This window comes from Adiantum capillus-veneris, chromosome 18 (assembly GCF_014529385.1).
Source record: "Adiantum capillus-veneris isolate H3 chromosome 18, ASM1452938v2, whole genome shotgun sequence".
NCBI classification, from domain to species: Eukaryota; Viridiplantae; Streptophyta; class Polypodiopsida; order Polypodiales; family Pteridaceae; genus Adiantum; species Adiantum capillus-veneris.
The window spans coordinates 26,172,355-26,244,443 of record NC_140948.1 but is presented as its reverse complement, the minus strand read 5'-3'; the positions used below and the strand labels follow the sequence as shown (position 1 = coordinate 26,244,443).

Genomic DNA, 72,089 nt, shown 5'->3' with positions numbered 1-72,089 from the left:
GGTGGAGCAACTCACCACAATGTGTGTGAGAGAGCCCCTTCTTCTTCTATCTAGAAAAGAATAAGGCGTGTAAAAGTGATGAGCGATCGGATGCCTCTAGCATGTCCAATCGGGGTAAGAGGCAGACCACGTTTACCCTAACAATCTCCCGCTTAAAGACGAATGTGCCAATAAGTGGTACTACTATAGGACCTAGCAGTATGTACATGAGGTATAGGGAGGAATCTAATCTCAACCTATGCCCATTGGCTCTCTCAAAGTCGATGCATGCCGCCATATATGCTCTAGCGATGTGTGAAAGCATATATCCCTGCAAGAAGAAGCATGTATACCCCACAAGTATCCTATAATGACTTACACTTCTCCATGATGCATCATGCTAGTGTTAGTCATTTTCGGATTGGCAATGCCAACTGCAAATGCTCCCACTACAACTGCTATATCAAGACTCAACACTACGAGGTTGTACATGAGAGTCCCAAAGGCTGATGACAAACGTGTAATCTCTGCCAACACATTTATTCCAATTGCATCAATGCCATGTGTAGTGACCTATGTCAATCTATCCATTGTACGTATCTCAATTCTCACTACATCACCACCAAACTATTCACATATGGACGTGTCAATCCTGACTCAAAGGTAGTCATCACTCCCTCATCGTCAATAGGGATTGTATCCACATGTCCTGGCATCACTATATCAGCATCTAGCATGAGCATGTCAAAGAACTTCATATCGCTCATCTCCGTGGTAGAAGGCATCTCTGTCCTAAGAGGATCAATCTGCTATGTCTCGCTAGAGCATGGCCACTCTAACTCTACATCTACAGACATGTCGTGCACAACACTCTAAAGCTCATTTATGAAAGATATATGTCTAGTCTCTCACTGACATGACTATAATTTAATCAAGACTATGCAGTCTTGCATCTCAGATACATGCATAGGGTAGACCAATCCACTCCAGGCTCCTCTCACAATGACTAGTGAACCACAATGCATCTGGAAGTAGTATTGACAAGCATACAAATCCAGGACCATAAATGTCATATGTTGATCGGTTAGCTAGATGCACATGAACAAGGCTCCCACTAACAAAAGTGTTGAACCACTCATGACATGATGTGACATGGAATGCTGCATACCCATCTAGTAGCCATCAAGAGAAAGTGGCATCTCTATTAGACATAAAAACAAGAGGAACACTAGAGGTAAATGTGACATCAGCATCAACAGCATACAAATCCACCTCTCTAGTTTGTTTTGTCAAAACCATCTCTACATCACACATCTAAAACAATGATGTCTAATGTACCCTATGTGACTGCAATGCTAACATCTTAAGTGACGACATGAACAAGACCGCTGTCTCACATGAGTCATCATCGTGGGCTTAGAGCTATCACACATATCATCTACCATAAGTGAAGCTATGGCTCTACACCATGTACAAGGGCAATGTGCATAAACCAATGCCGAAGAGAAGTGCGACATACCTAGAATGAAAGGAACTCCTTGCATGGAGAAAAATTTCTTAAAAGAGATCACCAACACTCGTAGTGTTCAAAACCATCAACGCATAAAATCTTCCCTAGTAGTGTAACCACATTGTGCTCTGAAATTGGCACATTGATGAAAGTCTCAATTTCCAAAAGTACATGAACACTATAATCAGTGACAACTTGTAAATTGTATGCAATAGACTCACAACGATCAAAATATTTGTTGATCGGAAACAATGTATACCATATGTCTACTTGTAGCCACTACGAGCATACACAAATCTCACTCTTGCAAGAGTGGATACAAGAACACCAATCTGTGTCCAAAAACAATCATACGCACGTAAATGTGGATACAAGAACACCAATTTGTGTCCAAAAACAACCATATGCCCATCAATGTGCCAACGCCAACAACTTCACCTCGACCAAAAATGGGTATCTACGTCATCATCCAAATCTACTTGCTTACCAAAAAACCTCAAATCTTAGGCTCAGACAAGCTAAAATTGCATCTTCAACTCAAAATTTATACACCCATCTTTGAGCACCTATCATGCTTTCAAAAGTGCATCATAGTCGCAAACGACATGAAACAAATGCATACAGTCAGCTTGAGTTGAATATCAGCAAATTGGTGAAAATTTTTCAAAAAGTTTCTTCTACAAAGTTGTAGACCATGTCAACTGGAGGGGTCAACTGGGCAAAATGTTCAGATTTACAATCCACAAGGAGAAAAACAAACTTGAAAATAGTGTTGTTGCACACACTGTTTTTAGGGAAGCACCTTTACCTACACACTATCTTCCACATTGGCTCTAAGCTTCCACAAGAGAATACATCACTCTTAGCTAAGGTCACAAGCTCCCATTGCATTCTTGCAAAGCTTCCGAGCTTTCTTGATCTCTCGACTGCCAAGAGCGAGCAATATGTTTCCTCGAAGCTCTCAACACCGTGCTCCCTGCAATTGCCATGCACTCTGATACCCATTGTGAGTGTGCAAATGTAGTGCATGTATGGAGAGAGAGAGAGAGAGAGAGAGAGAGAGAGAGAGAGAGAGTGATAATAGGATGCAGGTGGAGAAACTCACCACAATGTGTGAGAGAGAGCTCCTTATTCCTTTATCTAGTAATTCATATGGTGTGTACAAGTGATGAGCGGTCGAACGCCTCTGGCACGTCCGACTGGGGTAAGAGGCACATTGTCTTTACCCCAACAAAAAAGGATGGAATGACATGGTATGATGAGTATGAGTCTTTGTTGAAATCATCCTAGCCGGTCAAGAAGGATTTCCTTGAGATGTTGAAGAATGTAGAGGACCAAATGGATGTATGGAACTCCATTGAAGGACTTTTACAGAGGGTGTTAATCATAGGGTAGATGCCTTTGTGAAGTAATTTAATAATTTGTGGAATAGGTGGTGTGCTGCTTTGGGCAGTTATGTTCCTCCACTTATACTTATTAAGAAGTATATTTTTATGCAAATCTTAAGGGCTGATTTGAGATTGAACATTGAGCTTGAAAAGGCCAACAATGTTTGATGATGGAGTAAAGATTGCAAAGCATAAGGAATGGAAGCTAGAGAGAATGAGAGAGCTTGGACTATAGAGTGATGTGAAGCCAAAGGTTCCTCTACAATGTGATGTGGATTTCAAGAATACCCACAATGGAAAATTTTGTGATGTTTTTCTTTTTAAAGAGGTACAAAAGGCATGCACTATGGATAAACAAATGAAGGTGAGTTCTTGTATCATGCCATCCTTGTTGTTTTATCAATTTAATGGTGCTTCACATGCCAAAGATGATGTTTCTACCAATGTGAAAGTGAATGAGAAGGATGAGGATGCAACTAGTGTAGCCTTATAGAATGACCATAATGAGAATCAGAATGTAGAAGTCATTGTTGATGTGTCCAATGTATACACAATGAAAGATGAGCATATGTGTGATGCTAAAGTCAGTATCCCTCTCCTTTATGTGAGGTAGTTTGAGAGTGAGTTGCAAGTCATGAGGATACTTATATGGAAGTGAATGACGTTGATGAAGACATGATGATGCTATTGAGCATGTTGTGGACCTTGCTAATGAGGAGACTATGCATGAAGACTCTCATGATTACATTTTCTATGATGTATGTGGCCATGCCTTTTGTCAATAAGGAGAATTTGGAGGTATTTGAGGATGTGAAAATCCAAAAGAATGTAATTTTGATGCCTAATTTTGAGGTGGTTGATGCTTTCTTGCTTGATCCTTGTGTCAAGAAAATGATACGATGTGTAGAAGATGTCTTACCTTTCAAGGAGAGCATGTTTGAAAGGGATGGATGCTTTATAGAAGGAAAAGGAAATGATTTGGTTATGCATGAGGATATTATGGTTTTCTCCTAAGTTTGATGGCATGTTAGAGAAGCTATTTCCAGATTATTTTCATCCTAGGTGACAAATGAGGGTCCATATGTGGCATTTGTGTATAACAAATTATGCATGAAAAAGGGGTGGATGATACCTATGGTTCATGCTTTGATATTGAGAGCCTTACTATATGACTGAGTTCTCCTCTTGAAGTAGGATTTTTTGTTCTTTTGCCTTTTGATCCAAGTGGACAATATGTTTATGATACTATTACACATGAATCCTCTAGTAGGCCTAGGGGTTGGCAAACTATGTTACGTGCATTTTGATAATCCCATTTTTTGTACATAATGTACCAATGGTGATGCCATGGAGTGATGTGAGAGTTTTTATAGGTTTATTTTGTATCCTTTTTATCTTGGTATCTCAGGTACATGTACATACAAGGCAAGCCACCTATGTAGTGTCCAGCTGATGGGTCACCGTATGTGCTCGTACAAGTATTGTTTGAACTTGTATATAAGTGATATCTAATTCGTAAGTAGCTAGCTTACTATCAAAATTTTGCAAGTTTTTGGTCGTTGTGCCTCCTGTATGCTTTTGGATGCATGTTTTTGCCCTTGACTAGCCTTGCTATGTGTAGTTGTGCCATGGCAGCCTACTGATCGTGCCAATTTTGCACATAATGGTGCATAGATTCAAAATTTGGCATCTTCAAAAAAAACAAAAAACAAAAAAGTTATAAATTTTTTGAGGCTTGAAAGCACATTTTTTTAGAAAATACATTTTGTTTCCCACAGGGTACAAGATATGGCTTGTGAAGGCTTACATGTTTTGTGGCATATGTACACTTTGAAATGGTGGTTTTAAAGAGGATATTGGTGAAGGGAAAATATCTTTTCCATAAGTGCATTGGTTGGCATGTGTTGTGTTTCCATGTCAGGTTAGGTGTTTCCTAGCTTTCATGTTGATCTTTTGGGTGGGCGTGTGCTTGTAAATTCCCAAGGTATCCCTTACGTTTGAGTTGTAGTTTTGTGAGAGTTCTTTTAGAATGGTTTGTGGTTCTAAATTTGTATGTTGAGAACTATTGGGATACATTGCTTTAGAGGTGTACGTTGCTCTTATTTTCCCTACAATGCAAAGCATATTAGTTAGTGGTTTGTTTCATTTACTAGTACACATTGCTATATGTTTTGAAATCAATTTGTGAGAGAATGAGAAGAGCACATTGTGATTTTATTCTTTAACAAAAGAGAAAAGATTAGAATGTGTACAAATCAATATCTAGAGAGAATGCATTGAGTACAATATGCTTTAATTCTTTTGAAAAAGAAAAGATTGAGGAGATCAAGTAGTCATACAAAAATTGACGTACATTTGTATAATTATTTATGTGAGTTAGTAGAAGACAAATTCAAGGAGGAGCTAAACTAATTATCTAAATATATTGCTAGAATTTTTATAAATGACCTACCACGAATGATAGGTACATTTACTCAAGTGTTAGACACTCCTTGGATAATTTCTAGTAAAATAGGCTAAAAACTCTCAGGGATTGGAATCACAAGAATTTTTAGGTTGCAACGGTCTATGGTTTGTGATAGCATGACATAAGCAAGACCTGGTACAAAAGCATCTTTGAAGATTAGCAACACTCTGTTGGGTATTGTCACACTATGTACCTTGTGTTTAATAAAGGAACCAATGCTAAGGGGAATGTGCATTTATGGTATCATTTTCCATTGATTGAAGTCCTTTCATGCTTGGTTCAACAAAGTGTGATTGATTTTCTAGTGCAACAATGAATGAGAACATTGATACTATTAGCTTGTCCTTTGGATTTCTTTGCTATTTGGTTAATCATGCATGTTGCACTGTTTGCTGCACCAATTGTTAGGTCAATGTTTTTTGTGATTGGGCGCCTATGGAATAGAGTAAATCTCATTGAAATTAAGTTCATGGATCCATTGTTGGATCATGTTGATGTCTATTACATTTGTCTTCATCTAATTTCATTTGCAGTGTACAACTTATTTAAGGTGAGAGTGTTGTATTTGTGGATGTTTTCTCTATGAGTGCAAATCACTGTAGTGGAATTGTTGATGTTTTCATGAAAATCCTTCTCATGTACAATGAATGCATCCAAATTGGTCTCAATTTCATGAAATGTGGGTTTTTTTTTTTGCAAATAATGGTCACGAAGTTAAGTAGCACGGGGTTGATGGCATGCCTTATAGAGCATGATACACTTTAAAAAGTGGCATGCAGCCAGTGGAAAGAGCTTGTGATATAGCATGCATAACAAAGCTCCTTCACATGGTTACATACTAGGGGGAGCTGGGAAACATCTTCAAGCAAGATCACAATTTTCATCAAAAGGATTTACCAACCTGTCACATATTACATTGGCAATCTATCTGATAACAAGATCAAAGTCAATTTTGTGATTATGAACATCTCATCAATGATTATCTCATCTCTCTCTTTCATATCGTTATATCTATCATCAGTCTCGTAAATGGATAGTGGATATAGTTGATTATCTCATCTCTCTCTTTTGTATCGCTATATCTATCATCAATCTCGTAAATGGATAGTGGATATAGTTGATTTTTGACTAGTATTTTGAATTGGTAATGAACTATGGATGATATGCTGCTGAGTCTTGTTACTACCACTCCATTTGATGCAACAAGCTTTCTTGTTTAATATATGCATATATCAAACATCTAATCAAATGTTTTATTCCACTGCATGGTGTTCATGTGACAATGTGCAAACCATTCTCTTTATGTATATTTGTTGTTGAGTTGTGAGTTGTGAGCAAGCAAAACCTATGGACTATGTTAGTATAGACAGTGGCTTCATCCAATGATGTTCTACCATTGATTCATTGTCTTTCAAATTTGTTATTGATTCATTTTCTCTTCATAATGTAGTCTTTTGGTTGATCATTTGAACAAGTTGGTTGATATGGTCAAAGACTAGCATATTCTATTGTGTGTATTCTATAATGTAGATCTCTAGGTCCTCATTGCTTTGAATTAGATTCCTTATCTTTTGGATAGTATGATTCTTGTGGTATTCAAAGAATGTTTAATGTATGAGTGTGCTTGGTCTACTAGCAGTAGACAAGTCAATAGGCTGCATCACAACATTGTGCGATTTGGACAAGATATGTTGTTTGAGCTCAGGAGGCAAGGAATCTATGTAGTGAACAACCTTGCTTGTTGTTATAGTGGAAATTTGCAAGCAGATCAATGCAGCCTCTATTGTTGAAATTGGCTTAGTTATAAATGGTGCAGCTATTATTTGCAGTTTAATCTTGTCGAGTCCTTCTAAGCCTAATTTGATGGCCACTTCTGTAGATATGTTCAATGTGCCAATTTTTTCATCCTTCATTGTGTATTTGAGAAAATAATATGAGTTTGTGGTGCATTGGATATTCATACGATATCCTAAAAGAAGAAGAATGGTTGGGTGGTATGGCACAACATTTTGATGCTCATAACTTGGTCGATAGTACCTCCACTTCAAGCACGATCAAGAATTGAGAGAGGGTCTAGTTGAGTATCATATGGAAATCCATACTTCCACTTACCATTGTTGTTGTATGTGCAACATGCATCACAAAAGACATGCATTTTCTTCTTGAGGACAAGTTCGTGAAGTGTCTCTGAATGTATATCATTGGCAATTTCTATGAGGATATGAGCAGTAATCTTTGATGCAATTTTCTTAATGTTGTCTTCAGCGACCCACAAGATAACATGGACATGGACAAATCCTCTATTTTGAATCTCATATTGTATAAGAATGCATCCAAGAATTTGGCTTCCACAAAAGATGTAGCGTTGCATGAAGCGTCTCCATCGATTTTGGTGGAGTAGCATGCATTCCACTATGGAATCTTTCCAAGATTGCATTCAACTATGCAATCTTTCCAAGAAAAGTGTGAGTTCATAGCTTGGTCTATATCCTTGATTGTGTAGACCTCTATCCACTTGGTGGAGACCGTATTGTCTATTGTGAATGTAATGAATGTGTTTGGTAAACCCCATGCATCAACCGTGCTAATCATAACCTTCACACATTTTCTATGACACGATTGAATGCTAGCAATTCTTGCAGGAAGAGCAAAGCAAAGTATGTTTTGGATGGCCTCCTCATCATTTGCATTGTTTTGTGTCCATTTATACTTGTCAACATCTTGTTGTAGAATGGTTGTTGTTGTACTATTTGCAATTAATAGTGTGTGCTAATTGAACATTAGAAGAAGATTTGGCTTGTGTAATTTATACAAAGAAAATAACGTATGGATTCTCATTCTGATATAGTCGCTAAATCAAATATTTTCATTGTGCTACTATTTCCAAAGGGAAAACTATCAATTCTATTGTGATATCTTTGTAGGCCAAGTTGCAATTAGGCAAACCATTGTACATGAATGAAGCCACATGATCAAAAATAAATTTATCATTGCAAAAATGTATGGAGCTGAATTTTGATATATCAGATGTACTATATGCACGATGCTATGATGGTTCAATCATCATCTACCTAATTGAGAAGCTGTTCTCATTCTCTACTTGAGCCATGAGATAAAAGGGCCATAGTTCAACATGAAGTCGGATCATTTCTCGTAAAACATCTTCAGACAATATGCATGTATAATACTAGTCTTTTGTTCTTTCTTTTGACCATGCGCTTGTACCTCTACAGTATAGGGTTGTTAAGGATATTAAAAGCAAGCACATATGAGATGCTTGAAGTAGAAATTTCATGGGTTGTTGAGTGCAGGGCATTAATAAATCTCAAGGATAGCAATGGATTATATAATAGTGATCTCTTCGCTAGTAATCCAAATGATAAAGCATGTGTAGTTTTCATCGCACTGATGAAAATGTTGAAACGCTATGTAGTAGTACATGTCGTTGTGGTGCACATAGAAGCTGTTTTATGTAGTCAGGGGTGTAGACTGCAACATAGCTCACATGGGAGTTATCTTTCTTCCAAGAAAATCAACAAACCCATGTATATTTCACTTGTGTGTGGTCCAAGGCATCAAGAAATAATATTGAAGTCACCCTGGTGGAAGTATGTAGTGTAGTTGTTGGGTATTGTCATTGGATGGACCTAGTTCTAAATTATGGGCAAGAATGTTACACTGTGTCGCCCAATCTCTATGCAATGTAGTTACTTCAAACCATGACCTAGCATATGGGCGTTAAGCTAGCTTGATTCTAGTTGTAACTCAATGCCTAGCCTTTTGATGCTTAGATTGAAGTCTTGTATGACGTGAGATACTCATTTTGAGACTAACACAAGACATTACAATGTTTATTGAAAGTATTTATGTATCAAATGGACACGGGATCTTGACATCAACAATCAAGTATTCAAGATAGCATGTATTATTTAACACGTATGAATATTGTTGTCAAGTATCTAGTTATTAATGAGAATATGGAGTGGATAAAGCAGTTTCTTGGAAATGATATCAAAATGCAAAATTTAAGTGGAATGCCAATTTGATATCTAAGTAGGAGTGTCATGGAGTGTGCCATGTTAAGCAATTGTTTTCTAAAGCTACCAAAAGACCATATGATCAACTAAAATTTTCATCATGCAATCAGAAAATGACACAAAATCTAGTGCGCATCATACAAAGGTGCCATACAAAAGTATGGTGGAGAGTTGGCACTGTGTCTCACCAAAAGTAAGAAGAAACAGAAGTCGTGCCCTACCCCATATATTAGTTGTTCCATCCAAGCAAGCAAATAGACATGGAAATTTGGATGCAAATGACAAAAAAATCAGAATCATTATGTAAGGTGGTCAATGATGTTATGTGATGAGTGTCGCCTAAAGCTACAGAGCTTGTTGTGAAGGTAGACAAAGTATGCATGCTATCGCATAAAATTCAAGGGGTGAAAGTTAGTAATGGTTGTTCCACAATTAGCATAATGTTGAACTAAGTTCTCTAGGGAAAATAATCTAGATTATAGATATCAATACTAACATATACTTGTAAATATTCAATTTGATATCATGGAAACTTACATATCATAGGAAACTTTACTAAAAAAGCTTTGAATTTAGATAGCTTAAGAAGGAACGACTTAAATCTGATTTGACAAGTTTAGCAACTTGATGAAGAGGACATCTATTTTAGCAAAACTCTTTCCACTCTATTATCAAGATTGAGCTTCAAAATTTGGTAGAGAGATGGAAAATAGAGAATAAGATAAGAGTAAATTTTGACATAAATCTTGTTTGGTTGTATACTTTTCCCTTTAAAAACATAGATTTTAGTTGCATACTTGATTCATCCAAAATCAAAAGAGAAGCAGCTTGTCGTGTGTGATAAAGAGTGTTCAAAGGAAGTATCAGTGCTTACATATCTCGATTTGGTGTGTAAATTTCATTGTAAATCCATTGAATCTTGAAGTTTCAAGGTTTTAAAAAATGGCCATTACCATTATAAATCCCTGCAAGTACCCTTAATTTTAACTTTTATCCCAAATGTTTGCATATCATGTCCTATAAAATCAGGGCCAAGAAAATAGTGACTCCTACACGTATCACAAATTTGGACAGAAATCTTGTTTCTTTGCATAGTAACCCCTTAAAAGATGGCCAAGTTGTCTTGTAAAAGCATGGCCAAGAAATTAGCGACTCATGCAAGTATCCAAATTTGGACAAAAATCCCTTTCTTTGCATACTAACCCTTGAAAGATGGTAGCGATTTGCAATTGAATACCCTAAATTTTGACATAACGACAGGTTGTCTACATAATATGAACTTTAAAAAGTTCAAGAAAAGGAAGTAGTGATTCATGAGCAAATATGCTAAATTTTGACATAAACTAAGTAGAAGTCTTAAGCATAATTGTCGTGTATTTTGGTATTGTGTGTTATATCTGGCAATGTGTGATCATATGAAATGAACAGCTTTTGTTGAGCATTAAGTCCATTGCTTTTGAATGAATGCTTCGACATTTTGCTCAGCATTGAGTATTAGACTTTGCAGATAATGGGCAAAACAGAGCTTATAACGGGCCAAACTAGCGTTGAAAATCATAGCTAGGGGGAGGTAGTCACCTAATGATGTGCTTTAGGTGCGTCATAAAGAGAAAGAACAAGCTTTTAGAAGCATCGGACTCTAGCCCCGGCCATTGATTGTGATGATGATGAAGCAATGCAAGCCATACTTGCAATTGTTGAGCCAGCACAACATTGCACTCACAATGAATCATCATCACAATAATGCTATGAATTTGTTGGCTTGGGATTAAAAGCAATTTTTTGAAAGAACATTTTTGTGTGATTTTTCTACTCCGTTATACTTTTCAATCGACATACTCCCATGTACAATGTGGAAAAAGGAATTGCCCTTGAGAGAATTTTTTTGAGAAAAACTAAGCTTAGTGTAAACCCACCTAAAATTTTTGAAACAAATCGAGGACACCAGAGCTGTGGTCAAGACAGAATTGGGGTTTAGTGAATTTCTAATTGGTTAAAGTTGCAGCATCCTATCTAGATTCAAAGCTATTACTGAATAAGAACTGATAAATTTCTACAAGCTCTACTAAAAAATGCTTCAAATTGGGGTAGGGATTTGACAGGTCAATGTTTGCAAACAAACCTAGTTTTATTGTATTGTTTAGACGGCTAAAATTGCAAAATATTAGCTAGATTCCAAGCTTGCCTTGGAGGAAACCACCAAAAGTTGATAGGTTTAATTGTAAATACCAAGAAATGCTATAAATTTTAACCCTAAAAAAACCTTGGAAAGCTTTAAGTGTGCCCTAGCATTTGTTTTCTATTGTATAATTTTCTTGTTGACATCTTTGATGAAGGTTGACGCTCTGAAGGAATCCTCTTTTGTAGGGTGCGACCTTTTGACACAATGCTATAGGTTTTCTTTGAGGTTTAAACACAAGAAGCATCCATGAAACTTAAAAGTTTTCCAAATTGACGTTTCTTACTTGCTGAAAATCACTACAAGAGAATTTTCTACCTTCAAACAGTGCAAGCAATGTGCATCTTTGACCACTATTTTACGTTCCTCTATTTTCGCCATCTATGAGGTAGCACTATGGCCCGCATGTTTTTTGGCAATGAGTATATATATCCCTGATGGTGTATTGATGATTTTGCAAGCAATGGCCAATTTCTCGAGATGCTGACATCGCTAAGCCTTTTTTGAATGAAGGGGTGAGATGGATCTAATCTTTAGTAGAGGTTTAAACAGAGGCCTTGTTCAAAGACATTGAAGGTTTAGTTTTTCTGGCTCAACAATGGAGCATGTTATTCATGAATTTCATTTGGATTAGACATCTTATTTTCATTATCATACCATTTCGAATTGGGAGGAACTGGCAAACAGGAACCTACTAATGTGAGAATTGTTGTCTTTTAGGATTTTGAGTCGTTAGGTTTTGGCAAGAAAACTTGTGCTTTTACATTTGGAACTTGCAAAAAGCTAATGGCTATGGTTGAATTGTGTGACAATTATTTTTACTCTTAAGAGTTTCTCTCACATTAGCTTTTGTAAAGAGCCCTCTAATGCTAGAGTTGACCAATTGCCAAGAGTAACATCTCCAAAGCCATTACAGGGGTCAATAATGGAAGGCTTGGCATCACATATTAAGCCTGCAACTAGTGCCTAAATAGCTGTAGCCCACCATTACATTTTTCGTGCTACCGTTAAAAATGGAAGATGTTCTATCGACAATGTCACTGCAATTGAGTGAGCTACATACCTAAATCGTTGAATCAATGTATCAGACCAACAAATATTAAGTCCTATGGTAACATTTTGTAGCATACTCAAAGTGAATTCCTTTTGCTTCATCATAAATAGACCGCTACTTGAAATGACAAGTTTGATATGCATTGTGTGTGAGCCAGCGCAAATAAATAAAAGCAGCAACTCGCAATGAAATTTGAAAGCAGTTGACCATTGGCATGTGTGTATGCTCAGACTTCATGTAGATCATGTCAAAAAGAGCATGAGAGACTGGCAGCTGCCACTAAGAAGCGGTTGCCCCGTTTGACAAGGGATAAATTGTGTAGCGAGAGGGAACACACAGATCGCAGCAGTGGTAAGGATGATGATGGGAATTGGCAGAGCTGTGCCAGCCGGAGCACGTAGATGAAGGGCAGCAATGGTAGGAAACCCGAGACAGCATCATACGAGCAATTAATACCCTTACAAAGAACCAGTTTATATATGAAGGAATTTCTAATATCGATAAATTAATTTCATGTGCTGAATAATTCATCGGCACTGAGAATATGCCAGATGTATTCATGTAATATATAGTCCCAACTCTCTGCTACCATTGTACCTAGAAATACATGTTGCTCCACTTACAATGCCATATTTGTACGAGTAAAACTTGGGATCCTTTTCTTCCTTGTACTTTTTGCTACAAAAAATAATTTTCTTCTCAGACATGAGCTACTTACTCCCATGGAACTATGTACGATCAATTATCTTTCTTGTCTTCCGAAGTACCATCCTTTGATGATTCCGTCCTTTGTCCAAAGATCCCAGGGACATAACCAAGAGACATGACCCTGCAAACCAAATACAACACACCATCAACAAAATCCAAACACATGCTTCAGCTTTTTGGAGGATTCAGATCAACAAAACCACCTTCAAAACAATCTACACTTGAAACAGTCACATAAAAGCAAGAAACAGTGCTACGTGGTGACAATCACACTAAAACCCTGCTTAGAAATGATGCAACAGTCCCAAAGTCTGCACATACATGAATGCTCACGGTGAAATGATGTCAACATATGGTCGCAAAATGTAATCACCTTAGTTATCATTTCCACACAGTAGTATAAACACGTTCTTGGAAATCTGGAATGTTGTGGGCTAAGATCTTTGTGAGGATTGAAGGTGGTCCTTGTCAGAGTGTGCAGCGGTAGAAGAACACGAACACAGGAACATGAGAATGAATGAGAGAGAGAGAAAGAGAGAGAGAGAGAGAGAGAGAGAGAGAGAGAGAGAGAGAGAAATGAAATAATATGTTATATTAACGTCTTCAAAAGGCCAAAATGACCTATGAGACCAAACAGTTACAATTGGTGAATCTGATACCATGTTTGAGTACGGAAATTACAAAGTTACAAAGTTGCCAAGTTAACAAAGAACTAACACTAAAACACTAAGGAGAAAGGAAATAAGGGGGAGAAGGGGGGATTGGGGGGGGGCGCTCGTGGGTTCAGATAAAATCTCTCATCGGTCGCTGTCGGATCTCATCAACCTCCTCCATGGTCAGAACTCTGGTTGGGCGTCTTGCATGTCGAGCTAGGGTGATCTGTATCTTCTGTTGCAACCTTCGTCGGTAATGGGAGACCCCACGAGGTCGTGGACGTCTGGATCTGCCAAGTTCAATGGCTCTGTCAAGCAGTGTACCTCTAGTATGAGTAGGCTTTGAGATCTGCTGTAATGACTGCTCCGTTGGCCCTCCTCCGTCTGGTGTAAAGAACTCTGTGATTCGTCTCTGAGACTGTCTTTCCCCTGATGTCCTCAGCAAGCTCTCCCTAAGTCTGCGCAGCTCTAGCAAGAACAATCCGAGACACTTCTGATCCTTGTATCTCATGACTCTAGAAAAAGGTTCGAACCCTACTCTGAACAGGCAGTGGAAGCGGCCGCATATCTCATAGTATGCCGGGCAGTGACATGTGTAGTGCAGCTCTGTCTCTGGCTCAAAGTTACGTAAGTGACATATCCTGGCTATTGCCGGCACCCCTCGAAATCGGCCAGTCTTGATCTGGAGCTGATGTGAGGATGTGCGTATCTATCCAATAGTGCATCTTATCCCATGAGATAAGTGTGTATCCATGTATGCTGGCCTAGTCACAAAGCCGTCCTCCGTGAGTTGGAGAAGATGCTCTCTGTAGAAGGCCATCTTCGTGCCCAACTCCTGTGTCAGCTGTATCCATCTGCTCCTGGTATTTAGCTGAATCAAATCCTGACGTATGAGCCTGGTGATCTCTGTCCGTGTGAGAGACAAGGAGGGTGCATCCAAGGAGTATTGAAGCGGAGGTAATCTATCCATTTTGAGACCATACGACTGAAACCATGATGTCATCTGTCCATACCAACATGCCGTATCGCCTTGTAGAGCTAGTTGTCAAGATGACTCCAGGGCAAGCCTAGCGTATCTGTGTTTGGGGAGATCCCATAGACCGTGCATAAAGGAAACTAAACTCATCAGTGCCTCTACCACGAGGGGGGGGACGGCTAGCTCGGCTGGAATAATCTCATGTGGTACTGAGGCCTTAGCCCGAATTATCCGAGCGATCATAGAGACCAGAGGCCTCTCCATACATCTCCATCCATCTATTTTGCCAGATCTCCCATGGTGGTCTACTGAGGGTCCCCATACCTGAACTCCAAACAGCATAGCTGGAGTTACTAGCGTGTCAAAAAGCCAAAGCTTTGTTCGCGGTTTCCTGAAACTGAACCTGCGAACACATCCTCTCCAGTCCTCCCAAAGCTGCATATGCTCTCGTCAGTCTAGTCTTCGATGCTCTTCTTAGTGAAAACACCGGTCCACTGAATACTACCCCAAGATAGGTATATGCATCTGTGTACTCCACAGTCTCCTGGCCATACATAAGTGTGGGTGCCGACCTCCTGATCCACTGCGGTGTGGTGTTGAACACCATAACCTTGGTTTTCCCTAGATTGACCGACAGTCCACTATCACGAGCAAATGTATGCAGAGCATCCAAATGACGTTGCATCCCCTCTGGGGAGTCAGTCTGAAATCAGCACAATATCATTAGCATATAGTAACAGCGGAATCCATGTCCCTGCTAGCTGAGCCAGCAAGTCAATAACTCCAAAGACAGAATGATACACAATGACCAGAGTGGACTAGGGCTGCACTAATATAGTGAGACAAACTCTGAGTCGGGCAAAATGCCCAACACAGAAAATCCACAAAACTAGGGAAAAATATAAAATGGGTAAAATGCCAGGTGCAAACCTTAAATGTGCCTAGAATTCCTACCAAGAGCGAGAAAAGTTGTAAGCAGGTAAGGTTCCGGATCACCTTTGCACCCTATATGAAGCGGTTACCCTCCGTCAAAAATACAGCTAGTCAACTAGCAAAGGTTAACAAAGCCTTTATGAGGCGGTTACTCTTGGATCCTTGCCCTTGAGAACACATTTCTCAGCTTGCAGTACTCGCAGTTCTCTTCTTTACATGCTGTTATGAGCTTTCAATTTGTGGCAAGGTGATCACTTCGGAGGACATGGCTACTTGACTTTTGGCCAAGCTTCCCTCAGAGTATGGCTCTCTTTACCAGTCCCTTGTTCCTATGCTCGTTCTACCTGCTTTGCAAAGATTTATCATGTCACGTATAGCGGAAGGGTTTAAGGATTTTTGCTCAGATCTAGTATTCTGCACAAACACAAGGTTACTTTTACTTCACTTGAAAGAACTGAACACATTGAGAGAGAGAGAGAGAGAGAGAGAGAGAGAGAGAGAGAGAGAGAGAGAGAGAGAGACCACACCGCATGTCGGGTCCCAACCGCCATCACGAGCCCCCTTGCTCTGTTGCCAAAGCAAGTACTTGCTTTAATTGCTTGCACAAATGCTGATGCAATGACTAAATGTTGAATACTGAGGGCTATCCCGATGCTGTAGGCTTGCTGAATACTGAAAGCCCTTGGCTGAATACTGAAGACTGAAAGTTCTTCACGACGAAAGCCTTCACAACCGATGGTACTAGGTTCTGGATGCTGAAAACGCTGATCTGCAGGGCTGAATACTGATACTGATGACGCTGAAAATATTGATGGATGCTGACCGAGAAAACCCAAAGCAATGGGGTGCTGGCTGAAAACATTGATCTGGATACTTGGTATTGGATAGTACTGATCTTCTGATGCTCCAAATGGGGATCAAGAGGTTGCTTGTATAGGTTTTTAAGCCATTTTCCCTACCTACTTTTTATGAATGTCATGTCAAAGTCACTTATTAATAAATGACTTGGATGCCAACTCATGCCTTGCATGCAAGTGCTACCACCCGATAGTCCTGTCATGAAAACATTGCGGTGTCGAGAAATTTGCGGTTTTGCCAGGAAAGCACCGGGCTTATGGCTGTGAGATTTTGTGAGAGAACTCAACAAAAACTATATGAAGGAGTTAAACCATAGATGCCATGAAGACTAGGGTTTGGAAAGAAGTGCAATCAAAGAGGACTCACTCTTTCTCTCTTGCATTCACACACACAAAGAAAGAACGCAAAAGAGAATGTCAAAACAATACGAAGATGAAAACATCAAGGCTATGGTCATATCGTATCATGGGTAATATGAAAGGGTTAATGGATGAGTTAATGGCATTCAATCTTGGCTGACCAAATAGGCTACGAATTGTTCTTTGGAATTGTAGTTTTGTGCTTACCATAATATATATATTTTGTCCAGTGATTGGGATTAATTGTGTGTACAAATCCTCTTGGTTCATAGCAAGATAGCTACGCTTACATCAAAAGAAAAATTATAGTCTATGAGAGGTAGTATGATGGGATCCGGTGATAGAAGTATTTCATTGAGCCTTTCAGGGCCAAAGAGAAACACTATACGTTGTTGAAAGTGTATTTTACGGCTAATCCATAAGTTAATTCTAATAGATTGTACAGAGTGAAAGCGATAGAAATGATCATCATGTGGGTTATTCATCTAGGATAGTATGTGAGAAATGTAGATATGAGAGAAGTGAAGAGATGAGAATTTTCCCTCCCAAGCCCTATTCTTGCCCGTAGACAATAAGGATACTGCGAGGAGAGATGTACCTGTAGCAAAGAGAACCTAAAATTTGTAGAGAGGATGAATTACTAAGAGTGAGAGAGATAGATTTGGTTAAGGAGATGAGATTAGATACATATATATATATATATATGTCGGATTAGAGATGAAAAAGAAAACAATAAGAAATCAAGAAAACATAAATGTAGAACACATCTTACTTGACAAACCCTTCGGCACCATTATTGATGGAGAGAGAAGAACAGGGGAGCACTCCACTTTGATTGATACGCCAAGTACAACACCTTCTTTAATTAGAGTTGATCTTCCAAGGATAGCGTACAAGAATGGCTAGTCTTCCTCTAGGAGAAAGTGTAGGCTTGGGCTTATGTTAATGGGGCTAAGTACAATTAGGCATTACTACTCACTCCCTCAAGAATTCCTCTCATCAATGGCTTGAATGCTTGAGTTCCTTCCAAGGAAGAAGAGGTCCCCTTTTATAGGTGAAGGGAACCCACAAGGGTTTACACAAGAAGAGAGGAGCCAGTGTGAACAGGAATTGGAAAAGTTGGAAATGAGCTGTCCCTGCATGATGTGGGCAGACTGGGGTCCAGTATTTTGATCATATCTCCTCAACCGTGGCTCCAAATAAAAAAGTAAAAATATGGGCAAAAACTTCAGCTCATTAGCTACGATTTTCATTTAAAAATCGTCTTCCAATTCGGATTGGAACCTTGTGTAAAAAATTCATCAAAATAGGGTCCATTTATGGCAGCAAAAGTCTTCATGTGGTCTCCTTAGCCTAGACTTTCATTTAATTCCAAAGGACACCTCATGCCATATGAAAGCATGACATTGCTCTTTGACAAAGTTTTGTAATCATGCTTGCAATAATGCATTAAAATAAGTGTATCTTTGAAATCATGCCACCTAATGTCCCACTAGGATTTGATTCTCTCCTAGTAGCTATTTAAAAAGAAATATAAGAAAAGTATAAAAAATACATAGAATATATATATATTGGAGTTTACCCTAGATATAAGATCTAGTTAGGGTGTGAGATGAAGAATCAATGCTTTTTGCCCCAAGTTAAAGAGGCGGAGCTATTGATGCTTTTCCCATAGTATTTTCTGATGGTAAAGTAAGGATATGTTACCCTTGAGAAAAATAATAGGATGAGATAGAAGGCTTATTATTATACTTAAATATGCATATGTACACTATAGGAAATATAATTATGTATCTAAAAAAATACAAGATAACTCTTGTAGCATGCGTTCCCACTGTGTACGTGTCACAGCACGACAACGGGTGAAGATGAAAGGTAAGGGTGCTTGGAGGTATTTCCAATGGTTCCATGCCGCCGGAAGTGGATGCACGCTACATGTGAATGAGAAATTAGAAGAGGGTTAGGGATCCTTTCTCCAAACTTCTGCAATATCATAGGAGGCAAGCAAAAGGTACTCAAGATCTCAATCTTCATGTATTCGATGCCGATCTTCGTTCATGATGAGGAGATTATGGCTTAAGGGTGGTATCCAAGACATAGTGATGAAGACAGAAGTGTGTCCGACGCGCGATAAACTAAGGATGGGAGTGGCTAATAAGTCCGAGCCAAGGACACACAACTTCCCCAGAGATAAACAAAACCTAAGAATGTTCTTTGGGTTCCTTGGATTCCCTCCTTGAGTTTGCGAAGCCGAAGCACATTCAAAGCTTTGATCAGAGTAACAGGGAACATGCGGAACAGGGCCCTCCCGTTCCCGGAACATGTTCCCACCCTACCCTGCCATCTGAAACGGGAACAAAAACGGAGCGGTGTTCCATTGCAAGGCATAACCGAAACGCGGGGCGGAAGGAACGGATCGGAGCGAAGCGGACTGGCAATTCAAAAAAAGTAACCATTTTCAGATTTTCAAAAATTCTTGCCGTTTGGGCCTTGGGTGCCTTGTGAAATTTGAACGTTTGGGGAGAGGGGGAGGGCCTCATGGGCAAGGTCAATCTCTGTCACCAGCGTGTGACTACTATCTATCTTTTTTGTTGATTTCTTTCTTATTATTTATTTACTTTCACTTTTTGGAAACACCCCTCGGGAAATCTAACTGCCCTGCATTGCATAGCTAGTGTGGAACTATCCAGAGGGAGTCCAGGCCTGAGGGCAAGAGAGCACTAAGGTTGGACAAGGACTATGGTTAGCCAAAGTGGGGTCATTGACTAGCCAAAGTGGAATCCTTTGCTACAAAGGCTACATTTCAGTTTTGGGTGTGGCTGCAGTGTACAAAGGGGGTCAGATGACCTAGAAAGATACAATGGCAGCATCTCCTAAAATTTAGGGAGCTGCTATTTTGGGACCTGAAAATGTGTTTGCGTCATTACCTCCGGAATGACAAGGAGAACATTTTCTTACTCTGCCGTGAAGTCAACTGGGCAACCGGTTGGGAGATTTTTAGGCGGCAACCCCGAAACGGGAAAATGCTTGTAAATGTGCCAAGTGGCACAATTCTGTGCACTTTCCTCATGCAAGAGAAGGGGGCGTTGATTTTAGAGAGGAGAAGGGCTCATTTGCAGATTTTTGTCACAGGTTAAGAGCTATGGAGTGCTTGCTTTCCCTCCTATGTACAGTGCGGTGCCAGGAGTGATGCCCTGCACGCTACGCACTGTCCTCTCTCTCCCCTATGGCACTATGTTATGCCCCTCTAGTGGGCTTTTCAATTGACCAATGTACAGTTGTGTGGGTTAATGCGCGATTGCCGAGGCAAGAGCCTCTTGCAGAGGTACTGGATTAGCTAGCAACTAATCCCCCGCAGGTACAGGTGAATTCGGAGAGGTTTCACGCCAAAAATCTCGTCCGATTCAAAGGGCAAGTAGCCCTACAGGTGCGGGAGCTCGAGGATGCTACGGATGCCACCGGCACGCGAAACGGAGCCCGAAACAGTAAATTACAGCCTGCTGTGTATTTTTGCAGGTTTAGGGTTTTGGCCCTAAACGGTCCCTAATACCCCCAGGAAGTTCGGGGACGCGAGGGGACCGCTGTACAGGTGATCTGGCGCATTTTCGGGGCTGAAAACAGAGAATTCAGCGTGCTGCAGATTCTCACCAGGTTTTGCAAAGTGCCCGTATGCGTCGGGAAAGTCATTCAATGCGTGGGAATACTGACTGTGAAGGGTCCTAGTACAGTTATGCTGCCGAAATCGGGCCGGAACAGTTGAAATTCAGCCAAGCTTGTGCGGGGCAGCTTGTAGGGAACCACAGCGTTTATTCCCTCTTTTAAGCAATAAAGAAATACCGAAAGGGGCGCCTAAGTTAGGGCCCAATCTGGTGTCGGTCTTCTCATACAGGTGCATTCTAGCAGCCTGTATCCCTTTCCCCCGTGTTGTGTCTTGAAAGTACAGGTAGAATAGACGACTAATAATGGGTGAAAGCTAAATCAAGGTTTGAAGTAAAGTCTACCGCCCTTTTTGGATTGAACAGACCGGTTTCATGGTTCCATCCCCGGGATTAAATCACTTTTTCCCATAGAAGTGAGCCTTGGTCAGTTTGGGCTTGAAGACACAAGGGATCATAGACCAGACACACGGAATTGCAATTATGGCTGACAGACCAGATGATGTGACTGAAGAGGTTTCCTCTTCACAGGATCAACAGACACATGAAGTGGGTGAGTCTTCAAGACCACCACAGACGGATGATGATGATATATTCAGGACCTAGTTGGCTACTGCTGTGGCTATGTTCACACAAGTAATGCAGAACCCGAGGTTTTTAGCCTTTCTGCAACCTCCTCTTCCGTCTCAGCAAGTTGGTTCACTGGATCGTATTCAGAAGCCTGTTAAGGCTCAAGCACAGGTGATTCATACTGCACAGTCAATGGAAACACCTGTACACTTGACGGAGAACATGCAGTCTCCACAACTTGTGCCTAAGGTGCAAGAACAGGTGGCTGAGATGCCAGTCTTTCAAGCTGTACGAGTTCAGCCAGCCACTTTTCAGCAGCCTATAGTTGGTTCTAATGGGCAGGGAAGCAACCTACAGGCTATGCAACAGGTCTTCCCACCACCTTCAGTACACCCTGGCTATTTTGGAGGTGGATCGGTATTCCAGATCATGGCTGGTCATGCACCTGGAAATCAGTTTTACACGCCAAGAACAGTGTTCGAGGGTGCTCAAACGATGATGCCTAACCCCATGAATGGTGTTACAGGCATGCTACCAGGGTTTCGAAGCTGGAATTACAAATCAGCTAGAATTACAAATCAGCAGCCAAATATGGCATTTCCAGGTCAACTTAATTGCGGTCAGGGAACACAAATGAACCCTAACAGTGTTCCCATGTTTCAGTCACTTCCATATGACAATTTAACGCCGCAGGAGAGGCCAACTCCGTACAAAGAAGGTTGCAAAAGTGTGACTTTCACGACCTTTACACGGTTTGATGATAGGAAGAAGGCTCTCTCATTCCTCCAGCAGTTTGAGAAGGCCTATGCAGGGGGAAACTTTACAGAGGCTTCAAAGGTCCGCAAGGCAACCACTTTCTTGACAGGGAATGCGGGACAATGGTGGACAACTTTATTGCTTCAAGGGCAAGCTCCGTCCACAAGGATTTACTTCAAGCAGATTTTTGCAGCAGCATGGTTATCTGATGACTTTGAAGCAGATGTCGTGACAGAATGGCACCAGCTTAATGCAGCTACATGCAAGAATCCGGATGACTATAATCGGAAGTTTTGGAAAGCTCTACTTCCAGTAACTTCCCATAGGTTTGTGCCACTGACAGAACAGATTGAAAAATATTGTTGTGGCCTACCCAAAGGATTGAGAAAGTACTGTACGAAGACTAAAGTCACTACTTTGACGCAGCTCATCGAGGTAGCAAACACTGGCAATGGTTTGCTCAAGGGAGAAGATTGTGAATTCAATACTGGCGTCAAGGAAGGATCAGCCAAGAAAAATTCAGCGAAAAGGGACCAGCGAAGAAATGGAAAAGACGTTTTCCTCGCAAGTCGGAAGAGTAAAAGAAGGTCCTGAGGTCAAAGAACAAATGCTTCATCTGTGAGCAGCCTGGCCACATTGCTTACAACTGTCCTACAAAGAAAAGGCAAGTTGATTCTGAAGACAAGGAGGACAGGAAAGGAAAGAAGCCCATGGCTGGTCTAGTGCCAGATATGGTGGGCGATAAGCCAAATTCAGATGCAAGTGAGCTTTGCAGAGCATGGGGAAAGGTCAGGGATCAAACAGTGCTTATCTTCTTTGATCTAGGTGCCAAAGCCAACTCCAGAATTGGCTTCCAAGTTGGGAATCAGACCTGAAGAGATGGGGTATACAGCAGAGGCAGGTTTGGCATGTCCTGGCCATACAGAGGCTGTGACACCCATCATTGGAAAGTTGCGCCTACATATCCAGTCCTATGTGGATGCTGAAGAATTTTACATCATGCCATTGGACGGATGTGATGTGTTGTTAGGTATTCCTTGGTTATTTCGTGTACAGGGAATCATGGATGCCTACAACAAAAAGATCACTGTACAGAGCAGGGAAAAGACTCACATTCTGGATGTAAAGCTTAAAGGGGAGTCTATTCCCGCTGTATCAGCTTCTGCTATTACTTCTGTAATGAAAAAGCATCTTTCTGCGTACTTGGTTTTTGCACGTGAAGTGTCAGATTGTGATGAATCAAATTTATCTGTGCTAGATAAAGAAAGGTCAATGTTTTTACAACAGTATAGTGACTGTTTTTCCGATTCATTACCGTCTCAATTACCGCCAGAGAGACCCGAGGACCATGCGATAGATTTGGTGCCAGGCAGTAGCCCACCAAATAAGCCTCCGTACAAGGTTAATGCGGCTCAGCAGAAAGAGATAATGGGCCAAGTACAAGAGCTGTTAGAAAAGGGGCTGATTCAGCCGAGTTCATCTCCATTCTGTTCTCCAGTGTTGTTGGTGCAGAAAAAGGATGGCTAATGGCATATGTGCATCGACTACCGTGCACTGAACAAGAATACCATCAAGAATAGGTTCCCTATACCTAGAATTGATGATATTCTGGACAAATTAGAAGGAGCAGCTATGTTTAGCAGGATAGATCTAAAGAGTGGGTACCATCAAATCCGCATTAGATCAGAGGATGTGCACAAGATTGCTTTTAGAACGACGTTTGGCCTTTACGAATTTTTAGTGATGCCCTTTGGTCTCACAAATGCTCCTGCTACGTTCAATCGGATGATGGACAGAATTTTCCGTCCACACCAGCAGTTTGTTGCTACATTCTTTGATGACATGATAGTCTACTCAAAGAATGAAGAGGAGCATAGGCATCACTTGGCCATTGTGTTCAAAGAGCTACGCAGTCATAGGTTGCTCATCAATGCAAAGAAAAGTGAGTTTTTTCTGGAAGAGATCCACTTTCTGGGACACATTGTGTCAAAGGATGGTGTCAGAATGGATCCTGCAAAAGTTGAAGACGGTGCACGATGTCCGAAGCTTTTTGGGACTATGCTCCTATTACAGAAGGTTTATCCGAAATTTCGTTGAGATTGCTTCACCTTTACATGCTCTTCAAAAGAAGGCAGTCACCTTTAGATGGACACAGAAAGAGATTTCAGCTTTTAATCTCTTAAAGGAAAAGATGACTTCAGATCCAGTCATTGTGTTGCCAGATCTTAGGAAGTCATTTGTGGTCCAGTGTGACGCCTGTGGTAGTAGCATTGGTGCAGTGCTAATGCAAGATGGCAGGGTAGTAGCCTATGAGAGCAGAATTTTGCAAGGGCCAGAGATGACCATGCAGGTCTATGAGAAAGAGTTACTGGATGTGATTCATGCGCTCTTAAGTTGGAAGCACTACCTGCTAGGTGCAGATTTCGTTGTCCAAACGGATCATCAAACCTTGCGATACTTCTTGACACAGACAAAGTTATCTGAGAAGCATATGCGATGGGCAAATATCTTGTCCATGTTCCATTTTTAGATTGTGCATGTGGAAGGCAAGAAGAACGTTGTGGCTGATGCCTTGTCAAGGAAGCCACAAATTTCAGCTGTGTCAATTCCTTATCATCATGAACTTGATGATATGAGAGAACAGTATGCAAATGATGAAGATTTTGAAGGGTCTTCGAGCAGCTAATGGATGGACAACGTCATGAACACTATCTTCTTAGAGACGGGTTCATGATGATGCAAGGCAGATTGTGTCTCACAAAGCCATTGCGACGCAAAGTTATGGAAGAGAGTCATGTCCCACCGTATGCAGGGCATCGTGGTATCGATGCTACAATTAAAGCGGTTGAGACATTCTTCTATTGGCCTACATTGAGAAGGGATGTGGATGCCTTTGTGCGAGAATGCCTAATTTGCCAAAAGGTCAAGTTTGACAGGCAAAAGGCACCAGGGTTATTGCAACCACTACCTATTCCAGATAAACCATGGGAAAGTATTGCTATGGATTTTATCTTTGATCTTCCGAGAACGCAGACAGGAAACGATGGTATTTGGACCATCATTTGCAGATTCAGCAAGCAGGCTCATTTTATTCCTGTCAAGAAGAAGATAAAGCCAAATCAGATGGCACGCTTGTTTATGAGCAATATTTTCAAGTATCATGGCATGCCACAATCGATTGTTAGCGACCGTGATCCACGCATGACAAGTTTGTTCTGGAGAGGCTTGTTTGAGAATATGGGCACAACGCTCAAATTCTCTTCGTCATTTCATCCTCAAACAGATGGACAGTCAGAAGAGGCAAATTCTACAATCCTAGATCTGCTGAAGTGCTACGTGTCAGAGCATAAAGGAAAGTGGGAGCAATATTTGCCATTGGTGGAGTATGCATACAATAATACACTGCATTCATCAACTGGCAAGGCACCTTTTGAGATAGTTGAAGGTGGCAAGAAAGTTCCTCCCATACTGCATACAAAGGACAAGATATTTGAAGCAGATAAGTATGTTCAGGACATGGATTAAATGTACAAGAAGGTCAAAGTGGCCTTAGAAAAGACTCAGGCAAAGCAAAAGAAAGCAGCTGATCGTCAGCGTCGTGAAGTGGTATTTTCACTTGGTGATTGGGTGCTTCTACGCTTTGAAAAGGCAAGGTTAAAGAAGATGAAGGGCAAGGAAAGACTTTCCAAAGCTCAGCATGCGTTACTATGGGCCTTTTCAAGTGTGCGACATAATCAGTGATGTTGCATATAGGCTGAAATTGCCTGACAGTTGGAAGATTCACAATGCGTTTCATGTGAGTCTTCTCAGACCCTTTGGCACACAAAGAAAGGAAAGTGAAAGGCAAGGTTGCTAGGCGTTACTTGGTAATGTTCAGAAACTATACACCAATGGATGCTAAGTGGATGGAAGAAGGTGAGCTTGCAGAGTCACCAACTGTGTTATCACTTACCTTGAAGCCTTTGATTTGCAACCTACCTTGACCCCTTGAGTTTCAAAGCTACATGGATTGTCAGTGTGACAATGGCTTCTGAAACAAATCATGTACATGGTATTTAAAGTGAGCTCAAATGAAATACCTGTTACATGAATGTTAGAGCTGTACAGATTGTCAGTTTGGCAATTGCTCTTATGGAATGTCCAAAAGTTTGGTTAGTGCTATAGAAGTGAGTATTTCTTGTCAGTTTGTCAAGGATACAGTAATTGCTTCTATTAAAGGGTACATGTGTAACTGCATTCTTAAACTGTTGGTTTCGGTATGCTCGAAAGTGTTACTGGGCCCAACGTGTACTATAAGACAGTGGCAAAATGTGTAGCTACCATTTTGTCATTGGAAAGTTAGTGACTCAAAGCAATGGCAGAGTGCGAAGCTACCACTATGTCATTGGGACAGGGTTCACACGCAGGCAATACATGTGTCGACGAGGTGTTGAATAGACGATGGTTGACAATGAGCATGTATGTGTCATACATGTGTCGACAAGTGTTGAATACACAGGGGTTGACAATGAGCATGTATGTGTCGTACATGTGTCGACAGGTGTTGAATACATCGGTGTTGACTTTGAGCATGTACGACATAGATGCAAACGAGGACGTTTGAGATTTCGAGAGGGGGGTATGTCACCAGCGTGTGACTACTATCTATCCTTTTTGTTGATTTCTTTCTTATTATTTATTTACTTTCACTTTTTGGAAACACCCCTCGGGAAATCTAACTGCCCTGCATTGCATAGCTAGTGTGGAACTATCCAGAGGGAGTCCAGGCTTGAGGGCAAGAGAGCACTAAGGTTGGACAAGGACTATGGTTAGCCAAAGTGGGGTCATTGACTAGCCAAAGTGGAATCCTTTGCTACAAAGGCTACATTTCAGTTTTGGGTGTGGCTGCAGTGTACAAAGGGGGTCAGATGACCTAGAAAGATACAATGGCAGCATCTCCTAAAATTTAGGGAGCTGCTATTTTGGGACCTTAAAATGTGTTTGCGTCATTACCTCCGGAATGACAAGGAGAACATTTTCTTACTCTGCCGTGAAGTCAACTGGGCAACCGGTTGGGAGATTTTTAGGCGGCAACCCCGAAACGGGAAAATGCTTGTAAATGTGCCAAGTGGCACAATTCTGTGCACTTTCCTCATGCAAGAGAAGGGGGCGTTGATTTTAGAGAGGAGAAGGGCTCATTTGCAGATTTTTGTCACAGGTTAAGAGCTATGGAGTGCTTGCTTTCCCTCCTATGTACAGTGCGGTGCCAGGAGTGATGCCCTGCACGCTACGCACTGTCCTCTCTCTCCCCTATGGCACTATGTTATGCCCCTCTAGTGGGATTTTCAATTGACCAATGTACAGTTGTGTGGGTTAATGCGCGATTGCCGAGGCAAGAGCCTCTTGCAGAGGTACTGGATTAGCTAGCGGCTAATCCCCCGCAAGTACAGGTGAATTCGGAGAGGTTTTGCGCCAGAAATCTCGTCCGATTCAAAGGGCAAGTAGCCCTACAAATGCGGGAGCTCGAGGATGCTACGGATGCCACCGGCACGCGAACCAGAGCCCGAAACAGTAAATTACAGCCTGCTGTGTATTTTTGCAGGTTTAGGGTTTTGGCCCTAAACGGTCCCTAATACCCCCAGGAGGTTCGGGGATGCGAGGGGACCGCTGTACAGGTGATCTGGCGTATTTTCGGGGCTGAAAACAGAGAATTCAGCGTGCTGCAGATTCTCGCCAGGTTTTGCAAAGTGCCCGTATGCGTCGGGAAAGTCATTCAATGCGTGGGAATACTGATTGTGAAGGGTCCTAGTACAGTTATGCTGCCGAAATCGGGCCGGAACAGTTGAAATTCAGCCAAGCTTGTGCGGGGCAGCTTGTAGGGAACCACAGCGTTTATTCCCTCTTTTAAGCAATAAAGAAATACCGAAAGGGGCGCCTAAGTTAGGGCCCAATCTGGTGTCGGTCTTCTCATACAGGTGCATTCTAGCAGCCTGTATCCCTTTCCCCCGTGTTGTGTCTTGAAAGTACAGGTAGAATAGACGACTAATAATGGGTGAAAGCTAAATCAAGGTTTGAAGTAAAGTCTACCGCCCTTTTTGGATTGAACAGGCCGGTTTCAATCTCACCCCTTCCTCAAGGCTTAAGCTCATTGCTCAAGCCTCATTGTCATCCCTCCGTCCGGCGTCAAGCTCCCAACCTCAAGCTCTCTCCTTATCCCTGGGCCTCAAGGCTTTAAGTCTCAAGGCTCAAGCTTGAGAGTTGAAGCTCCATCTCTCCCTCACTCTCCATCTCTCCCTCAAGGCTAACTCTTGAACTTTGAAGCTCCATCTCTCCCTCAAGCCTCAAGGCTCTCTCTGTCACCAGGAGGTGTATTTTTCCTCTTGCCTTCAATAAATAAGTATTAGATATTTTTATTTATTTTTATTTTTACTTGTTTCCCCGAGACCCTTGAAAAGGTGCAAGTGGACATTGCATGGCCAGTGTGAAACGGTTGCGGCCGAATAGGTTTCTCACATCGGGAGTCTAGGTCGGTCAGTCAGGGACTGGTCGAGCCAGTTAGCACTGAATTCTGATGAGTACGGAAGCCTGTCCCCGCCAAACGAAATCTCGGCCACTCGGAAAGTCACTTACAACTTTATAAGTGAGTGGGAGCTAGGGAATTAACTCAAAGGGGCAAACTGGACACTTGGCAGGAGGAGGTTAATCTGTAGGACACCTCAACAAGAGGAGGCGCCCAATTTGAGAGGGGCTGAATTTTACACACTAAGTGACCTACAGTGTGTGTGTGTGTGAGTAGTGGGTGCAGGTCTATAGCTCTAATGGAAAGCTTGCCTTCTCCTCTGTCTCATGTAGCGCGATGATTTGCTCTCGTGCATCTCTCTCCCCTTTGGCACATATGGTAATGCCCTAGTAGTTGGGCTACTCAGATGAACATGTACAGTCCTGGGGCTTTATGCACGTTTGCCAAGGCAAGAGCCTTATGAACAGGAACCGGATTAGCTAATTGCTAATCCCCCACAGGTACACACAATTCCATGGCGAAAGATTGCGAGTTTGGAGAGTTTTCTCGTGTGAAAACTCATCCAATTCACAAGGAAACTGTCCCATTGTGTGCGGGAGCCCTTGGGACACGCATAGGCGTGTTCGCTCCGCTAAAAACGATACGAAACAGCGAATTACAGCCTGCTGTGTTTTTCTGCAAGTTTAGGGTTTCGCACCTAAACTGCAAGGGAACACCGGGGGAGCCTCGTGAGAACCTTGGGATGCGTGTACAGGCTTTTGGGCACCCGACAATGAAAAACAGAGAATTACAGCCCGCTGAATTTCTGTGACAGCTCACCAGAAAGCTTCCAGATAGCGAGGGAATCCGTCCTAGACAGGTGCTTTTGACCTACAGGGGTTTTTGCGCCGTTATGGTGCCGAAATCCGGTCGAAAACCTGCGTTTTCAGCCCTCGCCAAGTTTGAACAGCTTTCTGGAAGCTTGTGCTAAGTGGTCGGATCGTCTACCTTAATTTGAATAAAGAAATACCGAAAGGGGCGCCAGTCTTTGGGGCCTACATGGTGTCGGTCTCGTGTGCGCAGTGACATTCTAGTCGCTGGCCGCAACTGTGTTCTCTTCCCTTCTCAGTGCTCTGTGTAAAGTTAACAAGTAATTCAAATAGTACCGCCCTCTACGTTGTATAGGCCGGTTATATGGTTCCATCGACGGGATAGTCACTTTTTCTTCAAAAAGTGCAGCGTGGATTGTTGTGGGTGAAAGCAACACAAAGCTTGTCGTTATGGCAGAGAAGAGAGAGCAAGTACCTGAAGAGGGATCTTCCTCACATGGCACAGAGAAAATTCCTTCAACTCTTCAAGAAGAGGACATGTTGTTTAGAACTCAACTGCGTTGCTACATGGACATGTTTCAGCAGTTGGCTAACAACACAAGGATGCAGGAGTTCTTACAGGCTCCAACACAAGGTTTTTAGCCTCCTACACAGGGCATGACTGAGCCGTTGCAGGAAAAGGAGATTTCCAATGCGCAGAGGACTCATGATGCTCGAGGGAAAGCCCATGTGGTTGAGCAACTAGCGGTGTCCAATGATCCAAAGCAACTTGCTTTAGCTGGACAGGAACCGTTTGTGAATGGTCAAGGGAGTAATGAACACGCTATGTTGCAGATCCTTCCCTTACCTATTACTTATCCTCGTTATTTTGGAGGTGGTTCAATGTTTCAAGCTATGGCTGGACCTTCCACAGGTTATATGCCAGGGAATGTGTCCAGGACAATGCAAACAGGCATGGGTAACCCTATGTACGCAAACATGGGTGTCCAACCAGGTTTTCAGGGTGCCTATGGCCAGTTTCAAGTGCTTGGAACACAATTTGGTATGGCTGGTTTTTCGCAGCCATACGTACAAAATGCAGATACGACAGGGAAAATAGTTGATGCGAGTGCTGGAATGAACAATCATGGAGCACCACTGTTACAGGCTCCTATTTATGATAATGTGGCTCCTTTGAGTCAGTCTAAGGATTACAAGGAAGGTGGGCAGGGGGTGAAGTTTGAAACTTTCAGAGGAACTGAGGACCAATTGAAGGCTTTGACCTTCATACAGCAGTTCGATGCAGCTTATGCTGAGAGGAAACTTCACGGAATCTTCAAAGATACGCAAGGCTGCCACTTTCTTGAAAGGGAATGCGCTTCAATGGTGGACCACATTTTTGAACTAGGGTCAAGCCCCAACAACGTGGGTCCAATTCAAACAGCTTTTTGCGCCTGCATGGTTGACAAACAGTTTTGAAGTGGATGTGATGACAGAATGGCACGAGTTGAATGCTAAACAGTATGCGAATCTGGAAGAGTACAATAAACAGTTTTGGGCCGCATTGTTGCCAGTCACCTCTTACAGGTTTGTGCCATTGTCAGAACAGATTGAGAAGTACTGTTGCAGATTGCCCAAGAAAATCAAGAACTACTGCACAAAGACTACTGTCATGAATATGTTTCAGTTGATAGAGAATGCAAGAGTGGCCAGCAATCTGTCAAAGGGAGATTCCGATGGATTTAATAGCCACAAGAAAGGGTCCTAGGGCAAACAGTTTTCAGCCAAGGGCAATGTTGCAGCAAAGCCTTCTGAGCCTCCCACAAAGAAGCCCTCCACTGAAGAAGCTAATACGTCCAAGAAGCAGTCTAAATCTTCTTCAGGACGAGGACAAGGACAAAAAAGGCATTTTTCTGGTAAAACTTTTGAAGAAAGAAAAGCTCTTAGGACGCCAAGAAATGCTATATTTGTGAACAAGAAAGACATTTTGCAAATGAATGCCCACAAAAGAAGTCAAAGGATAAGGATGACAAGTCAGACCATAAAGGAAAGAAGCCAAAGCCAAGCGCAAGACTTGTTCCAGATTTGGTTGAAGACCAGCCAAACACAGATGCCACGGAGCTATGCAGAGCTTGGGGCAAAGTTAGAGACCGGACAGTGCTGGTTTTCTTTGATCCAGGAGCCCGTGCAAATTTTATATCACCAGAATTGCAATCAAAGTTGGGCATTCGTGCAAAGGAGATGGGTATGACAAGGGAAGCAGGTTTGGCATGCCCAGGTCATTCAGAGTCTGTTACTCCCATTTTGGGAAAGCTTCGTTTGCACATTCCGAGCTATGTGGATGCGGAAGAATTTCTTATTATGCCACTTGAGGGCTGTGATGTGTTACTAGGTATCCCATGGTGTTATAGGTTGCATGCTATGGTGGATACTTACAACAAAAAGATTACCCTTGTACATAGAGGAAAGACTCATGTCCTTGATGTAAAGCTTAAAGGCGAGTATGTTCCAGTTGTTTCTGCTTCTAAGACAGGTCAACTTTTTTGAGTGGTTTCAGTGATTGTTTTTCGGACTCTTTGCCAGGGGAGTTACCTCCTGAGAGACCTGAGGATCATACTATAGATCTTGTGCCAGGTTCTAGTCCACCGAATAGACCACCATACAGGGTTAGTGCAGCCCAGCAGAAAGAGATTATGAGTCAGTCAACGGGCTGCAGAGCATGTGTCAGGATCTTATAGAGGCTATACTTGCAAAGTAGCACACCCCTCTTGAACCGGCAACACCCTACTAGATGGGGGCTTTCTCGGGATTGAAGGTCCTCATTTCAGTTAGGGCTTGCTCAAATACACGTTCTTGCATTTTCTTTGAGGTTCAAAGAGAGGGTCGCCTCCACATAGTCACAACTAAGGCACCGGAGTCACTGCTAAGGCATCAGAGGTGGATGAGTGTTGTTCTCAACGAATCTGCGTTGTGGACATCAGTGGGAGGACTTGTGTCATTGGCCCTAACCCGTCAAATCTTATTTCTAGCTAGCAATTGTCTAGCTTATGCTGCTAACTGAAACCCACACCGATTTCATCGGGCCATGAAAAAATGCAAAAAAAATTCCTTTGTTTCCTTTCCTCAGCAACGAACTGCTTTTCTTTCTTTGGCCCCTCTTGCTTGATGTCGGGACACTGGCAACTATAGGCTTGCGAAAGTAGCCTTTTGGTGCGAGTGCAATGGGACCCGAGGGAGTGGTTTTGGCGGGATCCTTTACTCCAACGGATCACCTTGAGACCCCCTTCTTCCAGTACACAGCTCAACTAGGTCGCCACATACTGATAGTTCGGAGAGAGGCTAATCCAGATACAACCATTCCCTAGCAGGAGGTGGGTCTCATTCAAGTTCTTGGTAGAATTTTGGGAGCGCTTGTGGGACAGAAAATAGCCGAGGAGTCACCATGTTCTACTGGCTAGTTGCACATCCAGCTACTGCATTCAGGAGTTGGATGGTGCATAGCAGCCTCTCAAAGGTATGTGTTGCATGTGACCACCCACTTGACACCCAGCATCACTGTCTAAGAGACTACCCCATGGGACAGCAAGTTAGGCTTCGGATTTGTCGCCTGATACCTGCACTTGCTACAGACGGCCAATCCACTGGGGGTACTATAGCTTGGTCCACACTCACGGACCCACCACTTCGTTTTGAGATGGCTTCAGTCAGCAAGATGATCGTGATACAATAGGGCCAGCCTACACTCTAGCCCGCCACAGAGCTAGTCCACTTGGGGTACTACAGCTTAGTCCACACTCACGGGCCCAGCACTTCGTTTTGAGGTGGCTTCAGTCAGCAAGATGATCATGACACAAGAGGGCCAACCTACACTCTAACCCGCCACACAGCTCGTCCCTCAGGATTGGAGATGAAATAGAGGGTGGTGTTGGGAGCTCATCTGCAACATGACACCGTGGTTCGTCTAGCGAGCCTGCTACTTCCGCATCTTCGAGGCTTGACCCGTCCCACCGACAGAGATTGTTCGTGACATTTGACTGGAGCTCATCTATATGTATACTCAAGGGCCAATTTGAGAGACTTCGGGGCGGCTCCAATCGCATGTAGGAGCGCCCCGAGGCCTTCTTGCCACTATGGCGACCAAGGCCCTTCTTCACCATGGCTCATGGCACTCCTAGATGGTAGTATCATCCACCAATGTGGTTGTTTCCTCCTCTCATATGGCATATCCTAATTTAGCCATCTATTCTTATTGTATCCGCTTGTTTAGTGATGAAAAACCTCGTTTGTCATACATGATCTATGCAAACTCTACTTCTCATAAGCCTGTTCCACTTTCCCCTCAAGATCACAGTCGATTACACTTCTTACAAATGTATCCCGTTTGTTTTGAAGAACCCTCTTCTGGTGTGTTGCCCTCTGTTCGCCTTGAAGACCATGAAATTCCATTCCCCAATTCCCCTTGTACAAAAAAAGAATGATTCATGGCACATGTATATTAATACCGTGCCGTGGAAAAAATTAGCATCAAGAATCCCTTCCCTATCTCACACATTGATGATATTTTGGATCAACTTCAAGGATCTTCCTGGTTTAGTTGCATTGACATGAAGAGTGCGTTAGAGTTCAGGCATATCTCTGGAATCATATAGTCGGTCCCAGTTTCTCCCAAGGACAAGTGTTAGTGAGTGAGGGCTGTTTTGTGGCTGTGCCTAGCCAGTGTGAGGCTGTGTTCTCATGTCGGGTTGTGTTTAGCTCAGGTATTAGGCTTGGTTCCATGGTCATTAGGCTCCTGCAGGCTGGTAGTAGTTTTCCCAAAGTTGCCGGCAATTTTCCCTATAGCCCACAAGGCTTCTCTTGCCTTTTCTCCCTACTTCCCATTTTACCAGGTCGTGGGGGCTGGTGCACAGCTGGCCGATCTGGGCATGTGAGGGTATATAGGTGTGGGCACGGCACTAGGGGAGGTGTGTGTGCACTGAGTCCTCTGAAACAAGGCACCCCCATTGGGCAGCCCTGGAGGGTGTTTGGAGGGCAGGGGGAGCAGCATCATGCATGTCCTAGCAATTTTGCTAGCTGCTCCCATCCCTAGCATTTTTCATCCTCAGGTGAGAGGCCTATGTCCATTCTTCCATAATAGGTACAAGTAACATCGGGCCAATTTTGCTCATTAGCGATGCCGGGTTGTCCATGCTAAAGTAGCTCCACCACCACGAGCAATTGCTGAGGCGAACGATGTTAGGGGAATCTTGATCTTGAGATGCTCAGAAATCTGCTACAAAGCCAGTAGAAGTTTCTTCCAATTAGTAGTGCAAGCTGAGGAACAAGGGACTGGAAAAGAGGGTCATCCTGCAAGGGAAGCTCGGCCAAGAGTTAAGTAGCCATATCCTCCAAAGTGATCACCTTGGTGCATATTGCAAGCTCACCTCGAAGCTGCCACATGCGAAAAATAAGTGTGTGAAGGGATGGGAATTGAGAGAATTGAAGGTTCAACAGAGTATTCTTTCAAAGCAAGAATCTCGAAGGGGGGGGGGGAAACAACCTTGTACATATGTGCTGATCAAAATGATAGAAGAACTGAAAAATCTCTCTCAGTGTGTGTGTGTGTGTGGGGGGGGGGAGGGGGGGGGACTCACCTGCTTTTCCTCATGGGTCGCCAGACAAGTTGAGTGTATAACATTGTGACAAAACATAGCAGAACCACCATATAACTTCTACCAGTATCCTTGGAAAGGGAAAGCAATTCTGGCAGCGATTCTGAAAGGGTCAAAGCAGCCAGCCCTGCAATGAGGACAAAGCCGAACAAGAACTTTGCAAGCATGAAAGAGAACGAGTCCTGCAAGCAAAGAACGCAAGTGTAAGAAAACAGAGAATACAACCCAATGAAGACTACAGAGGAATTCTTACAGCCGGCTCGCCATCGAGCCTGATGAGGACATCAGGTCGACCAGAGTAGGGAATGAAGGAAAGGCCATTGCGAGGATTGGCGAGAAGCCTGTTGCCGCGGCCATCACAGAGGGAGAAGGCGTAGATGGCCTGGAGCTTATGTGCACGCATGATGCCTTCTAGATCCAGTCGATTTTGGTCCCATCCTTTTAGGGTTTCCGTGAAGACGCGCACAGGTCCTTTCCCACGAATGTATAATTCCACCTGCACTGCAGGGGACGGCTTCGCCATTCTCGTCGCACCCTTACTGAGCAGTACCTAGCGTAGTGCCATATACAACGACAATTTACATCATCGAGCTTCCGAAACTTGCTAGACAAACCATAGTATTGGGCTTCTCAATTTATTTATTTATTTTATTTATTTTTTGAAGAAGTAGTAGTAGTAGGGGTCGCCCAATCAAATAAATTCGGAAATTTGCAGGAATCAAATTAGATGCGAGGGGAAATCAGCGATGCAACAGTCAAACCAGGAATTGGGCGTCGTGGCAGTCAAAAATGAGAGGATGTGCATGCAGGTAGGCAGCAGGTGGACGTGCAGGAGATGAGCACGGACTGAGGGCGGTGGGCATGCGCGCAGGAGATGAGCACGAATTGATGTATTTTTTATTGTATGGGTTGGCCGCATAGGTCAATTCAAGGTCCCCACTTCCTTGGTTAGGGGAGGCCGCTTGAAAACCATTGTGTTGCCACGTTGTGGGTTCGAATACACTGGTTTCACTTTTATAATGGTGCACGTGGAAGCCTCCTCAGTGGCAAGAAGTGGGGTTGGGAGAGAATCGAGTGGAATCTTAGAAGGAAATGAATAAAAATAGGAGACAATAGGTAAGTGGAAGTTTGATTAAACAAGAAGGGAAAAGATAATGGAACCCACAGGTTGGGAGTGGGTTAGTCTCTAGGTTCTCAATTTAATACGAGGAATCCTCCAAAGATTCCTCCGCAACATCACAAGACGAGTGTTGTGCTCAGGGACACGGAGGTTTGAACTCATGTGCAGGTGACAAAGGTTTAAACTCTGCTACCTTACACCACAAAGGCAAGAGCCTTATGCTACTGCACAGTTACATTAATTTTTCAAAAAACAATATGCTCGCCACTTTCCCCTCCACCTCCTGCTTGCCTACCCCCCCACGCCTTTGTCCCCTCCACATCTTGCGCAACGTCATAGGACGAGTGTTGTGCTCAGGGACACGGAGGTTTGAACTCACGTGCAGGTGATGAAGGTTTAAACTCTGCTACCTTACACCACAAAGGCAAGAGCCTTATGCTACTTCACAGTTACATTAATTTTTCAAAAAACAATATGCTCGCCACTTTCCCCTCCGCCTCTTGCTTGCCTACCCCCCCACGCCTTTGTCCCCTCCGCATCTTGCTTGCGCAACCCCTTGCGCCTCTGTCCCCCTTTTTCGCCTCCTGCTTGCATGGTCTCTGCCCCCTCTTCCGCCTCCGGCTTCCACGGCCTCTGCACCCCATCCCCACATCATCTGAGATTCCCATGTTTTATCGAATTAATTCCAGTCGTACCCCCTACTTGAAAAAGTGCGTAGGAAAAACGACACATAAACTTGCTCCCACTCTAAGAATGTTGTTGATCCCATCAAAACACAACTGAAATCATAACCTACCTTGCAAGAGCACATGTTTCACTTAAACTTCAACCAATGTAGCTCAAAACTTACTAATATTAAACCACAAGCATCGGATTTGGATGACTACAAATATGCTACATAGGCTCACAAAACGCTCGACATATAGAAAACAACATCACGATATCTAGCGCATTGTTTAGTAGAAAGTGGAATTGTAAAGGAACCATGGCCAAGTTGTAAATTAAGCATGCTTCTCTTGCATAATCAAGAAACCTTGAGTCATAGCTTTCCAGAGAATTTGTTCCTAAGCTTTCTCTTTCCATCCTATGAGCCATTTCTTCAGAGGTATAAAGAGTTCTCCATGCAAACATGAGAATGTTAAAGAGCCAGCTAGCCACGACACAGATTTGGTATTCAAGCCACACCAATTGAGCTTAAAATTAGAGAGCCAGTTAGAAGTTTTTTGTACTAATAACAAGGGGTATATGTGGCATTGCAATCTCTTATACTAATAGTCTAGGTACAATAAGGATAGGGTTTGGGTACTTATTAAAGTTTGAAGTGGTGCAGAGAGTGAGTATTCAACAGTGAGCCAAGCCTTCCTTAACTAGGTACTTCTAAGAAGCTTGTGTTTTGTTTGTATCCAAAAGGAAGAATGCCTCCTCTTTGTTAGTGAAACTACTCACACACACACACTCTCTACAAACTCATTGGTCGATTAAGTGTTTTTCCTTTAAAAGAGGTAGTTTTATAAGACTCTATCTTTACTAAACTAGGCTAAATTCCTTCTCCTTTTGTAAAACCGGATGTCTTGGTACTTTGCCTTTAAAACACAATTGATCTCATTAAAAAATTAGTCTTATAGAAGCATGTATAAAATTAGATTGGCTAGAAATAATGTTCCTCTTCGAGCCACGAAGGCCACCTTATAGATTATATCGTGCAAGTCTCAAGGCTTTCCTTTTTTATCGAATAGAATATCCAATTATACTTGGGTCTTTTTTTCTCGACTAGGGCACCCAGGTGGATTTAAATCAAGAAACCTAAGAATCTTTCAATATTCTAAGGTTTTTACAAGAGTGGAGATTGACAAATGTGGAAAGAGAGCTTAAGGGAGATGGAAGGCAAAGCGAGAAGTATAGAGAGGGAACGAGGTGTCTCTCCTTGTCCTCCCAAATTGTTGTCCCTTTGTCTCATAGATCTCTCTCTCTCTCTCTCTCTCTCTCTCTCTCTCTCTCTCTCTCTCTCTCTCTCTCTCTCTCTCTCTCTCTCTCTCTCTCTCTCTCTCTCTCTCTCTGTGTGTGTGTGTGTGTGTGTGTGTGTGTGTGTGTGTGTGTGTGTGTGTGTGTGTGTGAGAAGGCCCATCCTGAGATGCAATCACCCTATGCTTGCAGTCTTGTAAGGACCTATGCATATAAGATATTCAAGTGGTGAATTGATGATTCACAAGTTGAGTAAATTGATGATGAGATTGCCAGTCAGGGCTTATTGGGGAGGGGTTATTGGGGAAACATGTCCTGCTTAGTCGGGCTTTGTTTGATGTGTATGCCAAGTGAGGTGTCCCCACAAAATTTGGTTTCTATCCAGGATTTGTCTCTTGAATTGCAATGGTTAGAATGAGTATTGAGGCAACCAAACTGACCTTAGTACTTGTTTTCAGCACATGCAAAGTGCATGCTGAGCCTGGAGAATAGAGCCTGGATAGAAATTTGGTTTCTATCCAGGATTTGTCTCTTGAATTGCAATGGTTAGAATGAGTATTGAGGCAACCAAACTGACCTTAGTACTTGTTTTCAGCACATGCAAAGTGCATGCTGAGCCTGGAGAATAGAGCCTCATCAGTGGACCAACCAGCTAGTCCTGCACCTAGTGCTGCTAACAATTTAGAACATCTTGCCTATCATTGCAAGCAAGATCAGTCCCTCACCTATTGAGGTAGGCATGGCCAACTCGTAGGGACAAAAAACAACTCCATTTCAAATTATCAATGTCATGACATACTCATTAGATCATGACATTTCGTGCTACATTAACTCTAACACAAGCTAGCCCATAAAGCTTGTGGGTCATTATTATGGAACACATATCAAATCAAGCCTCAGCCTAGGTACCTAAATGTCTACAATCACCCTAGCATGTAAGTGTTGTAGTAGAAGATACAAATAAGAGGAAGTTGGGGAGATGGCTTCGAGTTTTTAGAGGTGTATGCTACACGATGTCAACCAACATGTAAGCACCACAATGAAAAGCCAAAGAGTGATGGTGGCAACCAATTGAACAATCTGCACAAAACAACGAATGGCAAGCAAATAAGCAAAGAGAAAACCAAGGATAGCATAGGTCGCCTAAGAGTAAGAATGCTTATGGGGTGAATGAAGATTGAGGGCTTGGGGGAGAGGGAGTGGGAAAAGAGAGAGGGAACAAGCTTGCCCAACATGACAACAGGATGTTGCCTTTGTACAAAGAGAAGTCCCATTCTTCAAGTTCTTGACCTTCTTGCTTCCACCACTTTCCATTAAATTGTATGATTGCAAGCGAATGATGTTGGGGTAAGCCCAACTTGTGGTGACAAAGTGGTGTCTATCTATGAGGCTTGCATAAATTGGTTAGACCGGAGGTCCCTAACACCTTAAGGTTTTGGGGTCTGGATGGCTAGACCAATTTGTGGAACGTCACAGTTAAGCGCATATGCGCAGGAACAGTACTGGGATGGGTGACCTCCCGGGAAGTTGTTGCCCTCATGACCTACAACTGGTATCAGAGCCATGGTTCAAAGTCCAACCTCTGAGTCCGTGGAACAAGACATGTTGATGTTGACTTCAACCTCTGAGCTAGCTCCCGGCCACATTGAAGCTCTCAACCTCTGAGCCTAGAAAAAGGCGGAACACGTTGGTACTCAAGGGGACGGGAAAGTCCCAAGTTTGGCTTAAGGGGGCGATTGTTGGGGTAAGCCCAACTTGTGGTGACAAAGTGGTGTCTATCTATGAGGCTTGCATAAATTGGTTAGACCGGAGGTCCCTAACACCTTAAGGTTTTGGGGTCTGGATGGCTAGACCAATTTGTGGAACGTCACAGTTAAGCGCATATGCGCAGGAACAGTACTGGGATGGGTGACCTCCCGGGAAGTTGTTGCCCTCATGACCTACAAATGAAGTGCAAGTGCATGTGGCTTCAGCACTGCAAGTGTATGAGTGTTGTGCTTTTCTCACACTCGCTAAAGTAGTAGAAGTGAATTTGTAGAAGCAAAATCCATACCTCAGAATCCAAAATCAATACCACGGTATTTCAATATATTTCAAAGTTTGAGGGACATTTCAAGAAACCCCACGAGTATTTTTTAAATATTCCTACAATGTGGGTACAATACATTGTAACAATGTTCAAAGGGAGCATCACCAAGACAAACTAGGAGGAGATCAGTGGTCAAGGGTATCGATGCACTTATCTGGAATTCAGGTAGAATTTATAAACTCAGATACAAAAGTAACTTTAGCATAGAAGGTAAATTTGGTTGGCACCCTTTTCCTGAAGGGACTTGAACCTAGGATGTCATTCTTGGGAAACTTGTGTCCTAACCACTTCACCTGTGAATGCTTCATGAAATGTATGGGAGCCAACTTTATATCATAAATTTGGAATGTTCCCAATCCACTCTATTGGCACGCTTTTGGTCCTATTGGTGTAACTTAAAATAAAACCCATTATTTCAAAAATTCCCTTAAAAAATTATCGACTTTGGTTTTCCTCTTGTAAATACCCCCCTATCATGCCTATGGTAGGACTAGGGAGGGCAAGGCTCTAAACTACTCATGCATGTCAAGGGAGTCTCTTGTAAGAGAGCCCATGGCCTATAAAAGGAGTATGGATGGGTGGAGATGAGCATGTAGTAGGACCTTAAGCCTTTCATTGGTCTCACACAGTTATGAACCAAGGTTGGGTCCGCACAAGCACTAGGTGCACGATCGTAGTTTTCAAGCTGTTTTTCATAGAAGTCATTGTGGAGGCACACTTGCAATCTCGAGAGCTTTTCCGTTCCTTGGGTTTAACCCCCCTTTCAAATTTATTTGTTCCCTCAAAAATGTGCTTTGAGTTGCATAAAGGAAAGTATTCTACAGATGCCTCAAGATCTACCAAATGTATTTTTGCTTATGGTCAGAGCTTCTTTCATAGTTCTACATATCCGACATTCTTTGGAGCTTTCATGGAGTCTTTCTTGCACTTTCTTGAGGCAAAAAAACCTCTATGTGTTGAATTTTGCACTCTTGCTCCTGCATGCATGTGCATGTAAGCAAATACATTGTGAATTCAAGAACTTTCGTGTTGAGACTTTTGCTTATGCAATGCGATTTCTTCACACTCTCGTGATTTGTTAGTTTGTAAGCATAAGAATGCTTTCTTGTTTTCATGAGGCATGCACGTGTATGTTCTTCTCTCATGGAGATTTTTTGCAAATCTACGCGCTCATGCATCGTATGCACACGTTTGTTTACGCTTTTCTAAGTCTCATGGAAACTTGGAAGAGGTAATGCGTCAATTTGTATGTCAAAGCACATCCGTTTTCATTTTCACCTTTTTATGTATGCATGGCATGCATAATGCTCATAAGGCAGTCACACAGTGGTTTCAACGGGGAAGCTCTTCCAAGAATTGGCCACTCAAAATGGGAACATTTCCTAATTGGAGCAAGCTTTCTAAGCGGCATGATTCCTATTTTGCCTATTTTATGATTCCATGCCAAGGAGCCAAGAACCAATTATGTCTTCAAGGTTCTGCACTGAATATCTGGTGCATCTACTTTTAGCATTGGCCAATCTCAAGTACGCTTTGTCACTGCAATTATGACATGCTTTAATTGCGGGTAGTTTTTATGCTTCCACTAGTACGTACAACTTGACAAGATTGATTATTTGTCGATGGTCAACAAGTTTGATTTATTTTTTAGCATTTGCTTCTGGATTTTGAGACAACTTGCCAGATCTGGGCGACAAGGTTAGACAATTTCAAGTTGTTCTTGTTTTTTGTGTGTTTTTAACCTTTAATCTAGAAGGATCTCCTACTTTGCAAAGCAAAGTGCTTTGAAGGACATAACAAGAAGCAAGGCTTCTACCCCATGCCAAGGTACTACTCATTGACTTAGGATCAATGGCAATGGCACACAGGTTTGGGGAATTACATTCTTGTATGACAAGGTCAACGAGAGGTCAAATCTTACTTGGATATCTCAACTTTAGTTTTGGATATTGCAAGGCGCTTACACATATAGGTTCAAACCATTAAGGCCATCATTGTCACCAAGGATAGCATTCTACACCTAATGGTCAAGGTGGATTCAACTCGATGTGGTCTCCACATACAATGGAATTGCATGCTTCTTGTCATAAAATCTGATATCTAATATCTAACCAATCCAAATGATTTTATCATATTAAATTGAGCACTTAATGTGGGAGAATAAACGGGAACAAGTGTTAAGATATAGACATGTGCTTATAGATCTATCTCAACACGGGGCCAATGGTAAAGGGGTCCAAATGAGAGATGGTCTATCAAAGAGCAAGGCTAACAAATGGAGCATAATACCTTAGGTTTGACTTCATTGAAGACCTCCAATAATGTGTGTAAAAGTCCTTTGACCTTAGGTAAGCTAGGGCTGAGCTTGAGGCGCGGGAACCCGACCCAACTCGAGGTGCTTGTCCTGCTTGTCATGCTTTATGACTAAGGTGCTTGAGGTGCTTGATGATTGAGGTGCTTAATGATTGAGATGCTTGAGGTGCTTGACATGCTTGAGATGCTAGGGTTGCACTTGAGGTGAGAACCCAACCCAAGCTTAAAGTGCTTAAGAGCCAAGCTTGTGGTGGGAACTGGGCCTATGCATGAGGGGCTTGAGGTGTCAAAAAGTCAAATATTCAATACCTACAAGGAGGGGGCGAGCCCTACATGAGGGGGGATGAGAGAGAACACCCACACACTCACACAAGGCATGCATGGTACGCAGAAAGAAAAAGGGACACTTGTCAAGTTCCTCCTCATGTTGCCCTCATGGTGAGCTTGAAACCTATTGGTTGGCCACCCAAGGGGTCCAACGATAATTTAGGAGATTTAATTAATTGATTTAGCATTTATCTAGCCCTCTCTCTCAAAGGGGAAAGGGGGACACTTGTCTCAAGGCTACCCTTGCTGCTTGTAATGCCTCCTGCTTATGATTGGCTAGGCCTGGAGGGGTCCAATGAGCTTCGCTACAAGGGGGGGTCGACCCAAGCAATCGAGGGGGTTGCTTAGGGGGTATACTCACCCACACACACTCACAAACACTCTCATTGTGTGCTATGCAAAGTGCAAGAGCTCCCTCTCGTTCTCCAAGCAAGTAGAGGTTGAGAGCCTACACCAACACTCTTGGATATGGAGTGCAAATCCAACCAAGAGCCATGCTTCAATGCTTAAGCTTGCCATCTCCTTCTTCTTCATTACTATGCTATTATGTATGCTAGCAACAAGAGTTATGATAAGTGAGGAACTAATATACAAATTTCTTTTAAATGACTCATGTTTTTGTCTTATAAGACTAGTCCTCTTTTTAATTGTGCACAAATTTAACTAGTATGCATGCTTAGAATCATGTTTGTGATGACGACGTCTCTCAAACACCAAGTAGAATTTGTCACTCTACTTTGGGAGAATGAAATGGACTAAAGAGCAGACATGCTTGCGGCAGCTATGTCTCCCAAGCACCAAATGGATTAGTCATCCATCTTGGAAGGATGTCGTAGGGTAAAAAGGGATCCTCTACCCGCTAAGTAAAATTGACTAATGACTAAGGCTTTATCTCTTCTACCTCATAGTCGAGGACGACTATGATTTCAAGAGAGAGGTAATGTCATAAAATCTGATATCTAATATCTAACCAATCCAAATGATTTTATCATATTAAATTGAGCACTTAATGTGGGAGAATAAACGGGAACAAGTGTTAAGATATAGACATGTGCTTATAGATCTATCTCAACACGGGGCCAATGGTAAAGGGGTCCAAATGAGATATGGTCTATCAAAGAGCAAGGCTAACAAATGGAGCATAATACCTTAGGTTTGACTTCATTGAAGACCTCCAATAATGTGTGTAAAAGTCCTTTGACCTTAGGTAAGCTAGGGCTGAGCTTGAGGCGCGGGAACCCGACCCAACTCGAGGTGCTTGTCCTGCTTGTCATGCTTTATGACTAAGGTGCTTGAGGTGCTTGATGATTGAGGTGCTTGAGATGCTTGAGGTGCTTAATGATTGAGATGCTTGAGGTGCTTGACATGCTTGAGATGCTAGGGTTGCACTTGAGGTGAGAACCCAACCCAAGCTTAAAGTGCTTAAGAGCCAAGCTTGTGGTGGGAACTGGGCCTATGCATGAGGGGCTTGAGGTGTCAAAAAGTCAAATATTCAATACCTACAAGGAGGGGGCGAGCCCTACATGAGGGGGGATGAGAGAGAACACCCACACACTCACACAAGGCATGCATGGTACGCAGAAAGAAAAAGAGACACTTGTCAAGTTCCTCCTCATGTTGCCCTCATGGTGAGCTTGAAACCTATTGGTTGGCCACCCAAGGGGTCCAACGATAATTTAGGAGATTTAATTAATTGATTTAGCATTTATCTAGCCCTCTCTCTCAAAGGGGAAAGGGGGACACTTGTCTCAAGGCTACCCTTGCTGCTTGTAATGCCTCCTGCTTATGATTGGCTAGGCCTGGAGGGGTCCAATGAGCTTCGCTACAAGGGGGGGTCGACCCAAGCAATCGAGGGGGTTGCTTAGGGGGTATACTCACCCACACACACACTCACAAACACTCTCATTGTGTGCTATGCAATGTGCAAGAGCTCCCTCTCCTTCTCCAAGCAAGTAGAGGTTGAGAGCCTACACCAACACTCTTGGATATGGAGTGCAAATCCAACCAAGAGCCATGCTTCCATGCTTAAGCTTGCCATCTCCTTCTTCTTCATTACTATGCTATTATGTATGCTAGCAACAAGAGTTATGATAAGTGAGGAACTAATTCTTTCTCCTACGAAATGTTTCTTCTTCCTCTTCCCTACCCTCATTCCCTGCTAGCCCTCTCCACCTTCGAAGGTGTTTGAGGTCTTGGGACTGAGGCTTGGGATAGTTAAAGCTTTCTTCAAGTTTATGTTATGTTTGTGATGCATGAAGCTTTCCATCTTCATTGCATCACCTAGGTCACAAGGAACACAAAGATTGTATTGTAACAAGTCTCTCTTAATGGGAGAAATCATAATACAAATGCCTATTGGAGGGGGGACCGGCTCCACATAAATCCGGTCCTCAACTGTTGTCATGTTCTCTAAATTCTCTCTCTTGCAAAAGTATTGTTCATGCCAAGCTAACTAATTGCTATGATTATGTTGCTATCTTCAATTATGTTCACCCGCTATGCTCACAAAGTCATTTCTCAAAAGTACTCTCATTAATTTTCGCTACTCTCAAATTAAATAGGCCAATTCCATTACACTTCTTTAAGAGGTGGTAAGATCTTGTTTGTTTCCAGTGATTTTTTATTGATAATTCTTCTATTCAAACTGCTGCAGGGGTAACCTTCTACTCAATAGAAATTGAGATTGGTATATTTGATTGTATTTGTTGTATATGACTGCATCGATGGGTACTCTATATCATTGGCTGTATGCACAAGGTGCATGCACTGCATGTGCTTATTTTCTTTTGTAGTAGATAGGCATGGCCTGTCCATCAAGGAACTAGTTCATGTCTTCTATGAGATCGTCAAGGCAAGAAACTTCTTGTTTACATTACACTATGCAAGGCATATCTTCAACAAAATCAAAGAATACCAAGTATGACTACTTTCTTTGGGTTTTACAAATCTTTCTCTTCTCTCAATGGGGAGATATGATCGTTTCAAAGATCCAATTGTGAATATAATATTAACTTGTGAGGATCTGCTTCTTCGTCTACAAAACCGAGTGCATTTATCTATCATCATCTTTAGCAGGTAACCAAGGACATAAATGTCAATGGACTTGGTGTATTCATCATTACACATCGAATCATATATTTTAGGTATAATCCATAATCACTCCAACAATTTTACTTTTCCTCTATCCTTTGCTTCCTTGATTGGTTTCAGGAGCAAAGTTGCACTGCATACGTAATTATTTGTTGCTTGCTTACTCGAGGTTCTAAGCAAAATCCCCCAGTTGATAATGCCAACATGAGGTTGTTTGTTCGCGTAAAATCTAGCATCACATTAAATGGGTGCAAATCACAATGCACGATGCTAGTTAAGTGGGTGGCTGAGACGTTGTCTACCAATGCATGCAAAATTTTTGGCATGTATTGGACCACCATTCTTAAGTGTGCATGCTCTATCTTTGATTGAAAGGGCGGTGGTAAAGCGTGTGCTAGTCTCCACCCAACCGTGTTATCTTATAGCCTCCCCCTAGTGTACACACTGTCAGGCCGTGCAGTGGACTTGCCTGTAGGACCCTTGTCCTTACATTACCCCCCCCCCTTGGAGAATCGTTTTTGTCCTCGAAAACGAACGTAGGAAAACGTTTCTTAAGTGTGGAGACATTCTCCCATGTAGAACCTTCTTCAGGTCTATCTAGCCATTTTACCAGCACATGTCGTCCGACATGATGTCTGGTGCGAAGCTCATGAGAATCCAAAAAAAATTCGAGCTCATGAGGGATGCTTGGCAGTTTGATAAGGTCAACTAACACACCTATGTCAATGACATTATCATTCTGTCCTAGCTGTTTTCGTGAACAGCTAACATGAAAAACAGAATGAACTCGTGAGTGCTCTGGAAGAGCTAATTTATAGGCCACTTGACCTATACATTTGAGAATAGTAAATGGTCCACAATAGCGTGGTGAAAGTTTAGCAACTTTTTTCGTCTTCAGACTTTCTGAAGGTTCCAGAACCTTGAGGAAAACCTTGTCTCCTTCTTCAAAAGTAGCAAGACGACGATGCTCATTTGCGTACTTCTTATATCGATCTTGAGCTTGCTTAACATTTTGTCGAGTAACTCGAACCATGTCAAAATGGTCTTGGAGAAAATCCTTCGCTTGTTGTATCTTCTCCTTAGCCAACCCCACCGTAACGGGTGATCTAGGTTGAAAACCATATAAAACATAAATGGACTAAACCCTATAGTCACATGCTTTGAACTATTATAAGCAAATTTTAGTATAGGTAAGTAGTCTTCCCAATTGGTTTGCTTCTTGCTAATGTACGCTCATAGCATATCCTCTAGCACTTGATTAACTCTTTCGGTTTGACCACCTATTTTTGGATGATCAGCCGTACTTAGATTAAGTTTAGTTTCCAACTTTTGAAACACAGCTCTCCAGAAGTGATTATCAAACTTTCGATCTCTATCACTATGATACTAGCTGGAAGACCATAGAGTCTATATATATGCTCTACAAATAGCCGTGCTAATTCCAGTGTCTTAACCGTAGTCTTAGTAGGAATGAATCGACCCATCTTTGTTCGACGGTCTACAATTACCCATATGGCATCATGGCCACGATTTGTAGTAAGTAGTCCTACGACAAAGTCCATAGAGATATTCTCCCACTTACCTTGTGGAATCTCTAAAGGGTGTAAAAGGCCACCTACCTTGAGGCACTTTGCCTTATTAACTTGGCATTGTTAGCAGTTTAGTACGTACTCTTGAACATCTTGATGTAAGCCTGGCCAATAAAATTGCCGTCGAACGTCTTACGAAGACCTGGATGACCAGCACTTGGACTATCGTGACACTCAAATAAGATTTGGCACCTAGTGTCTGAGTCCTTTGGCACACATACTCTACCCTTGTGGAGTAAGTGGCCATCATCAATGGGAAAATTCTTCCATTGCTCTGTGTGTTGGAGTTTTTATCTGCGCGTGCAGAGACATGTTGATCTGGCTATACAGAGACATGTGAGTGTGAGGGATCCCTTTTTAAAACTACACTCCACACTTTAGCATATGATTGATCTTGTGCACGCTTGCCACGTAATGACTCCAAAAATCTACTCATTTTTTTCGTGAAAGCAAGCGAATTAATTTGAGGCATCCGTCTTAGTGCATCCGCTACTACATTATATCGCCCCTTGCGATATTGTAGCTTACAATCATAATATTGAAGGATTTCTGTCCATCTAGCTTTGCGGCCCTTCAAGTCCGTTTGAGCAGTAAACCATTTTATACTCTCATGGTAAAAAACTACTTCAAACTCGGCACCATATAAATAGTGTCGCCACTTTCGTAAAGCATGAATTATGGCATAGAGCTCTCTCTCATAGACAGAATAATTTTGTTGAGTTCTATCTAACTTTTTAATTTCAAAGGCTATAGGTCTTCCCTCCTGGAGAAGTACCACACCAATTGCTTTATCACTAGCATCAGTCTCTACCACAAACAACTTAAGTGGGTCAACGATTGCTAGGATGGGAGCAGTGGCTACAGCTACCTTGAGCTATTCAAAACTGCATTTTTGGGCTTCTTCCCAAGAAAAGGTCTTATCTTTTTCTTTAAGTTGATCCGTCATAGGAACAATGATTTTGGCATAATCACGGATATACTGTCGATAAAATCCAACCATGCCTAAGAATATTTGAAGCTCCTCAACCGTGTTGGGATGTGGCCATCGAAGAATGGCAACGACCTTGTCAGTGTCCATCTTGATGCCAGAATAAGAGATCACATGCCCGAGGTAATGTATCTCTCTTTAACAGAAATTGCACTTGCTTTGCTTAGCATACAGAGCGTGAGCTCGTAGCTGTTCAAACACCATTGTAAGTGTTCTATGTGTTTGCCTTCAGTCTTACTGTGTAAATGAGAATGTCATCAAGGAAAACCACAACAAATTTTCCAAGATAGGGACGTAAGAAACTATCCACGAGTGTCATAAATATAGTTGGAGCATTAGTTAAACCAAGCCAAAAATTTAAAATGCTCGAACCGTGTTCTAAAGGCAGTTTTAGAGATATCTTGCAAAAGGATACACACTTGGTGGTATCTTGAATGAAGATCTATCTTTGTATAGTATCTTGCCCCATGGAGTTGATAAAAAAACTCATCCACTCGAGGCAGAGGATACTTGTTCTTGATGGTTATGGCGTTTAATCCGCGATAACGCACATGTGCATAGTACCATCTTTCTTTTTACCAATAGAATTGGTGATGCCCAAGGTGAAGTGCTAGGTCTAATGAAACCACGGGCGAGGTAGTCAGCCAACTGACTCTCAACCTCCTTAGCTTCTTTAGCACTCATACGATAAGGTGGTTTACTCACGAGTTTAGTGCCTAGCAGGACGTCTATGCCATGCTGCACATCACGTGTAGGGGGTAAACCCGGCGGTCAATCACTTGAGAATACATCACTATATTCCGTGAGTAAGTGAGTCAACTTTTGCCGTGCAAAAGGAGAAAGTAAACTAGAGTTATACTGGGATGGAGAATCGTAAATCCTGTAATGTTTGTTTTACAACAGTTGCATGTTGCTCAATAGAATTAAAATTGAGAGCACTTTGCTCTTGAGAATTGTTAACACTTTGCTTATCATTAAAGTTCTTTGCACTTTGCATACCATAATTAGAATTCATAGCACTTTGCTTTTGAGGATTCACAAAACTTAGAGAGAAGCAGTAACACAAAATGCCTTCATCTATTAAATCTGCTTTCCGTAAAATAGAAAGCTCGCTGTACATATAAGAGGTGCAGATGGTATATTTTTCTCACCAAGCAAAAGCACATGTTTACCATTGGCCATAAAGGATAAGCAGTTGTGTTCATAACTAGGGTGCAATGTGTTTCCTAAACCAAGTAGCCACTCCCGTCCTAAAATTACATCAGCACGGTCCATGTTCATAACTTGAAAGTCAAGGGTCATCGTATGATCTTGAACAATAATCTCAACCCCTTGCACTACCGTGTCCCATACTTCTTTATCATTCCCAGACATCTGCTTGTTATGAGCGCGTATAGAGCTAGAAGAGAGCAAGAGGAGCCGCTCACAATGTACAAGAACTTGGACTTGATGATAAGCTTAATATTGATTATAAGACTAAATACTTTATTAAGAGAGCTAGATACAAGACTTGGATTACATGACTTGAGTACAAGACAAGGCTTGATTGCAAGGACAAGACTTGAACATAAGAACTAGAAGAGCATAGGAGCCTCACAACTGAGGGGCTTGTGGCCCAAGACCCCTATTTATACTAGTGCTTGAGGAGGTTAGGACTTTCTAGGTTCTTCTTGAGGAGGTTAGAATCTTCTAGAACCTTCTTGATCCTTCTAGTTCTTCTAGAACCTTCTGGATCCTTCTTCAACTTTCTAGAGCTTTCCAGAAACTTCTAGATTCTTCCAGAATCTTCTCCAAGCTTCTAGAAACTTCTTGATCATTCTAGTTCTTCTAGAACCTTCTAGATCCTTCTTCAACTTTCTAAAGCTTTCCAAAGACTTCTAGATTCTTTCAAAATCTTCTCCAAGCTTCTAGAAACTTCTAGAATCTCCTTGATACTTTTAGAACTTCTAGAATCTTCTAGATCCTTCTAGAGCCTTCTAGCGATGATGTAGGCAATGACATAGGCGATGATGCAGGCAGTGATTGACTCTCAAGCATCCATGACATTACCCCCTCCTCTAGCGGCGAGTTCCACGAGGAGCACTAGTGTTCCTTGAGTTGGGCTTCCATGGATGTTGTTGATGGAACTCTTGGACTTTGAGAGATGCATGCTATAGATTGTGTGCTGGTTCCTAGGTTCATTCACTAACATCATAGAATTCCAATGCACCAAGTACTGTAACCTGCCACACAAAACTTGAGAATCTAGGACTTTCTCGACCTCATATTCGTCATGTCCTTGAATCTCAACCAGAGGAGGTGGTTGTAGGGCTCTTCCTGGGATCTTAGATGTGTGACAAGGTTCTAGGACGAGACATGAAAGACCGGATGGATTCTCATGGATGAGGGCAATCGGAGTCGATAGGTGACTAGATTGACTTGACATATAATTTTAAACGGGCCAAGCCTTCGATAATCAAGATTTTGACAAGGACGAGATGAATGCAAATCACGTCGGAGGAGCCACACTTTATCCCCTTCTTTGTATTTTGGATGCTGCATGCGATGGAGATTTGCACTTTCCTTATACTTGGATTGAGCTTCTTTGATACGAATTGTAAGTTCTTTGTGAATTGCAGATAATTGTTGTGTAAGATGAATAGCAGCTGGATTCTTGATTTGATAGTGTCTGTGGATATCCTGTTTGGGATGTTGTCCATAATTAGCAAAGAATGGAGCGTGACGGGTGGAGGCATGAAAACTGTTATTATAGGCATGAAAACTCGATCCAATTATCCTAGTGATAATTGATAGTACAGCGGAGATACTATTCCAAAACTTGATTTACTCTCTCTGTTTGTCCATCAGTTTGTGGGTGATTGGCTGAGGAGAGGTTGATTTGTACTCCGAGTAGCTTGAATAAGCTTTTCCAAAAGCTAGAGATGAATTGTGGGCCTCGATCATAAACTATGTCATCCGGTAATCCGTGATAACGATAGATATGCTGTAGAAAGATTTTGGCCGTACCTTCATTGGTGATGGTTTTTGTGGTTGGAATGAAGTGTGCCATTTTTGTAAACCGATCCACACGACTACTAAAATGGAGTCAAATCCTTGTGACAAGGGTAGCTCTACAATGAAATCCATGGAGATGGATGACCATGGTTTGGTTGGAATGGGCAAGGGATGGAGTAACCCATGAGGACGATGACGAGGGGCCTTTGATCTATTGCAAGTGTCACAAGTGCCTACATACTCCTTGACAAGCTTCCACATTTGAGGCCACCAAAAGTCACGAGAGAGAAGCTCAATTGTCTTATTAACCCCAAAATGCCCTGCTGTGATGGAAGATCATGCCGTTGCTGAAGTACCTCCAAGCGTGTTGGTCCTGGCGGAACATAGAGAAGACCCTTATAGTAAATTAGTCCATCAATTTCTTGAAAGTCCTCATTAACCTCTTGTCCTTGTAGTTGTTGTCTAATATTCTGAGCAAGTGGGTCTTTGGCAATTTGCGTCTTCACCTTAGAAAGAAAAGTAGAATCTTCAGGAGCTTGGCTCATGGTGGCGTTTAGCTGAAGCTGCTCAGGTATCAAAATCACTGACTCTTGTTGATCAAATGCTGCGTCTCCTTCTCTAGGTGCAAGGTAGGATCTTCTTGATAAGGCATCTGGCTTAGCTTATTGACGGCCAGGTCTATAAGAGATAAGAAAATCAAACCTTGATAGGATACCACTCCACCTGGCTTGGCGACGATTCAAGACGCGGGATGTCATGAAGTATTCCAAATTCTTGTGATCTGTATAGACAGTGATCTTATGAGGAGCTCCTTCAAGTAGGTGACGCCAAGTGTCGAAGGAGTCGATGATTGCTAAGAGCTCTTTGTCATGGATTTCATAATTGATTTTTGCAGCTGAGAACTTGCGGGAATGAAAAGCCACTGGATGTACTCGACCATCCTCTCCTACTTGGGATAGAATAGCGCCAAGGGCAAAATCTAAAGCGTCTATTTCTAGGATGAAAGGCTTTGTAGGATCTGCGTGAATTAGAATGGGTGCGGTCGTGAAAGCTTGCTTGAGAGTCTGAAATGCTTTTGCGGCCTCTGAGTCCCATACAAACTTATTATGGTCTGTCAACCTTGTGAGTGCTGTAACCACCTTGGAGTATCCCTGTATAAAGATACGATAAAATTTTGCAAATCCGAGGAAACATTGAACATCTCTTATGGAGGTGGGTGTTTCCCAATCAAGGATGGTTTGAACCTTCTTTGGATCCATGGAGATTCCCTTTTCAGAAATTACATAACCAAGAAATTCCACTTCGGATTGATGAAAAGAGCACTTCTCCAACTTTGCATATAACCCTGATGCACGAAGCTTTTCAAGCACTAATCGTACATGGTGCTCATGCTCTTCTTGATCCTTGGAAAATATCAAGATATCATCCAAATATATTACCACAAAATAATCCAAATACTCCCGAAAGATATCGTTCATTAAATAACAGCTGGGGCATTTGTGAGACCAAATGGCATGACGATATATTCAAAGTGGCCATACCTTATCTGAAAGGCTGTCTTCCATTCATCACCTTCTTTGATTTTGACTAGGTTTTAAGCACCACGAAGATCTATTTTTGTAAATATTCTTGCCTTGCCAAGGTGCTCAAGAAGCTCTGGGATCAAGGGAAGGGGATAGCGATTCTTGACGGTGATCTTCTTTAGGCCCCTATAATCCACGCACATCTGGAGAGTTCCGTCCTTCTTTTTTACAAAGAGTATTGGAGCTATTGCTAGGGACTTTGAATGCCGTATGAACCCCTTAGCAAGATTCTCATCAATATTTTTCTGTAATTCTACCAATCATCTTGAGATAGCTTGTATATTGGGCCAAAAGGGGGTTGGGTTCCCTCCTGAAGCTCTGTAGCACAATCATAGGGTCGACGCTCCGATAAGAGGTCTGCATTCTTCTTCTCAAAAACATCATTCTAATCTTGATATTGACGTGGCAATGCCTCCATGATTTTTGTTATCGACGTGTCGGTTGGTGTTGCAAATATCAAGAAAGTTGGATACTTTTTGGCTGCACGCATGAAGACCTTGGCTCCAAGATATATAGGTCTATTATGCCTTCCCTTCTTCTTTTGGACTTTCTGTGGTTCAATTCTCCGAGCCCTCTAATCGATGTCACGATTATGTAATTCAAGCCACGGTCTCCCAATAACAATTGGATTGTTTGGGCTTTGTATACTATTGAACGCTATTCTTGAAACATGCTCCTACAATGTTACTTCTATGGGGCGAGTTTCATACCTGACATCCCCTGAAGCGAGGGGATGACCATCAATGACTTCTACATTTGCTGGATTAGACTTCTCCACAAGTGGTATGCCTTGTTATTTTGCAAATTCTTTGTCCATGAAGCACGCCATTGCACCTGAATCTAGTAATGCTTCACAATCAATGACTTCTACAGTTGCTGGATTAGACTTCTCCACAAGTAGTATGCCTTGTTCTTTTGCAAATTCTTTGTCCATGAAGCACGCCGTTGCGCCTAAATCTAGTAATGCTTCACAATCCATGTGCCTATTTGGCATATGGATCTTGACTTGTAGCATAAAACTTGAAGTGGAATCAACAGCGGGGGAAAGAGACCTTTTTTTGCTTGTCTTCCGTCCAACCGGTCGGTCTCTATTGGGGATGGACGTCCATGTTTTCCAAACACGTTGAGGCCATTGCACCATGAACCTTCATCCTTCTCTTCCTTGGACACCGTTAAACTATGTGCCCCTGCTCTCCACAATTCATACATAAGCCATTAATGTGTCGCCTTTGCTTCTCCTGGGCTGAGAGAGGTTGAAACCGTGTTGAATCAATTTGCATGGGCTCAATGCTTGATTCATGGCCCTGTTGAGGTGTGTAGCCATTATGTGTCACTTCTGTTTGGGGTCGCAATGGTTCCCCAAGACGCCTCTCTTGTCTCCTCTCAAATAGTCAATTATCACATTCTATTGCTTGAGAGATGAACTCGCTTAGTGTGTGAACCTTTGGCATAGTCAATAAAAGGTCTTTTACGTCATCCTTTAATCCCCACCGAAATTGTCTAATGAAATATTCCTCATGCCAAGTCAGATCACAAGTGAGCTGTTGAAATTTGGATGCATAGGCAGATGCAGGTCTTGATCCTCGGTGGAGATTTCTAAGTTTGGTTTCAACAACCCTTGCTCTATCAGTATCCTCAAAGGTTGCAGAGAACTCCCGCACAAAAGCTTCAAAGTCATGAAGAAGAGGAGATTCTTTTTCAAGTAAGGGAGCAAACCAAGAGAGAGCCATACCCAAGAGGAGGGTCCCAATAAGGCCTACTTGAGAGGCATCATCTGGATAACGCTCTTGTTGCATTTGAATGAAGAGACGCACTTGTTGGAGAAAACCTCTAAACTTTTATCTAGTCCCATCAAATTTTTCATGCATGTTGACCTTCGTCTCCTTCTTATGTTGTTGAGAATAGCTAGATCTTGCAGCTTGTGCTTGATGTGTGCTTGTCTCTTGAAGCTCTTGAATTTGACGTTGAAGATTTTGCAACACCGGTCCCAAGATTAGAGGTTGCCCTACTTGAAGTTGAGCGTTACTCTCGCGAAGTTCTTGTAACTGAGCTTGGATGCTTTGCAATGCGTTGATGACACCTTCCATCGTACGCTCCATGATGGCTTGAGAAGATTAAGAGATGGGAGTCTTGCCAAACTGTTATGAGCGCGTATAGAGCTACAAGAGAGCAAGAGGAGGCGCTCACATTGTATAAGAACTTGGACTTGATGATAAGCTTAATATTGATTATAAGACTTAATACTTTATTAAGAGAGCTAGATACAAGACTTGGATAACATGACTTGAGTACAAGACAAGGCTTGATTGCAAGGACAAGACTTGAACATAAGAACTAGAAGAGGGATTTCCTCATAGGAGCCTCAAAACTGATGTTGGCAAGACTGAGGGGCTTGTGGCCCAAGATCCCTATTTATACTAGTGCTTGAGGAGGTTACTTGAGGAGGTTAGGACTTTCTAGGTTCTTCTTGAGGAGGTTAGAATCTTCTAGAACCTTCTGGATCCTTCTTCAACTTTCTAGAGCTTTCCAAAAACTTCTAGATTCTTCCGAAATCTTCTCCAAGCTTCTAGAAACTTCTTGATCCTTCTAGTTCTTCTAGAATCTTCTAGATCCTTCTTCAACTTTCTAGAGCTTTTCAGAGACTTCTAGATTCTTCCGAAATCTTCTCCAAGCTTCTAGAAACTTCTAGAATCTCCTTGATACTTTTAGAACTTCTAGAATCTTCTAGATCCTTCTAGATTCTTCTAGAGCTTTTTAGCGATGATGTAGGCGATGACATAGGTGATGATGCAGGCAGCGGCTGACTCTCAAGCATCCATGATACTGCTCTACCACATACTTGTGGCAGTAGGGAGTCTGTGTAAGCTTCAATTTCTTGACCAGTTTATAGTTCAAGAAGTTATGAGTTGCACCGTCATCCACTAAATACGAACACGTTGTTTGTTAATAGTGCCATGCATGTGAATCAACTCATGGGGGCCAACGGTGGGCTGCCACATTGAAGCAGGCACACAACACTTGTGCTTTTCTTCTATATGAAGAACCTCTACAACACAATATTGAGGAGATGAATCTAATGTGAGGTGTTGCACCGTGTGCATGGCCTTTTCTTTGCCTTGCAAAAGAGGACAATCCTTCTTGTTATGTTGGTCCGAAAGACATCTGAAACAAAAATTGTGTTTCTTTGCACACTGAAAATCAGCAGTGCTGAGAGACACATGTGGGGTATCTCGTGATCGCTTAGGCTTCTTAGCCTCTTGTGGGCGTGGAGAGGTAGATTTTCTCTTGTTCTTCTTGGAATGTGTCATTAAATCTAATATGTAACCACCCCAAATGATTTTTTCATATTAAATTGATCATTTAATGTGGGATAATAAACGGGAACAAGGGTTAGAATATAGACATGTGCTTACGGATCTATCTCAACACGGGGCCAATGGTAAAGGGGTCCAAATGAGAGATGGTCTGTCAAAGAGCAAGGTTAATTAATGGAGCTTAAAAGACCTTAGGGTTAGCTTCATTAAAGGCCTCCAATGGTTAATGTTAAAAATCCTTTGACCTTATGCAAGCTAGGGCTGAGCTTGAGGTGGGAACCTGACCTAAGCTTGAGGTGCTTGTCATGCTTAATGACTAAGGTGCGTGCTTGATGACTAAGGTACTTGAGGTGCTTGTCATACTTAATGAGGAAGGTGCTTGAGAAGCTTCCCATGCATTGGGGGTAAGGTGCTTGAGTCAAAAAGAGACCCTATAAACTTAATGAGGAAGGTGCTTGAGAAGCTTCCCATGCATGTGGGAGTAAGGTGCTTGAGTCAAAAAGAGACCCTACAAACTTAATGAGGAAGGTGCTTGAGAAGCTTCTTATGCATGAAAGTCCCAAAGTTAGGGGAATTTTTGACTTAACCTTCCACTCACCCAAAGGGCACCCCTTTTCTCAAAAGGCACATGGGACACATGTCAGACTCTCCCTATGCTTAACCACATGGTGTGCTTGAATGCTATTGGTTGGGATAAAGAGGGGTTAAATGAGCTTCTAGTTCCATGCAACAAATATCTAGATATTTTCAAGCTCTCTCTCTCTCAAAGGGGTAAGGAGGACACTTGTCAAAAGACTACCCACGTACTTGAATGCATGCTGCATGTGATTGGTTGGGGTAGAGGGGTCCAATGAACTTGAAACATGTGTAAAAGCTACAACTCGCCCCAAGAAAGCAAGGGGGTGCTGGGGGGATATACACCACACACACACACACACACACACTCATTTTGTGGATTGATTCTCACTTGGTGAAAGTGGAGGAACTCCACCTCCTTCTCCAAGCTTGTGAGAAGTGAGAGCCTACATCAACACTCTTGGCTATGGAATGCAAATCTAACCAAGAGCCATGCTTCAATGCTTAAGCTTGCCATCTTCTCCATTTTCATTACTATGCTATTATGTATGCTAGCAAGAAGAGTGATGATAAGTGAGGAACTATTTCTTTCTCCTACGGAATGTTTCTTCTTCCTCTTCCCTACCCTCATTCCCCGCTAGCTCTCTCCACATTCAAAGGTGTTTGAGGCCTTGGAACCGAGGCTTGGGATAGTTAATGCTTTCTACAAAGTTTATGTTATGCTTTGATGAATGAAGCTTTCCATCTTCATTGCATCACCTAGGTCACAAGGAACACAAAGATTGTATTTTACCAAGTGTCTCTTGATGGGAGAAACTATAATACAAATTTCTATTGGAGGGGGGACTGGCTCGGTATGAATCCGGTCCTCAACTATTGTCATGTTCTCTAAACTCTCTCTCTCTCTCTCTCTCTCTCTCTCTCTCTCTCTCTCGCAAAAGTATTGTTCATGCCAAGTTAACTAAGTACCATGTTTATGTTGCTACCATCAATTAAGTTCACCCGCTATGCTCACAAAGTAACCTCACAAAAGTGCTTCATCTAATTTCCTAATTTCGCTACTCTAAACGTTCGTAGGCCATTTCCATTACATTGGTATAAGAGCATTTGGTTTCACTTTTCTTGCTTAAGAAGAGAGGTCCTTAAGTAGCCGATCAATGGTTGTTTTTGTTACTTATATTAGGGTAAGTGGGACTGGGATCTATTATCGATTTTGTTGAGCCCACTATGTGGGATATGGTGCACAACTTGGGAGCTTTGGTCTTAATAATGGAGTCTTTTTAGACTTGCCTATGGTTTTACCATTATTGAGCCATAAGAAGTCTGAAAGAAGCTATCCCTCGGCAACTTTGCTATGTTAGACTCACTCCACTACTCTCTATAATTAACCAATTCGAGCCATGGGTGTATATACTAAAGTGCCTATTTTCAAAGGCTAAGAGGAGCAACTAAGGTTTCAATTGCCAAAGCATACACTAAGTAAACACATAAGTTTAATTAACATGGCTGACAATAATCAAGAGAGTAGAATGAACATTGATAACTTTGATTTTGCACATAAAGGTGCTAATGATGATGCCCCCATGTTTGTTAATTATCTTGTCACTAGGTTGCAACATGCTATGGGCAACCCCTCTTTGCAAGCTGAAGTTACTCAACAACTTTGTGCTTATGGGATTTCCTTTCCTCTCCAAGAGGAGAGAGAGCTTAGGAGGCCTCGTGACGAGACCCCCAAAAGAAGACTCTCTCCCATACGAGAGGAGGAATCCAAAGATCAAGAAAGTAATGAATCCCTAAATTCCTCCGAAGATGTGGCTCCACGAAGAAGGCGGATTAAACGATCGCCAACTCCTCCCAAGAGGAAACAATTAACCCATAGTCCTTCTCCTCGTCACTCCAAAAGGGAAGAGAGGAAACCAAGGAAGAAAAGGGCAAGAAAGAGGTCACCTTCTTCGCCTTCTTCTTCACTTTCCTCCTCTACCGATGAAAGCTATGACTATTCTCCTAGAGAATACAGGAGGGGAGGACATCACAAATCTTACCCTGCATGACGAAGGTCACAAAAGCTCAAGAAGTTCAAAGGGGGAGGAAAGAGTATCTCTTTTCTCACCTATGATGGCACCTTTGGTGCTACCGACAAAGTATTGGCCTTCATCCAGCAATTTGATGCGGCCTTTGGAGACGAGGGCTTCACAAAGTCCTCCAAGCTACGCCATGTAGCTATGCACTTCCAAAATCGGCTCGTCAATGGTAGGCTAGCCTTTGTGGAAATGGCAAAGCCCCAAAGACATGGAAAACTCTACGAGTTTCCATCATGAAGCAATTCCTTGCAAGCGATGCAAAGGACAAAGTGCTCACCGAATGGCGGAGTTTGAGGCTTCTCTCTCATGAGTCTATCCACAAATATGTGGACAAGTTTTAGGATTGACATCTCAAGGCTACTGTCTTTCAAAAGATAGACTTTGCTGAACAAAAGCAACAAGTCTGTGCGGGATTACCTGAAGAGATGGCCGAGTATGTCAACTCTCAACGGCCTGGTTCTATCAGCGAAGTAATCCACCATACCATGGTTTCTTCACGCATCAATTTCCAACAAGGGGTTAGATGGAATGTCAAGCCCATGGAAAATAAAAACAAAAGTGATACAAAGGGGAAAATTAATGCCCAAATTTGTCCCAAGGCCATTCCAACAACAACAACAACAATCAGTCCAAGGAGAAAGGAGTTTACAAAGGTAAAAATAAACTCTCTCCTGGAGAGCTTGAAACTTTTCGCAAGGATCACGAATGTTTTAATTGTGGTTCTTGCCCCAAATAAACACTCGTGATGAGACTCCTAGAGATTTCCACTATCGAAGCTCCAAAAGAGGATGCTCATTGCAAAAGATCACCTCTCTCCTATGCTTGGGGCAAGGTAAGGGAGCATGATGTCTTCATCTTGTTTGACCCTCGTTCTACTCACAACTTCATATCAATGGAGTTGGTCACCAAGTTGGGCATTCAAGCTTTTGAGATGGGAGATGTTGTAACTAGCGATGCCGCTTTCAAGGGACATCAAGCCTCCATTACTCCCTTGATTGGGAAGTTGAGGCTTCATGTCCAAAGCTATGTCGACAAAGAAGACTTCTTTATTTCTCATCTCCAATATGAGGATGCTATCGTAGGGGTACCATGGTTCAAGCGCATGGCCGCCAACATGAAGTTCCCTGAAAGGAGAATCTACTTCACCTATAGGGAAAAGAATATGTACATAGATGCTAATGAGTCTGGTCGTACTATACCACTTGTAAATCCTCTTGCTCTTGATAAATCAATGAAGAGCTCAGTTTCTGCGTACATGATTTTTGTCAAAGTGTCCCTAAAAGACCCTAATGTTTCATCAAAGGTGAATGGTAGGAATCAAGAAGAGTTAAATTTGTCTACCTTTCTAAAAGGATTCCAAGATGTGTTCATCGATGATATCCCTATGGACTTACCTCCAAAATGAGGAAATGATGACCATTGAATTGAGCTCCTATCAGGAAGCTCACCGCCTAACAAACCTCCTTATCGAGTTTCACAAGCTCAACAAGAGGAGATCATGAGGCAAGTACAAGAATTGGTAGACAAAGGGATGATGAGGCCTAGCTCCTCTCCCCTTTGTTCTCCAGTCCTTTTAGTGCAAAAGAACGATGGTACATACCGCATGTGTGTGGACTATCGCGCACTAAATCATATCACTATCAAAAACAAATTTCTCATACCTCGGGTAGAAGATTTGTTTGATAAGCTACAAGACTCTACCTACTTCAGTAGGATTAACCTTAAAAGTGTCTACCTTCAAATAAGGATAGTGAATGAAGATATCCTAAAGACCGCGTTTCGTACAACGTTTGGCCTTTATAATTATCTAGTCATGCATTTTGGCTTGACTAATGCACCATCTACATTCAATCAATTAATGGAGAAAGTTTTTAGACCCTACTGCAAATTCAATGGAGTGTTCTTTGATGATATCATCATCTACTCCAATTCCTTGGAGGAACACAAGCAACATCTCTAAGTGATTTCTCAAGCATTAAGGGAGAATAAGCTTTTTCTCAATCAAAACAAAAGCGAATTTTTCCTTCAAGAGATTCAATACTTCGGTGATATTATCTCTCGAGATGGTATCCATATGGATCCATCAAAGTTGGAGGTAATAAAAGCATGGCCTAATCCAAGGAATCTACATGAGCTAAGAAGCTTTATTGGTATGTGTGCATACTATAGACGCTTCATAGCAAAATTCTCTTAAATAGCAAGACCATTACATGACTTAACAAAGAAAAACGTTAAGTATTCATGGATTGCTAAGGAGCGAAGTGCTTTTGACAAGCTCAAAGAAAAGCTTACCTCCCAACCAGTCCTTATGCTTCCTGATCTCTCAAAGCCATTTGAGGTCCAATGTGATGCTTGTGGTGATTGCCTTGGAGCAGTCTTGCTTCAAGAAGGGCATGCCATAGCATATGAGAGCCGAAGGCTCAACATGGATGAACGGGGTCTTAGGCATTTATGAGAAAGAGCTAATAGCTATTCTACATGCCCTAGACACATGGAAGCACTATCTATTGGGGACTCCATTCATTTTATGAACAGACCATCAAAGTCTCAAGCACTATCTATTGGGGACATTTATTTTACGAATAGACCATCAAAGTCTCAAGTACTTCATGATGCAAACAAAGCTTTCCAACAAACAAATGAGGTGGGCAAATTTTCTTTTGCAATTTAATTTCCACATTGCTCACATTACTGGTAAGCACAATCAAGTGGCTGATGCACTTTCACGACGACCAAAAGTTAACGATGTGTCAATAGAAACTCACAATGATCTATCTTCTATGATAGATGAGTATGCTACTGACCGTGACTTTAAAGACATAATGTCAGTCCTTACTTTGGGGAATAAAGAGGAAACATTCACCTTGCAGGATGGCTATCCTCTCCATGGCAATAGGCTGTGTTACCCACTCTCTTTGTGAGAAAGTCATGTATGAATCCCGTGCTCCTCCCTATGCGGTACATAGAGGCATTCAACCTACTCTTTGAGGAGTAGAGACATACTTTCATTGGCCTACCATGAAAGTGGACATATAAGAGTATGTTTCAAAATGTGTGGTATGCCAAAAGACCAAATTTGATAGAGAGAAGTAACCTGTATTACTCCAGCCATTGCCAATCCCTAATTCACCATGAGAAAGTATATCCATGGATTTTATCTTTGGATTACCCAAGTCTATCCATGGGAATACGGAAATATGTACAATAGTCGACATGTTTAGCAAGCAAGCACACTTTATTCCTGTCAAGAAGACTATTAAGGCACACCAAATGGCAACTCTCTTCATATCCCAGATTTTCAAACACCATGGATTGCCAACATCCACCGTGTCAGATAGAGATCCTAGAATGACCAGTAATTTTTGGAAAGGTCTCTTTGAAAATCTAGGTACAAGATTGAATTTCTCTTCGGCCTATTGCCCACAAACGGATGGCCAAAGTGAGATAGCCAATCTTACGATTCTTGATCTACTAAAGACCTACGTTACAGAAGTAGATCAATGCTCACAATGGGAAAAGTACTTACCTCTTGTAGAGTATGCGTATAATAATACTATCCATACTTCTACGGGAAAAGCACCTTTTGAAATCATAGAGGGAAGACCTAAAAGTCCCTTGCTACTTAAAGTACATGGGAAGATCTTCGCTGCCGATGAGTATAGCCGTGACCTATAAGCATCTTTTCAAAAGATTAAAGAGGCTATATCCATCTTCCAACTAAGGCAAAAAGCTGCTGCTAACAAGCACAGAAGGGCCTTAACGTTCAAACAAAATGATTGGGTCTTACTTAAGTTTCCTAAGGCTTGATTGAGGCAAACGACGGGCAAAAATCCTACGGGCCATCAAAAGTACTATGCTAAACTAGCAAAAAGATACTATGGTCCTTTTCAAATTTTGAAGCTAATCAATGAGGTGGCTTATTAACTCAAGTTGCCTAACCATTGGCTCATACACAATGCTTTTCATGCGAGCCTACTTACCAAAAAAGAAGAGCCTCCAAATGAACCAATTATTGAAGACCCTCCCGAAATCAAAGACCAAGAAGAGGTGCTATAACCAAAGCTATCCTTCGGCATGAAGACAAGGTACTATGACATGGTAAGATTATCCGACGGTATCTTATTAAGTTAAAAAATTATCCTTTTGAAGATACTAGATGGATGCAAGGAATTGAGCTTAAGGATAGTATGAACCTCGTCAACGCTTACAATGCTACAATAGAGTAAACAAATGTACATGTTTCTTTTAAATGATCATTGTTTTGTCTTATAATACTAATTCTCTCTTTATTGTGCATAAATTTAAGTAGTATGCATACTAAGAATCATGTTTGGATGACGATGTCAATCTCAAACACCATGTAGAATTTGTCACTCTACTTGGGAGGATGAAATGGACTAAAGAGTAGACATGCTTGCGGCAGCTATGTCTCCCAAGCACCAAATGTATTAGTCATCCATCTTGGAATGATGTCGTAGGGTAAAAAGGGATCCTCTACCTGCTAAGACAAATTGACTAATGACTATGGCTTTATCTCTTTTACCTCATAGTCGAGGATGACTATGATTCAAGAGAGAGGTAATGTGATTAAAGCTAATATCTAACCAACCCAAATGATTTTCTCATATTAAACTGATCATTTAATATGGGATAATAAATGGGAACAAGGGTTAGAATATAGACATGTGCTCACGGATCTATCTCAACACGGGGCCAATGGTAAAGGGGTCCAAATGAGAGATGGTCTGTCAAAGAGCAAAGTTAACTAATGAAGCTTAAAAGACCTTAGGGTTAGCTTCATTAAAGACCTCCAATGGTTGGTGTTAAAAGTCCTTTGACCTTAGGCAAGCTAGGGTTGAGCTTGAGGTGGGAACCCGACTTAAGCTTGAGGTGCTTGTCGTGCTTAATGACTAAGGTGTGTGCTTGATGACTAAGGTGCTTGTCGTGCTTGATGACTAAGGTGCATGCTTGATGACTAAGGTGCTTGAGGTGCAAGTTGTCGTGCTTGATGACTAAGGTACTTGAGGTGCTTGTCATACTTAATGAGGAAGGTGCTTGAGAAGCTTCCCATGCATTGGGGGTAAGGTGCTTGAGTCAAAAAGAGACCCTACAAACTTAATGAGGAAGGTGCTTGAGAAGCTTCCCATGCATGGGGGGGTAAGGTGCTTGAGTAAAAAAGAGACCCTACAAACTTAATGAGGAAAAGGTGCTTGAGAAGCTTCTTATGCATGAAAGTCCCAAAGTTAGGGGAATCTTTGACTTAACCTTCCACTCACCCAAAGGGCACCCCTTTTCTCAAAGGGCACATGAGACACATGTCAGAATCTCCATATGCTTAACCACATGGTGTACTTTAATGCTATTGGTTGGGCTAAAGAGAGGTCTAATGAGCTTCTAGTTCCATCCAACAAATATCTAGATATTTTCAAGCTCTCTCTCTCAAAGGGGTAAGAAGGACACTTGTCAAAAGACTACCCATGTACTTGAATGCATACGGCATGTGATTGGCTGGGGGTAGAGGGGTCCAATGAGCTTGAAACGTGTGTAAAAGCTACAACTCGCCCCAGGCAAGCAAGGGGGATGCTGGGGGGATATACACCACACACACACACACACACATACACTCATTTTGTGAATTGATTCTTACTTGGTGAAAGTGGAGGAACTCCACCTCCTTCTCCAAGCTTGTGAGAAGTGAGAGTCTACACCAACACTCTTGGCTATGGAATGCAATTCCAACCAAGATCCATGCTTCAATGCTTAAGCTTGCCATCTTCTCCATCTTCATTACCATGGTATTATGTATGCTAGCAAGAAGAGTGATGATAAGTGATGAACTATTACTTTCTCCTATGGAATGTTTCTTCTTCCTCTTCCCTACCCTCATTCCCCGCTAGCTCTTTTCACATTCGAAGGTGTTTGAGGCCTTGGGACTGAGGCTTGGGATAGTTAATGCTTTCTACAAAGTTTATGTTATGCTTGTGATGCATGAAGCTTTCCATCTTCATTGCATCACCTAGGTCACAAGGAACACAAAGATTGTATTGTACCAAGTCTCTCTTGATGGGAGAAACTATAATACAAATGCCTATTGGAGGGGGGACCGGCTCCGTATAAATCCAGTCCTCAACTATTGTCATGTTCTCTAAACTCTCTCTCTCTCTTGCAAAAGTATTGTTCATGCCAAGTTAACTAAGTACCATGTTTATGTTGCTACCATCAATTAAGTTCACTCGCTACGCTCACAAAAGTGCTTCATCTAATTTCCTAATTTTGCCGCTCTCAAAGTTCATAGGCCATTTCCATTACAGAACGTGTGGGAGATCTACCTCGCCATTGGCTATTAGCCACATTTTCTCTTAGCAAAACTATTCTTAGAGTAGGGAACATTTTCTTTCCTCTCTTGGTCATCATCGTATTGTTGGGCATGACCAATGGCTTCTTCCAAGGTTTTGGGATGTTGGGTCTTGACATGAAGACAATAGTCTTTGTCAAGTTCCCTATTAAAATCTCGTATATTTTGGAATTCATCAAGACCTTCTAATTTTAATATGATTTCCTAATACTTGGAAAGATACTGAGTGAGAGAGAGGCCAGAAATGCGGCATGCATCCCATGCTAACCAATTCTTATCCTCTTCCTTGGAGTCCAAAAACTCTTTGGAGAAAGAAGCTTGAAACACAGCCCAAGACGAAGGACGAGCATGTATTGGAAATGTCATCCACCACTTATATGCCTTTCCTTTAAGAGATACACTTGTTTCGACAATTGTCTTTATATCCGGGGTGTGTCTCAACCTATGAATATCACTTCATTTGTGTAAGAACGTATTGACCACATCCTTGTTGCGATCACGCTCTTCCCCATGAAACTCAAGAATAGTGATATTCTTAAGTAATGCATTGCTACCTTCTACATCTTCTGAAGCACTTTTCCTTGAGTCATACGACCTTGGTTTTCTTGAACCGTGCCACTTGTGGCTCCTTGAGCCGTCTGTGAATTCATCAATTTCACAAGTAGCTCAGTAAGATTTGTAACATTTGCATTGAGTGCAGAGAAGTTGCATTCAAGTACGCTTTGGAGATTTTCCAAAGTCTTGAAAGTAGCCATATCTACAAGGCCATGATCTCTTAGATGATCATTGTCATGCATATTAGTGTCGGCAGCACCCGTGGTGCCCTCATTCTAATCTACATGCTCAAAATCAAAAGTGTGTGTAGGTGGAATATCCTCACTAGACATGGTAAACACACACTAATGTAAAGAGAGAGAAAAAACGTCAACTTGTACCTTGTAAAGCTTGAAGTCTTTGTGCTTTTTATGCTCGGCAATTTGCGTTGCATGCGAACCTTGCCTTGCAGAAATTGTAGCGCTTCACGTGTCGTTCGTCGTAAAAGAACACCTTTGTTGATTCTTCACAAAAACTCATCGTTTTTGTGAAGGCTTTTCTTCACGTGTGAAGCTTCCTCCTTGAAGAAAAAGGAATTTTGGAGGAAAACTTGCCTTCCTCCAAGAAGTGAAAAGGAAGGGTGAAACTACTTCCTTGAAGTTTGAAGCTTTCCTTTTCCTTCTAGCTTTCTTTTCAACACAAGTATGCTATCTTTCCTTGTTATACACTACAAGGCTCAATTGCTTGGATGGTAGAATGTTGGCCTCTTACTCTCATGGGGTGGGTTCAACCCTCCTTCATGCAAGGGTTTAGAGGGCATTTCTACGCGTGTAGCCAACTGAGCCTCAGTGTTGTAGAGTTGTCGGCCGAGTTAGCCTTGTTCGTTCGTTGTGGAGGGCGTAGGTGGGGTTGGGGTGGTCATCTATCGTTGTCCGCCTTCACGTGTTGCGCACGGGAGTCTACGCCTATCTTCTTTTTGCTGCACAATGGAGACGTCCCTCTCCCTACTTGAGAACCGTGGGAGAGAAGCAGCGCATCGCATGCACGCGTAACCCGCTTTTCTCCTTTCTCAAAAATAGCTCGGATACCAATGAAAGGGCGATGGTCATGCGTGTGCTAGACTCCACCCAATCATGCTATCTTATAGCCTCCCCCTAGCGTACACACTATTCGGCCGTGCTGGTGGCCTTCCCCGTAGGACCCTTGTCCTTACACTGATGACTCTAAATTTGGTGTTGGTAGTGATCTCCAACCATCTTGGAGCCTCTACATAAGGAAGGCCACTCAACGCTCCTTCTTTTGCTCAGCTTCATCATCAACCACCCGTTTCATCAATCCACAAGGATGAATTCTACCATGTTGTTTACTGAAGTCCGCACCCTCTCTTGAAGTTAGCACCTCTCACTAGCCTGCCATATCCCTGTTATCTCAACTTCTCTCTACTCCAATTGTCAATTCTCTTCAACAAGTCGTAGCCTCTGCATATATGCAGTGAAATTTGCATACCCTCCATACCAACAACAAAATTTGCATACCCTCCATACCAACAACAAAATTTGCATGCCCTGCATATCTGCAACAAAATTTGCACTGTTCTCAGCTTGCCGTTGTCTCCTAGGCTCGCCAAGACACACATCCTCCTCGACTGAGCTATGCATACACCCCATTTGGCCAATCGTAGCCAACATTCCCACGAAAATTTCTTCTTCCTCAGCCAAGCTGCTTTTCTCTTTGAGATTATCCAAAACCTGCATCACCCTCAACCTTGAGTCAAAAGTCGATGCTCACTCGGCATTACCCACAAACCTTGGCCCAACAATCGACCTCACAACATTGGCGGCAGACATTTATCATTTTTCGAGTTAAACTTTCTAGGGGCTTCTTCACATGCCTATCCCACAAGCACCTAAGCCCTTTTACTAAGGGCACTTCCACAATGAAGGGTAATTTTTCGCATTAGCTAAGGGTGTCGTCTCCCTATAGAGAGCTAAAAACTTGGCATTGTTTGGCATCGAGTGCTAATCCCCACGGAAAGCAATTTAAAGTTGTGAACAATAACTTGACTACTTGGTGAAGAGGAGCTTCACTTTGATCAGTGAAAATTTTTCTCGAGCTCATTAAATGAACACATCCGAGTACCATTCCTTTGATATGTATGAATAATTCTAAAAAAAGGGTGATCTTTACTTAAGACACCCTTGTACACTGGAGACTAGACATTGCCCTTTCACAAATTGAAAGCGATAAGACCTTCTCCTCACACACAAAAGGATGCACCAAAGGAGACCTTGACAAATTTGATAGCATGGGTTTTCACACATGGCAAGTCAAATCGAAGGGCTATCTAATGAAGAAGCAATTCCTTCATCTTCCCCAAGCTGTGTGTGTTTCCCTGAAACCCTAATTCCAACAATTGGTATCAAAGCAAGTTGCATCCTCCCGGGCTTAGTTTGCCAACAGCTCTAGCACACGCTTGCTCAGTTTCTCTAATTTTTGTGAGCTTTGGTGAGCGTCAACAGTGCTATGCAGACAATTTTGTCATTTTATGAAGAATTTCTGTTAGTGTTGTTTTTTGCGTAACAAGTCTCTTACAATCTTCTATAAGTTGTGCTAAATAGCACACGTTGGTCGTGCTTCATTTCTCCTCTTTTCGGGCAGTTTTCACATCAGGTGCAAGCATTCATAATGACTGACAACAACATAGGTGTGTTCAAGATGTTTGTTGTTGAGGATAGAATGGTTGGGGACAATTACCCTATGTGGGCTTACATGATGCAACTTGTCCTTGTTTCAAAGGGAATTTGAAATATTGTGCAAGGCATTGATGTACATCTTGGTTGTGAGGATGTTGCAAGTTTTGGTGGTAGGGTTGCTGCTGCCAGAGCTGTTTTTCCTACGGTTGAGTAAGCTCGTTGGTATGTAAGAGATGCGCATGCTCATTCATTGATTGTGTTGTCTATGAAGTGCACTATTAATCCACATATCCGTTCAGCAAACTCTACAAAGCATGCTTGGGATATTCTGATTGGTCTTTATGCCAGTCGTGCAGTGAGGCTAAAATTGCATTGCTACGTAAAGAGCTGGAGCTAAAGATTATGCATGAGGAAGATGAGATGGACACTTTCCTTGTTGGTGTCAAGGATATTAATGAGCAACTCATTTCTATAGGTGAAGTCATTTTTGATAGTTCCCTTGTGCAGATTGTTCTTGATGCTTTGCCACATTCTTACCGGACTTTTGCTAGTACTTGGAGAGTTTTGACCCAACAAAATCCACAAGTTGTCAAGTTTGATGAATTATGCACATTGTTGTTGGAAGAGTCACTTTCCAAAAAAAGCAAGGCCAAATAGTGTGCAGCGGAGCACGCCTTTATCGTTGCTCAATGAAAAGGTGGTAGCAGCAATGTAGCAAGGCTATTTCAAATGCAAAACTTTGGCATGTACATTTTGGGCATCTGAATTTTGCCGGTTTGCTGCGTTTGTAGAAATATGATATGGTTCCTTCTTTGCCGCCTCTTGAGGCACTTGTTAAGCATGTTTGTGAAGGCTGTATTTTGGGTAGGATGCATTGTTCAAAGTTTCCAAAGGGTGGTTTAGTTAGGGCTACATGCAGGTTGCAGCTTGTGCATAATGATGTTTGTGGGCCCATGCAAACTCCTTCCTTGGGCAATTACCTTTACTTTGTGACTTTCATTGATGATTACTCTAGGCATGCATGGGTGTATCCACTTACGGCAAAATCTGAAGTGTTTATGTGCTTCAAGCAATTTTGGCTATGGCTAAAAATGTCTCTAAATGTACTATGGGAACCCTCCGTTCCAATCGAGGGGGGGAGTATATGTCTCATGAATTTGATGCATTTTTTGTCATGGGATAAAACACCAATGTACAACGTTGTATATGCCTCAACAAAATAGTCTGCTAAAAGGAACAAGTAGCTTCAAAGATGGCAAGGTGTATGGTCAAGAGTCAGGCTTTTCCACATTTGTTTTGGCTTGAGGCCATCATGTGTGCCACTTATGTAGTCAACACGTGTCCTATGAAAGCTTTCTGATCCATGACTCCATGGGAAGCATGGCATGATAGAAAGCCATCTGTTGATCACATGCGCATTTTTGGGGGTTTGTCGTATGCTTTGGTGCCACAAACGCAATGCAAAAAATTGGATGATAAGACTGTCAAGTGCATTTTTGCTGGTTATAGTACTGAAAGAAAAGGTTACAGGTTGTACCATCTGCAAGCAAAGTGTATTTTGGTTTCATGGGATGTTGTGTTTGTGGAAGATCTATTCAACCCTTGCTGTCAATGTACTATAGAAAATAATGTAAGCTCACGAGACATTTATGACAGTTTATTGCCCCTTTTGAGTGGTGGAAGTTCTAATGTAAATTCCGTTGAGGCAAATGTACAGCCTATGAGGGTTTCTAAAAATGTTACAGATCAGCCAATTTTTGATGCAGATGTACATGATGTACTTGATAGGAAAGGGCTGAGAATGAGATGACTAGAGGTATGCCAAAGTGGCTAGTACACACTTTGCGTGACAATAGATTGGATGCACCTTTGTCTAGTCATACTCGTTAAAGTTCTCTCCATGCATCTAATGTATCATATTGCTATGCTTTGGTTGTTTCCAGTTTATGTGATGCTGATGAACCTCTGTCTTTTGATGAAGCACATAATTTAGAAAATTGGATGGCTGATAATCAATCATAATATGATGCGCTTATAGAAAATAACACATAGACTTTATGTGATTTGCCTCTTGGAAAAAAGGCCATTGGTACAAAGTGGGTTTACAAGTTGAAGTGGAAGCCGAATGGTGAAATTGATCGCTATAAGGCTCGACTTGTTGCAAAAGGCTATGCATAGCAAAAAGGCATAGATTATGAAGAGACCTTTTCTTCCACTTGTCGTATGACTACTGTGCATTTTCTATGTGCATTGGCATCACATTTTGGTTGGGATGTACATCAATTAGACATTGTTACTACCTTCATGAATGGTATGTAACGCAGCCTCGCAGTTTTGTCAAGAAAGGACAAGAGGATAAAGTGTGCAAATGTAAGAAAACTTTGTATGCGTTGAAGAAATCTCCTCGTGCTTGGTATGAGAAAGCTGATACTCATTTGTTCAAACGAGGCTCTTGTAACAGTCCTACTGAAAGCATTTTGCATGTAAAGAGTAAGGACAACTTCTCATCTTTGTTCTATATGTGGATGATTTGTTGATCACTGATCCGAATGAGGCAGCCTTATTGCTGAATTTAAGGCTGATTTGAATGCTACTTTTAAGATGAAAGATTTGGGGTTGTTGCATCATTACTTGGGCATACAATTTAAGCAGTGTGATGGTGGTATTGCCTTATGTCAGACAAGTTACATAGAGAGATTGCTATGTAAGTTTGGACTTGAGGATTGCAAACCTATTGCCACTCCCATGAAAACAAGTTTGAAATTGAGTCTTCATGATGCTGGTGATCCAATTGATGTCACTCTTTATCAAACTGTTGTTGGATGCCTTATTTATGTATGCAATATGAGGTTGGGTATTCAGTTTGCAATCTCACAGGTGAGAGATTTATGTATAGCCCATGGTCTAAGCTTTGGCAGGTTGTCAAGCAGATCTTTTGCTACTTGAGTGGCACTTAACATCTTGGGTTGTTGTATCCCAAGGGGGGTTCATTGCTGCCAGATTTACATGCTTTTTTGGACTCATATTGGGTTCGTTATTTTGACACGCGAGTATCCATGAGTGGTTTTTGTTTCATGCGCGGTAGTTCATGCATATCATGGTTGAGCAAGAAGCAACCTACTATGGCCACTTCTAGTTGTGAGGCTGAGTACAAGGCAGTCTTTACATCTACAATTGAGTGTGTATGGCTGAGATGCCTTATGGCCGCATCACTCCAAGGGGGGATTTGTTACCATATACATGTGGTACTATAGTAATGTGTGAGAAGTATATATAGTTCTTTATATATGTAAACCCGTAAAAGAAAGAAGTAGCTGAATGGCGTGCAGAGGACATTTCACAAGAATTTTGATTGCCCTTCATGTGTCGTTCATGCTAAAACCCCCTTTTAGGTGTTTTTTGGCATTTTCTCTCTCTCTGGGTGTCAGAATAGGGTAAGTGGACGTCAACTTGTAGGTATTTA

At 42.1% G+C, this 72,089-nt stretch overlaps 1 protein-coding gene across 1 annotated transcript; it reads right to left on the bottom strand.

Moving 5' to 3' along the window:
* Positions 1–13,054: 13,054 nt before the first annotated feature.
* On the bottom strand, positions 13,055–35,614 carry LOC147435381 (WD repeat protein). The gene is made up of 3 exons (XM_086488452.1): positions 35,272–35,614; positions 35,001–35,200; positions 13,055–13,443 (listed from the first exon to the last, which is right to left on the bottom strand). The coding sequence occupies exons 1-3, from the start codon at positions 35,539–35,541 to the stop codon at positions 13,353–13,355; spliced, it is 561 nt and encodes a 186-aa protein (XP_086344578.1). The 5' UTR covers positions 35,542–35,614; the 3' UTR covers positions 13,055–13,352.
* Between the last annotated feature and the right edge of the window lie 36,475 nt (positions 35,615–72,089).

What these genes read in the sequence shown, in the direction of transcription:
- LOC147435381 (XM_086488452.1), bottom strand. Translation starts at nt 35,541, where the DNA reads ATGGCGAAGCCGTCCCCTGCAGTGCAGGTGGAATTATACATTCGTGGG. An exon ending in GGCTCGATGGCGAGCCGGCT is followed by an intron (nt 35,201 to 35,271) that starts GTAAGAATTCCT and finishes CTTTGCTTGCAG; the next exon opens with GACTCGTTCTCTTTCATGCT. An exon ending in CGACCCATGAGGAAAAGCAG is followed by an intron (nt 13,444 to 35,000) that starts GTGAGTCCCCCC and finishes TTTGGTTTGCAG; the next exon opens with GGTCATGTCTCTTGGTTATG.